General features: G+C 35.4%; 4 protein-coding genes across 16 annotated transcripts in view; 3 read left to right on the top strand and 1 right to left on the bottom strand.

The window, feature by feature from the left end:
- The first annotated feature begins 37315 nt into the window (after positions 1-37315).
- LOC114179185 (Endosomal targeting BRO1-like domain-containing protein) lies at positions 37316-40838 on the top strand. 3 transcript variants are annotated; one of them, XM_028065430.2, is made up of 12 exons: positions 37316-37470; positions 37881-38088; positions 38319-38393; positions 38500-38558; positions 38635-38770; positions 38857-38953; positions 39049-39115; positions 39298-39396; positions 39587-39676; positions 40018-40172; positions 40263-40364; positions 40482-40838. In XM_028065430.2, the coding sequence occupies exons 2-12, from the start codon at positions 37899-37901 to the stop codon at positions 40645-40647; spliced, it is 1236 nt and encodes a 411-aa protein (XP_027921231.1). In that variant the 5' UTR covers positions 37316-37470; positions 37881-37898; the 3' UTR covers positions 40648-40838. The 3 variants fall into 3 exon arrangements, with proteins under 3 accessions (XP_027921231.1, XP_027921239.1, XP_085532284.1); XM_028065438.2 differs by lacking the exon at positions 37316-37470 and adding an exon at positions 37611-37762; XM_085676158.1 differs by lacking the exon at positions 37316-37470 and having other exon boundaries at positions 37777-38088.
- Positions 40839-42392: 1554 nt separating this feature from the next.
- On the top strand, positions 42393-43010 carry LOC114189561 (uncharacterized). The gene has a single exon (XM_028078164.1). It carries the CDS (start codon positions 42393-42395, stop codon positions 43008-43010), a length of 618 nt encoding a protein of 205 aa, XP_027933965.1.
- An 18282-nt stretch (positions 43011-61292) lies between these two features.
- Positions 61293-64099, bottom strand: LOC114181561 (putative disease resistance protein RGA1). Its single transcript, XM_085674153.1, has 2 exons — positions 61601-64099; positions 61293-61518 (listed from the first exon to the last, which is right to left on the bottom strand). Exons 1-2 carry the CDS (start codon positions 63938-63940, stop codon positions 61456-61458), a joined length of 2403 nt encoding a protein of 800 aa, XP_085530279.1. The 5' UTR covers positions 63941-64099; the 3' UTR covers positions 61293-61455.
- A 5340-nt stretch (positions 64100-69439) lies between these two features.
- LOC114163501 (uncharacterized) overlaps positions 69440-72089 on the top strand; it is a 5772-nt gene continuing 3122 nt past the window's right edge. Inside the window, exons 1-5 of one of the 11 annotated variants that reach the window (XM_028048051.2) lie at positions 69440-69512; positions 69727-69799; positions 70556-70660; positions 71166-71349; positions 71721-71864. In XM_028048051.2, coding sequence (XP_027903852.1) covers positions 71303-71349; positions 71721-71864 — 191 coding nt within the window. In that variant the 5' untranslated portion in view covers positions 69440-69512; positions 69727-69799; positions 70556-70660; positions 71166-71302. Of the gene's footprint in view, positions 69513-69560; positions 69649-69726; positions 69800-69856; positions 70332-70379; positions 70474-70552; positions 70661-71165; positions 71350-71720; positions 71865-72089 lie in introns of those variants that run through there. The other 10 variants (XM_028048135.2, XM_028047988.2, XM_085670722.1 and 7 more) reach the window with 10 other exon arrangements.

Genomic DNA, 72089 nt, shown 5'->3' with positions numbered 1-72089 from the left:
ACAATTTGCATATGTTGCAATAAGAAAAGCATAAGTGGACACATGGCACGTGATCCATTCTCTATGCAATGAAAACAGGACACATGTGGGGCTATTTGAATTTTAATTTTCCTCCATTTGTGCAGTCTTAGTTCAACCTTTAGCCCTATAAATTAAGGTGATCACCCCATGTAAATCCACTTTTGAATGAGTAAAGTCAAGCTGCCAATTGTACATCTCCCTTGTTCTTAAGTCACCTTAGGATAGTTCTCTCTATTCTTTGCTACTTACTTTCTTCCTTCGGAGAGTTGGTCAAACCTGTCTCTCTAAGAACTCCACCACACTTCCACTTCATCATTGTTCCTTCAAACACAAGCTTCCGCTAATCTCCATCATATCCACCGAATATTTCCTCAAAAAGGTCATAGTATGGTTGCCATCACTTGCTACCTTGGGAATCCATGTTTCAGACTATAATACTCTAAGATTGAAATTTTATTTAGAGGGAAAATGTATTACTTTACATGGTGATCAGCCTAAAGTACCACGTTAAGCCCAATTTAATCACATTGATAGATTATGCAACACACATGTCATTATATAATTGTATACTTTACAATTTCAATTTTCAAACGTCACTTCAGACAAAATAATTGATTTACCAACTAATATTCACCTTGATATAGCCTTTTTCTTATAGATATATAGAAAACTATTTGATAAACCCATTGGTTTGCTTCCAAATAATCCCACAACCATGCATTCTCGTACTACCAGGTACCAATCCTATTAAAGTTCGCCTATATTGATAGTCACATATTCAAATGGCACAAATTAAGAGAATAGTTGAGGAAATGCTGTGTAAGTGGGCTATAGTGCCAAGTACTAGCCCTTTCTCGTCCTTAGTTCTTTTTTTTAAGAGAAAAATATGTATATTGGCACTTTTGCACTAACTGTAGAGCATTGAATGCTACTATACTACCTCCCCTATCAAACTATGGGTGGGACTAGAGCTAAATATCTCTCTAAGTTGTAACTTTGATTAGGATAGCTAAATATTTCTCTAAGTTGTAACTTTGATTAGGATATCATCAGATACTCATAGTTTTAGAAGACAAATGTAAGACAACTCCTTAAGGTCACTATGAATTGCTTGTCATGCCATTTGGACTTATAAACCCCCCGAGTAATTTTAAAAATTTGATGAACTCAGTGTTTTATGTCCTATCACACAAATTAATTTTGGTGTTTTTTGATGATATATCGACGCATAACTTATCTTGTTCCTAACACTTGCAAGACTTGGAAGTGGTGTCAAAAATTCTACAACATCACCAAATATTTGCTAAGTTGTCTAATTGTGTTTCAGATTAGAATAAATTGAATATTTGGGCAATAAAGTATCCAAGAAAGGAATGACCATGGACCAAAATAAAGTCATGGTTGTGCTAGACTAGTAACTACCAAATTCTCTTAAACAACTTCATAGAGATCTAGGACAATAGTGGTATTATAGGAGATTTGTCAAAGAGTATGTGATTCTAGTTTCCCTATTAATTAATCTCTTATGAAAAGACAATTTGCATTTGGATTCTATGCTAGAGCAGCATTTCATAATTTGAAACAAGTAATTAGAGAGTCTTCGACATTGGCTCTTCCTAACTTTACCAAGCCTTTGATTATGGAAATAGATGCGTCAAGCACAAGTATTGGTGTTATTCTTAGCCAAAACTACCATCCTATTGCCTTCTTTTCGAAGAAATTGCCTCTAAGAATGCAAAAACAATTTGGCTATACACGAAAATCAAATGCTATGACAAAAAGTCATTCATTGCCAAGTTTTTCTATTATTTGTTGAGACATAAATTCATCATTAGAACATATTAAATGACTTTATGTAGTCTCACTAACCAAACAATTCAGAACCAGAGAAATAAGCATGGTTGCATAACTTCCTTGAATACAATTTTAATATCAAATATAAACTAGGATGCGGCAATTTTGTTGTAGATGACTTGTCTGAGTCCTTCTATATGGCTATAATTTTGTCTCCTTTTTATTGGTAAGGTATATATACACCAAAATATCAAAGATTTTGTCCAACATTGTTTATTGTGTCAACTAGCCAAGACCACTAATTCTTTAGATTTTAGTCGCTTAAAGCACTACAAATTCTATATCAAACACGGAAAGACCTCACTATGGACTTCATTGTTAGCTTACCTTCTTTTCATGACTACATTGTAATTATGGTAGTGGTTGATGGTTTATCAAAATATTGTCATTTTACACCACTTAAGGCTTATTATTTAAGCAAATCTATTATAGAAAATTTTATGCATTCCATTTTGAGGCTACATATATGCCAAAATCAATTATATTTGAGATAATGTGTTCACTAGCAATTTTTAGTAACAATTACTAAAATTGAACGGCACGAGTTTGACAAAATGTTAATTTTCAACCTTATAGGTAATAATCATTTGCATTGTGGAAGAACAAAAAATGGGGATTTTAGATATTTTGATCCCTTCCCAATTATTAAAATATTTGGTCTTGTTGCTTATAAAATGCTCCTCCTCCTTATTATCGAAATTCACCCCATGTTTTATTACTAAAGATATGTAAAGGGGATTGTCAGCAACAATATATTTAACTCCCATTTTTGAGCAACGAACTTCTTATTCTTTGTCCACTCAAGTTTTAAAAATCCAAAGTTGTTTTGAGTGGAGATAAGAAAATCTCCTAAGAATTAGTCTAATGGGAAGGATTGGAGAAAGCTAAAGCTACTTGGGAAGGATTGGAGGAAGGTACAACTACTTGGGAAGATCTTTCTATTATATAACAAGATTATCCTAATTTGAACCTTAGGGACAAGGTTGATGTTTATAAGGTCAGAAATGTTATGAGTGAGGAACAATCAATATCAAATGAGGTAGAAACTTTTAGGAAGGTGTGCAAGAGAATTACGTTACACATGACATACGACTAAGAATGATGAAATCAAGGTGATTTGAAAAAGTCAGAAAATGTATAACAAAATAAAATAAGGTGAAAAAAGGGAAAATAAAATAGGGTAGTGAGGTAATAGAATCACTCACTAGGTCTTCTCCCTCTATCACTATCTGAAATTATTGTTCTTCTATTTTTTCTTATTTTCATTCAACTTTTATATTAATGTATCAATTATCACTATTTTAGTGTTAGTTCTTTCTCTTGAAAAATACTCTTACTTGAATGACATAATACAACATAGGAAACAAGTTAATTCATAAATTATCTATCTATCTCTTTATCTGTCTATTTGTCGTTCTACCTATTTAGATGTTACATTTACATTAGTTTTAAATATTTGTAGTTAATTTTTCTAAATTTGTGTTTTAAAAATTTGTGAACAAAAGGTGAGAAATTGGTTTAATATAATCTCACTTTCGTGATGATTTCGATCATTAATAATTTATATTATTTTTAATTAACCCTTTAAATAATATTACATTAATAAACAATATACGTAAAACATTTATCACGTGTTAACCTTTATTTTTTTTTTCAAGATAGTTTAGATATCTTTAATAAAAATTCATTAAAATATTATAAATAGATTGAAATTCATAAAATAAACATTGTTCATTTCTTTTACATTTACTCTATCCAATAAGATTTTACCGAGTTGGACGTGGAAATGTTTTTGTAGGCATGTCATCCCACACTGGCGGAGCTATTTGGGGCAGGGAGGAGCCCTGGCCCCCAAGATTTTTATTTTTTATTTTTTTTATATATATATAATTTAAAAATATATTTAAAATTTATTAATTTTTTTAAATTATAGATAATATATATTAAAAATTAATAAAAATTAAATTTTTTATTTCTTTTATTTAAACATAACATTTAATGTAAATACATAAAAAAACATAAAATTAAATATAATAAAAAATAAAAATATTTAGGTTTAATTATTCTTTTGACCCCTGATTTTATTTAAAAATTAATAATAGGATTAGGTTAATTTTACCAACAAAGCAAATCATCCATATTAACCGTTTCAATTTTAATGGAAAGATCATTGATATGTTTCGAGAAATTTAACAAAATTTATCATACAAGACGATCAGTTTCTCAAAAATTGGGACCAAATTGAGACTAAAAAAAAATTGGAGGACCAACTTAACATTTTTAAACAAAAGCATGAATCAAAAGAATAATTAAACCAAATATTTATTAACCTAATTTTTATTTTCCTTTTCATTGTCTTTTTAGTTTTTCACAAATTGTAATAATTTCCCACTCTCATGTGTCTTCTTTTTGTTTTTAAAGAAGAAAAAAGTTAGACATAAACCCATTATATTTCTCATTTGTCCTCTTCCTTTCATGTCTTTTTGTCTTATTTGATAATGAAAACATTATTTTTTTTATCTATTGAGCTTTTTGTATTTTTTTTTATGAATGTAGAAAAAATAATAGTGTATTATGTATTAAGAATAATGAATATGTTTTTCTTTTAATAATTACATATCTCAATTTTTTATTAGATTATGATCAATTATTTTTTAGTATTATTTTAAAAAAAGTATGTTGATAAAGAATGAAAGAATAAATTAATCTTTTAAGAGTGATGAAAAGAAAATTGTTAACTAAAACAATATAGATTCTACCTCTTCACATATTTTAAAGCATTATACTAATGATAAAAAATGTTCAGTTAGAGAAGTCATTTTTTGAAGCATTATACTAATGATTGAATTTAATAATCTCAAAATTATATTACTTTAGCCCCTCCGACACTTTTAGTCAAGATCCGCCACTGTCATCCCATGTCAAAGAAAGTAGTAGGAAGAAGAAGTTATCTCGATTGTAGTAAAAGAAGAAACATAAAAGTTGTATGAGTTAAATTAAAAAATATAGAAGGGAATAGTGATACAACGACTCTTACAATTTGACTCTTTTCTTACCCGCCTACATGTATTGTGATGTGGAATTAGAATTTTGATTCTTCAATTTTTTTGAACCGCTTTGACGTGGCATTAGACGAACTCTAGAAGAGGTGAAGTGCGTATGAAAGAAAGAAATTGTTTGTAGGAAAGAAAGGTTTGCAAACGAAGGGGCTAGGTATAAAAGGAAGAGGCTAGGGTTTCATATAAGCTATCGCTTGCTATTCTTCTCCCATATCGACGGGGCTAAGGGGTTGATAGACGCCCATTTCATTTCTTCTTTAGCAGCGCGAGCAACTTCCTTTTTGTCTTCATCTCTTCTAATGAGTGCAGAGAGGAATAACAACCACACAACCAACCCTTACCGCTAGTTTTGGCAGTCGTGTCGTCCCTCTTGCTACCAAAGAAAATTAGGTTTTGCTTCATCTCTCTTGCTCCCAAAGAAAATCGCTCCTCCCTTCCCCTCACCGTCATCTTCTACCTCCATACACACAGATACGCAGATCGCCAGACTACCGTCATAGTGGGCTAGCGTCAGATCTCATGTCCTCCTGCTGCTTCATCGATGAGGATTGTTTTCCCCTGTCTATTTCATTTTTTTATTGGTGTGGTTTGGGTTTTAATGATATTCACTAGCTCAAAAGAGTTTTGAGCATGTTTTTATTTTTTAATTTTCATTGATTTAAGAACTCATACTTGACGGTGGTTCGAATAGTGGTGTATTGTTTTCGTTGAAGAAATTTTGAGGTTTCTGCTTTTTTTTGTTGGTGCAACTTTGATTAGTTCCGATGAGGAAAACTAGGTATCTTAATCTTTGTCTCAGTATCTTTCTCATTTCGTTCTTATAAATCATTGGTTTCACTAACATAAAAAAGCCCTATAACGTCACTCATATAACGTTTGTCCAAAAAAAGTCCCACGTTAAAAATGACCGGTGGCATTTTTGTAAATTATTTAACTTTTTTAACGTCTGCCCATTCCAACACAGACGTAATTTAACGTCTGACCCACAGTACCCCGACATTATGTGAAAATTAACGTTTGAGCTCTCTGCCCCCGACTTAATTTAATGTCTGACCCACTTTGCACCGACGTTAAGTAACGTTTGACCACACATCCCCGACGCTAATTTTTGGGTTTTCTCTGCGCGAAACGCAGGAACCCTAACGGTTTCGTCGTGCCACCAATTTTTCGCGAAGCTTCTCCGCCGGCAACCACCATTCCGAGCTCCTCTAGGTAATTTTCGAACGTTTTTCACCACCAAACTTGTTGGGATTTGATTGTGGATTGACTTTAGGCGTTTTGAACCGAATATTTTCCGTTTTCATCCCCATTTGCAGTGTTTCGTGATCCTTCCCGTCGGCGACCATTATTCCGACCTTCACTAGGTGAGTTTCGAACATTTTTCACCACCAAACTGGTTGGGATTTGATTGTGAATTGATTTTAGGCATTTTCAACCGAATATTATGTGTTTTCATCCCCATTTGCATCATTTTGAGATTATTTTGCTTGTTATCTCTTTTTCATTGTATGTATATAATTGCTTGTATTTTTTATTTGCAATTATAATTTTTATCTTAGACTATTTTTTTTTAGTTTTTTTGGCCTATTTCGTTGTTTAATTGAATTTTTATAATAATATTTGTAAAATTACGAAATAAAATTATATTTATTATTATTTGTAAAATTGGACTAATTGTATTTGATTTTTTAATATTAATGTTGCATTAATTTTTATTTTATGTATGTAGATTTATTATGGATTCATTATGGACCAAGGTCGATCTTCCGTCTATGGATTCATTGAACCTCAAACCATTCAACCTTCGGGAAACTCACATGACGACATCAAACTTTATTTGCAAAATGGATGGTTGAGTCAAATAGAGAGATCTACTTTGCACAATACATTGATGCGTAAGTGTTTTTGCTAGTAATATTTTATGAAGTATTATTAATTATTTATGCTAAGTACTTGTGGTTGATGGTAGGTATCATTGGCAACTATGCGTCATCATTCTAAGACAATGCACAATTGTATAGTTTTATTTATGCCATAGGAAAGTTCCATCTACTTTGAAAAACATGTCACAAGAGTAAGTATTACTTTTTTTCAATCCTAACATATGTATCTACTTAGTTATAAAAACTAACATATGTTTTATGTTTCCAAAATTTCATTAGAATTGTGGGTAAGCCTAGAGGCCAACAATTTAAAGTATTATATCCAAAGGTTAGAACTCATTCAGTTTAAAGTTATTAATATCTGTATGTCCACTTATGACTTTGATATGTGTTTATTTTATTTGTAATGTTTAGTGTAACAAGCAAGAAGATTCATAAGAATGTGGATATTATGTCATATCTTGGATAAGAACAATCATTCAAACTGCAATTAAAGATGAATGGATAGATGTAATAATATATATATATATATATATATATATATATATATATATATATATATATATATATATATCTTGCACATGTTATAAATCATATCTAACTTTAAAGATTGATATTCATACATAATGAAATTGTATTACTTTTTCAGCGTTTCAAGAATCCATCACCTCTACCAGATGACATTATCCACACATTAAGATAGGAGTGAACAACATATATATTGGAAAGATGAAGTTGATACCACATGAATTAGAATATATTAGTTTTGAAACTTTTAGTTTGATGTTATTTATATTAGTTTAGAATATATGTTGAAACTTAAGTGTTATTAGATATAACTGTAACTCTAGAATTGTGCTGAAATTATTATGAAATTGTTCTGGGAATTTGTTGATTTTCAGGTGTGGGAATGTTGTAAAAATAGTCAATTTTTTTTAAAAAAGCAAAGCAGTTTGACGTCTAGTGGTGCTCTGACAGACGTTATTTAACGTCTGAGCTTACCATGGCCGACATTATTTAACGTCTGTCAAAGCCCAACAGAAGTCAAATTGCTTTATTTTTTGGCTCCATTTAGCGCAAATATTGACGTCTGTTGCTTTTGTCCCCGACATTGGATAACGTCGGACCCCTATTGCCCCGACGTTAAGTGACGTCTGCTTTGTTTTCCGACGTTATTTTGACGTCATCCAGTATGACGTCGGTGTTTGGGCAGACGTCAAAGGTCAAAAATATTAGACGTTAAAAGACTTTTTTGTGTTAATGTTTCGTTCAAAATCTTATCTTTTTTGTTGGGATGATGGTTATAGTTGTTCACTTGAGGTTGGAATCAAAGGGGCAGACTTGGGATTCCAACTGAGAGTAAGTTTGAGAACATTCGCAGCCAGATGAAGAGTCTTTCTAGTGTTAAGAATTTCCAAGTATACATCCATCCATTCATTCATTCTCTTATCTTCAATTTATGATTATCATTCTTTTTATACATTTACTATCATTTTAATAATGTCCTTATTTTTAAAATGAGTCAGGAAGTTATCCAAACTTGTTCTTATGACATCTAATGTTCTTGAATAGGTTGTTATTGGAATTTTAATTTTATTTTTCCAATTTTCATTCTTTGTGTTGGTGTTTTTTTAAGCAGGGATTGATACAATTTTGGAGAAATCCAAGCTAAGTAATGGGTATGTTGTACATAGGTCATATTGTTTGGAAGATGAATGCATAGTAGAGTATTTGGAGAACTTCTCTTTATGTGGCCTTCGCATATGATAGAGGCATTGGATGCATGGTTTGAAGTTGTGACTTGATTGACGTACAAAAGTTTTCAAGTGGAAGGGTCAATGTTTAATTCGTTTAGCACTTAACAATTGATATGCTTAGGCCTCGAGCTCTCGCTGCATGATCATCCTTTAAATAAATACACTTATGGAAAACACGTTGTTGGTATGCTTATTCACCCTTCTAACATTCCATGCCCATTTATTTCACATCTTTTGAGGGTATGCTTATTTTATCATATGAGTTTAATTTTTATCACTTTAAAGTACAATAATCACTTTGGCGTTCGCTTAACAATTTAGTTGTGTATCTTTAAGGTTGACTAGCTGAAATATTTGTTATCCTTATTCTTTTTGTCTTATATACTAGTGGCTTTAGTGAAGACATGATTCCTACTTAGTTCACAAAATTCTCTTAATTATTGTTATCTCCTCCATTTATTAAATTTTTCGCACTTTTCTATATATCATAGGTAAATAACATTTGTTTGTTCTATGATTTCAGGGGGATTCAATATGAGAATGATGCAAAAAGGCATTGAAGGAAGCTGCAAAGTTATTAAATGATCTTAAAACACCTATTATGTTACTTATGGTGGTCTTTCTTACTAATATACTTTCCTATTTTAAATTTTGATCATATTCTTAGTATTTTGAGTTGTTGGGTGTGAAGGTTGCTTATATTGTAAGTAATCCAATTGTATGTAGATCATGAAAGATGTAAGTAGCACAAAAATAAGATGGTTGAAACCATTGCATTGTTGTTGTATGAAATATCCATTTGTGCATATAAATACAGTGTACATGTATCTCGGGTGTATGAGTCTTGGAAAGATGAAATTTGATGTTATAGCTATATAAAAGAAGATAGTAAATCAGGCGAAGACTTGAAAAATCAAGCACACTGTAAGCGAGATGGATAGTTCATATCAGTAGTAGTTTTGCGTGTAAAGATATAACTATGATGTGCCATCTTTTGATAAAAAAGACAACCAAAACTATCTTTTCGACAAAAAATTTAAACAAACTGAAAAGTTATGAATTAAAATGAATAATAGGAACAACTGTACTTGGTTGAACCTAGTGGGGATAGTCGTTGTCATTAAAAACTTTACCAAGTCATACCATTGACTGACATCAGAAAGTTATTAAAAGTTAAGACCTTACGTAAGAAAAGAACATTATCAAAGTAAGTTGTCTTTATGTGTACAATTATGTGTCTTTTTCGTTGTTAGATTTTGTACTGATACCATTGCACATTGAGTTTTTCAATCATGAGACCACTAAATGGTTGGACCCAATAGGGTATAGTCGTTGTCATTAAAAACTCCTACCATTAAAAGGCCTTACATAAGAAATGAAGACATTCTAAAGAAATTGTTGTTACATGTACAAATATATGTATTTCTCTATGTGAGATTTTGTACAGATAACACTACACATTGAATTTTTTAGTCAAGATACCATTAAATGGTTGAACCTAATGGGGGTATAGTCATTGCCATTAAAAACCTTACAAATTCCTACCATTAAAAGACCTTATGTAAGAAAGGAAAACATTCAAAATAAACTTCCTTTACTTGTATAAATAAATGTCTTTCTTAGTGTGATATTTTGTACAAATAACACTATACATTGAATTTTTCATTTTTAAGTAAGGACAACACTTAATCTCAATACACTATTAATTTTCATTAATTGGTTGACCAAGTCAATGTTCACTGATACAAAAAAAAACTACCATTTACTACTAACAGAACAACACAATAACAATAACACAATAATAGTAACAAACTTAAATGCCACATTAAATGGTTACTCCTAAGTCAAAGTTCACTAATACTAGAAAAACCACCACCACTATTGCTAACACAATAACACAATAATAATCACAAACTTAAATGTCTTTCTATTTTTAAGTATTTATGTTTTTTTTTGTAAGATTTTGCACATATATTCGTGCTCATTCAATTAAGGAGTTCCTACAGCAGTAAATGGTTACTCCCAATATGGTATTATATACACTATTAATTTTCATTAATTGCTTGACTAAGTCAACATTCACTAATATTAGAAAAACCACCATTTATTGCTAAAACAGTAACATTAACAAACTTAAATGTCTTTGTGAGTTCAAGTATCTGTCTTTTTCTTTGTAAGATTTTGTACATATGGTTGTAATCATTCAATTAAGTAATTCCTACAACAGTAAATGATTACTCCCAATACACTATGAAATACACTATTAATTTTTATTAATTGTTTGACCAAGTCAACATTCATTGATACTAGTAAAACCACTACTAACACAATAATAGGAACAAAATTAAATGGCTTTCTGTGTACAAGTATCTACATTTTTCTTTGTATGATTTTGTATGGTCGTGCTCATTCAATTACGTAGTTCTCACAATAGTAAATGGATTTGAGTTAAAACATCGAACACACAAGTTACAAAGACCATGACAATGTTATAAATATATTCTACTATAAAAATAAAATAAAATAAATAAAATTTAAACTATTAATTAAAACACTTTTAATATATAATGAAATTTAAAATTTGTCCATATATTGCAAAATGGTATTGTAATATTTTCTACACTTCCATAAGTAAAAGTAATTACAACTATTTGAAAGTATTATGTTCTAAAAAAAATTACAACCTACACTTTTAATCCTCTTCAACTTTATCTTCCTAAGGTAAGGGGCTCAATCCATGCTTTCTTTCACATAAATCCCAACATCCTCATTCTCCTGAAGGTTGTTTTTCTTATGGGATCTGATTGGTGGCCACCCCATTATCTTTGCCCTGTAATACATGTCAACACATTCAATGAGTCATTAAAATCAAACTCATCAAACACACAAAGAACTTCAACGCATTTCCACTCATCAACACAACATGAGAAAAAGGTCTTTGAGTCCTAGTAATAATAATGTTAATGAAACTTACTTGGCTTGAGGAGCTGCCTCAGTTTCCACAATTTTTTTGAGCATTAGAAATAATCTTCTCAGATGTTTTAGTCAATGGCCTTTTGTTGGTAATTCTAGCCATTGAGTTTGACACAATTTCATAACTAGTATACGACAACCTGAATTGACCAAATTAATGACACTAAATTGATTAATTTCATTCTAAGAAGCACAAGCAAATGCAACATCTCACCTTTCATTCCATTGCTTTGCTTCATCATAATATTTGGACTGAGCATATGCTTTTGAATAGTCCCTACATATTGTCAATTTAACAACAAGGATAGTAAAACTATATAAATTCTCAAGCAGAAAGCATAAAAAAACAATAGAAATGATACAAATCACAAGCTTCTTTGTTGAGCTTTGATGTCTCTCAAAAATGATATTTTCATGCAGTTAAATCCACTTTCATCTAAACGAATATCCCTGGTATCTGACAAATGCTTTTGTTAAAAAAGTACTCCTTGAAGAGACATGATATACAAAGGTACTTAAAATTATAAGACAATGAGAATCTTAGATTTATTTACCAAGCACAAAATTTCATTTTCACTAGAATAAAATAATACAGATAACACCCTATTACATGCAGTAACCCCCTATATTCATAAAAAAATTACTTGATACTGAAATAGGAAGAGCACCATAAACAATTAGCTTTTCTAAAACATACATTGTGATCTTTCCAAAACCACTCACAACACATCTACAAGAAATTGTAAATTGTTATCTATAAAAGTATTCCAATATCATGAATGATTGAAATCAAAGAAAGTAACAAATTTCATAATACACAATTGTCTTAAAATAACTTAGAATTCAAGAAAAGAAATTAATTCACATACTCCCTACCAATCAAAAATACATAAGCTAATGAGCTTTTTTTATTTTCAAACTACATTAATAAACACTCTGTTGAATAACTTACCATTTCATGATAGTGAAAGACACAAGCACATCAAAATTATACACTGTTAAATGTTATAGAAATGACATTAAAATAATTTGATTAAATTATGCCAATAGAGATGTTTTAACTGCTATTAGAATGTTTGCAAGTATTTATTTGTACATGGAAATAAGATGAAAAGAGAGTCGGGAGACTCTCAATAATATTCTTCTGAATGTATAAAACTAGATTAGATTCATACAATAAGCATTTTAAAAAAAAGACTAAGCACCAAATTAGAGTAATAATTAGGTCAAGTACTAGTGTAATGCTACTACTAAGACCACCCTATCAAGTCTAAACACATGACAAGACTCCAAACGTAATAAGAATTCCAATATTCTACAAAATTAAATTAAAATATAAACAATTTATATGCAAGTAAATATAGTGAGAAAATGTTTCTTATGGAAACAAAATAATCAGATCTTAATAATATCAAGCACAAAATAACACCACAACTAAAAATGGGTAATTTTATAACTTAGTAAAGGATGAGGGACAATGAACTTAGAGTAAAGAATGTGTGTCGTTTTGACTCATTTATTGTTAGAATCATCACGTACCTAAAGTTTTCTCAAGTACCATGCTCCACAAACACATACCACCTCTAGCATTTTATCATGCATGGATTGTAGACTAAAGTCATCATCATGCTCATTACCATTTTGGCAAAGATCTACTCCACTTATATAACTCCCAATATTGAGCACAATTAAGCCATTAGAATCTTGTTGGACGAATGAATAACTAAATGTTTTACACATAAATTTAGAGGACATGATATTCATAAAATAAATTTCTTATGTGAAAATAATAATCAAAATAAGTATTTAACCTTAGGAATCTCAATGTTTCTCCTATCAACTTCAAGCCATTCTTGCCATGGCAAGTCAACACAAGTTATGTCGATAATATCTCTTGCTCCCTCTTTTGCATATCGTAGTTTATTCAAAAATTGGTAATAATGGTTAAAGGTTAGACAATGTAAAAGTATTAGGTAAGGAAACATTGTATAAATTGTAAAAAAGTTAAATACCGTAGATAAGAGCCAAAACTAGCAAGTAAACATGTATAAGGTATAGTAAATAAACATTAAATAATCAATCATGTAGTCCTATTTCATTCAACTATATTTATTGTCCTAATACTAACAATGGCGATTTAGAATAAGACCTATAAGAACGTACCAACGGTATAGATTTCCTACCCACAAGCATGCAACTATGCATACTCTTAAAACTATAACACCAATATACTTCAGGATTTATCCAATTGATCAGATTAAGGAACATGAAGTACTTCAAATGACACACAAAAATCGAAAGCACAAGCTGCATACACAATATACTTCTAGGGTAACATAAGTCATCTTAGACTTTTTAAAAAAAAAATCAGTAGTTGATAATTTGATTTTATATACGCATATAAGAACCATGAATGTTCTAGAATATCATCAACTTAAAATAGTAGTTTTCTTGTTTTGCTACTTAGACAATATATTTGTGAATTGTTTTAGCATTACCTGCCATATGGAAATTTCAACAAGCATCAACAACTACTTGGGTATCCATGATAGCCTTTCTAGCATTGTTAACAATCAAGACACCTTTCTTTGACTTGGAAATTCTATCTTTGTCAAAAATCGCCTAAATAACAAAAATCATTGGTTACTACTCCTAAATAGAAAATGCTAAAAGAATTTGAATATTCATACATATCTTATGTTCCAACAAATTGCATGCAAGAGTGAAATTAATAATTGGCATGAGATTTCAAGACTTGAATGATTTTTGTATTGACTGAGAAATTGAAAGTATAACTTGTCTACTTATTAATAATAACATCACACTTAGGAAGCATGACATTGAGATCCTCCTCAAACTTTTCTCTAATCTGACAACCATTGTCGGTGATGCTCATAAAATCATCTACAACCAAAATAACATCAATCCTAGAAGGAAACCTAGCTTGAGCTTCATCAACAACATTAATCAAGATTTCATACACCTAAGACACCACATAAACTCTTCATCAATCAAAGAAACATTGGGATACAAATAAAATAGCAACAAAGTAGCCACATAGAATACCAAACAACACCAAATGGTGTAACCCTTGAGGTCCAATGCTTCAAGTGTCCATCTTGGGCCTTTTCCTAATAGGGTCCAAGCCTCCAGGCACATACATGTATCAAACAACCCATTACCAAGCACATGCCACTCCTAAACCATATTTAAAACAAATAATTAACTAAACCAAATATGAATGCATTACCTAACAAGAAAATTTGGGGCAAGCAAAAAGTGAAGTTATGTATACTTGTTTATGGTGAACTTGCATATCTTCGTCCAACCTCCATTCTTAGCACTTTACAATCACCATCTCCACCTTGGCCAACACTTGAAAAATAGAGACTACACGCATAAGGCACTCAGGTGAACAGACAACACAATATTCATTACCTCTCCAATGCCTCCATCTTGATCTAACACCATCACATGTATGCACACAAGAAGAGAAAAATCACAACATTCATTACCTCAATCACATTATTCACAACAAATGTAGGCAGTGGCGATGGAGTTTCTTGTAATAGTTGTGGTGGGAAATGATGACGTTGACATCAGTGTTTGCTAAAGGAATCAATCCGGTGGTGGGTAAGCGGTTTAGTCACACAATCTGTAGAACGAGAAGAAGAAAGGGGTTTCACGCGAAAAAAGAAAAGGGGACATTGATCACGCCAACCACTACTTTAACAACAATTGCCTTCATCGGTGGAGACCTTAGACGATAGTGGAGTTCATAGTTTGCGGGTTCCACCTTCAAAAGCAACTTGATTCTCAAATTGGTGGATTGACGCTCCCCACTCCACACCCAACACGAAATCTGTACTACAACTTCAAACCCATAAATGGGGAAAAAGGAGGAAATTGGTGGTGGCCCAAACATTCGATTGCGAGTGATAACACATCTGCCAACACTTGCACCAAGGGTTGGTTGTACGACGACTATTCCTCTATGGGCTTGCTAGAAGAGATGAAGACGAAGAGGAAGTTGCTTTCACTCCTGAAGAGGAAATGAAAGGGTGTCTCTCAAACCTTTGGTGTCATCGATATGGGAGAAGAAATGGAAGAAGAATGGCCCGTTACAGTCGATATGAAACCCTAGTTTCCTCTTTTTTTCTCCTAACCCCTTTGTTTGCATACCTTTCTTTCCTTTAAACAATTTCTTTCTTTCATGCGCGCCTGTGTCCATTTAATGCCATGTCAAAGCAATTCAAAAAAATTGAAAAATCAAAATCCTAATTTCACGTCACATGACACGTAGACAAGTATAAAAAGGGTCAAATTGTGAGACTCATTATATCATTATCCTTCTATAAGAACATAACTGATTTCTCACTATAAGTAATACACGATTAATTTAAATAAATAAAAGTAATATTATATTATTTAAAGAAATAAAAAAATTATATTAAAAAAGTTTATAAATAAATTTATCAATAAATTTTAAAAACACATTTAGTAAAAAGATATTGAATGATGTAATGCACTTCGCCTCCAAGATCCATTAAGATCTTCAATCTACCACTTGTAGTTGTGTGATTCAGAGAGAGAGAGAGATTTTTCCAAAGATGAATGAGTGTTTTTCGTGCTAAAAAACTCAAAATCATGCCTCAGTTATCTAAAAGACAACTTATATAGTTTGGTCTTAAGTGAATTCAACATGTTGATTTGTCCATACATTTTGTTGATTTCACTTAACTAAAGTGAAATCAGTCGATTAAAAAATAATTCAACTGATTAAATACACTCATACTAAAAACTATATATAATAAGCATTTTAACCTGTTAAAACCCATTTTAACAGATTAAAAAGGATACACTAAGACTAACAAGACATTTGACCTATGTCATATAGCATATGAATATTGTACAACAGGTAAACATCATATTCTACATATTATTTCCAAATTTAACACTATAGAAACATGATCATAAAAAAGATCTTCATCAATCTCCATCAACCACATGTGATCTTATGCACTTTGCTTTATCAAATCTTTGCACCAAGGTTGTTTGTACTAACCGAAACGAGATGGTGCAAAGAACTAGTTAAAAACCATGCTCATTTGGCCCAAGATGATACATCAGATTTTAAAGCCATGATGTTGATGGTTAGAAAAAGTGTTGATGAATATGAAGATGCTTCTTTGTTTTTTGATTCAGGGTCTTTCACCCATATCACGGGCAAGAAGGAGTGGTTTGTGAAGATGAAGGAAGTGACTCATGGAAGCATTAAATTTGCTGATGACAGGAGCCTTAGTGCAGAAGGGTATGACGGGGTTATGTTGCGTAGGGATGATGGAAGAGCGGCAGTGATTGAAGAGGTATAGTATGTGCCAGGATTAAAGACAAAATTGTTGAGTTTTGGTCAACTTTTGCAAAAGGTATTTGTGATGACAATGGAGGACAACTGTCCCAGCTTTTTTTACTAGAATAGCAAACTGATTGTAAAAGCATGTTTGTCCAAGAATAGAACATTTTATGTGGTGATGAATGTTGTCAAATACCAGTGTTATTCTGTTATAGAAAATGCATCATAGTGGCTATGACACCTACATTTTGGGCACCTAAACTTCAGGGATTTGTCCAAACTAAGCCAATGTACAATGGTTAATGGCTTGCCACTAGTTAGTGTTCTTGAATCTTTGTGCAAATAGTGTATTTAATGTAAACAAACCAGAGGCAATTTTCAAAAACTTTTGCCTCAGGAGTTAAGATAGAAGTTAGAGGTAATACACATTGATGTTTGTGGTCCAATGTAGTTTGAGACTCCTTATGGTAGCAAGCTTTTTATTGTTCATTGACGATTGGACCAGGAAGACAATCATATTTGCTCAAGAGAAAGAGTGAAGTCCTAAAGTTGTTTAAGAAGTTTAAACACATGGCTAGGAGGAAAGGTGACATAAAGTTGAAATTGCTACGAACATATGGAGGAGGGAAATACACCTCACTTGTGTTCAAACATTTTTGTAAAGATGAAGGTATAATTCATGAGATAACTCACCCATACACACCAACACACTATGGAGCAAGAAAGAGGAAGATTTGAACCATATTGAATATGGCCAAACGCATGTTGAAAAATAAAAGTTTGCCAAAGTTTCTATGGGGTGAGGTTGCGATGACAACCACATATGTTCTTAACAAAACTCCTATAAAGAGATTGAAGGTTTTCATACCAAAGGAAGCGTGGACCAAAAGCAAAGCCTAATGTTGATCATTTGAGAGTGTTTGGCTCGGTCTACTACAAGCACATACCAGACCAGCTAAGGAAGAAACTGAATGATAAAAGAGTGCCACTAATATTGGATGGTTATCATTCTACTATAGGGTATAAGTTGTTTGATCTTGAGATTGGTCATGTCATTGTAAGTATAGACATGGTGGTTGATGAAAGAAGAACCTAAAGGTAGAAGTCAATATAACAAGAAGATAATATTGTTTGATGATGCATCTATATCAGGGTGAGTCTGTTGCAATTCACATATATTTTGTTGGTTAGGGTATCAATCTAAGGATAACTTCAAGAACTTTTCAGCTGTCATCTCATTTGAAAGATTATGAACTATTCTATAATGCTACTGTCACCTCTGAAGGATATTTTGTTCACTATGCTTTCATAGCTGAATTTGAGCCTATTGATTTTGAGCAAACATCCACTAATGAGAAATAGTGGAAGGTGATGCAATAGGAGATTGAGTCCATTTGAAAATATCAAACCTGGGAGTTAACTGAGTTGCTTGTTGATAAAAACCAATGACCTTGAAATGGGTGTATAAGGCAAAAGTCAATCTGCAAGATGCTATGGTCAGACGTAAAGCTAGACTAGTTGCCAAGGGGTTTCTACAAAGGCCTGGAGTTGATTATGGGGAGGTGTAAGCACCTATAGCTAGAATTGAAATAATTAGACTTGTGGTTTCATTGGCAACTCAGCTGCACTGAACTTTCCATCAATCAGATGTAAAGTCAACATTCCTAAATGGAAAGCTAGAGGAAGAAGTGTATGTGGTGCAGCCAAAAGGGTTTGAGAACAGAGAGCAAAAAAATATCTTGTACAGGTTTAGGAAGGCCTTATACGGGCTCAAACAGGCCCCTAGAGCCTATAACCAAAGAATTGACAAATTCATGAGCATTATTGGATTTTAGAAGTGTGCCCATAAACATGGTGTATATGTGTAGTGATGTCAAAGTGAAGGAAAATAAGAAAAATTGATAGTGTGTTTGTATGTTGATGACCTGTTGGTCACGAGAAGTACTAAAAAATTAATACATGAGTTCAAGGTTCAGATGCTAAACAAGTTTGAGAGGAGTGACTTAGGTAAGCTAAGTTACTTCCTTGGACTTGAGTTTACAGAAACATAGAGTGATATTGTGATGCATCAATCCTTGTATGCACAAGACATGTTGAAGAGATTGGAGATGCATAAGAGTAATGCATCTAACACTCCAACTGAGGTTGTATGAGATTAGAGAAGGAACCAAAAGAAGAAGCAACAGATCAGACTATTTTGATGGAGGCGTGGTTCGGGACCATCAAGGGATTAGAAAACAGATGATGGAATCATGACTAGGATCTTCAAAGAGATCTCAAATTAGCTTCAGATCGTAGAATAGGAACTTTTTTATATATTTTTTGTAATGTTTTTGTTTGGGCTTTTTCGGACCTTAAGTTATGTTGGGCCTTTTTATGTTTCGGCCCATAGTATATAAGCCCTTGGGAGACACATTGGTATTCAGATTTGAGTTTTATGAAGTAGTGAGTTTTCTCTCAAGTTTCGAGGTTCTCCCCAGAACCACCAATCCTTATCTTTGAATCTCCGATTCAAAGTGGCGGATCTTCCTCACTTATCTTGGAATCTCCTCCAAGTGGCGTGATTTCCGTCCGTTCCGCAAAAACCCCCAATCGACATCCTCCATTTTCCCCCTTTTCGTTTTAGGGTTCATACCCATTTTTGTTCTAGATGAATTCCTCCCCAAATCCGAGACGATTCTTCATCATATGGTAATCAGAGCTCGGTTGTTTCTTTTCGAATTCGTTTTGGATTGTCGTTCTCAATTTTTTCGCATTTTTGGTTCTGTCGTGTTGGTCTCGTTCATTGAGTGGGTTTTCTCGTGGTTCGTTTTGTGTGCTCGTCTTCTTTTCCATTCAAGTTGTGGTGGTTGTTTTCATTCTCCAATTTGTTTCGTGTTTGGGTGCTGCCGTAGTGTTCTCTTCATCATCTATTTTGGCTCGTTGCGTGTTGTCAATTTGACTCAATGAGAAGCACATTAACAAAATGGCAGCAACTTGTAATCTATTTGGTTTTTTTTTCTCTAATTAATTAGCTCAATGGGAACGTGTCTTTAAATTGGTACAGTACATTGCAACAACTTTATTCGGTGAACTACAGATCTTTGGTGGAGAAATTGAAATTGGAGATGTTGGCCAGATCCGTGGCGATTGGAGACCAATTGGGTCAATTGAATTGGTGAAATTTGGTTGCAGCCCATGTGTTTATGAAAATGATTCGGTGAAAGCTAGAGCAACAAACCAATTTTGTTTGACACGTGACAATAGCAACCATTTTTGTGAAAGTGTTGTGCAACAAATATGTTGCAGCAGTAGGCCGTAATGTTTTGGATCTTAAATGGTGCAGTACAACAGCTCGTGGTTCAAGCTTCATTCGGTACACACAATCTGAAATGGTGAAGCTTGCGGTGATGTGATTTGAAGTGGAACAAGTAGTGCAGATAATTCTTTTGGAGCATGTCCTGAGTGCAAATTGGAAAGGTGAACCTACCACATTCATGATAAATTTGATTTGGCTGTTGTTTCAGGCAGTGCAAATTGGGAAGAGGAATTCCTTTCAGTGCAAAATTTCTTCTGGTAATTGGCAGTGGTGTTGCAGTAGGCTAATCCATTCGCTGGCATCCTTTCTAAGTAGTTTGGTGCAGCGCTGATCAAATTTTTTTGCGAAAATTGTGCAGCAACCAAAGCCCTCTTGCAGTGATGTAGAGGTGCCAAGCGGTGCAGCAAAAAGGGATGCCCATTTCCATTTCCTTTTGATAGCAAGTGTTCTGGTCCAAGCGGTGGACAAGTCTTGCCATTTTATCTTAGTGAATTTGGTGCAGCGAGAATTTTCTTAGCAATTTTCCTTTGGCTTTTTGAGGTTGAGTGGTGCAGCACTATTTCTGATTTGGTGGCAGTGTAGGAAGCAACTTGGTGAAATAACAAGTCTAGTTGTGAGTGTGCAGCAACATTTATTTATATTTATTTCAAGTGGTGCATTAATCAGTTGTGGAACAGGTGGAGTTAGGAAATTATGAGCTGCAACTTTCAGGATTAGTTTTGATGCGGCTAGAGTTTGAAGCGGTGCAATTGCCAGTTTTGTGGTGCACATTTTGATTGAACAACAACCAATTTAGTGCAATGAAAGTGGGTTAAAACTCAAAACTCATGCAGTGGTAACTTATGGAGCAGCCAATTGGAATTATCCCAAGCCATTAACCACACCATGTTCTAGTCCATGCGGTGCTGTCTTAACACATTTATTGGATGGGCATTATGATACAAAGAATCCAATACTTCTCCATTGACCGGCGGTGGGCACTAGAAGCATCGAACATGAGGTGTGAGCAATTGGCCACATTTTTTTATTCCAAGCGGTGCAACAAGCATTGTAGCACCAAATACGTGAAAATTGGTGCAGCGTGTTGTATGAATGATTTGAATTGATGGACTTTAAAAGCAGCTGGAACAATCACCCAACTAGAACAAGAAGCTGCAATATTTTGAATTGGCTTGGTGGCAATCTTTTTTTTATGCAGGACAGTTGGTTTGCATTCAGTTTGAGCTGTTGATAGTGTGACTACTTTTGCTTGGAATTTGAGATTTTCTCATTGGTCCAACTAGCACATAAAGATGTTGCAGCCTTAGTGATTCTCGTTGGCTTCGCAAACTACTACATCGACTATTCTTTTCATTCTGCGCAATTAGCTTTCACTGCAGCAAAATTGGCAGCCTCTCATTTATTCTCACAACAGCATAATTTTGTTTGATTTGGTGCAGAGTTGAAAGTTGGGCTAATCTGAAATTGCAATTGAAGATTGAATTTGAAGCAATAGCTGCATGCTCCATTCCATTTGTTAGTTCAAGCGTGGTGGCAGCAACATACACCTTTTTTTTCGAGCGGTGATGGCTGGAAATTTTGGTGCATCATCAGGGGCAAAGTGATTCCAGCAGAGTCTTAAATTGGAGAAGCACAACTGCCACGTGAAATTGGAGTTGGAAGTAGCTGGAACCATCACGCAAGGTGCAGCCAAATCTCAAGCATTGCAACATTGTTATTTGGGAATTGAAGCGGTGGTAATCCAACCAAGCAAACGACCGTCAATTCTAGTATTTTTGCCATACAGTGCAGCAGCTATATAGGGGTTGATTAACTGTTGGTCCAAATATAACGCATAAAGTGGTTGTGTGAGAAAAATAGAGTTGGAGCGGTGCAGAAGAAAAAAAACATTGGCACGTTCTGGAAGCTGCTGAATGTTCCTGTTGGTGATGAGGTGATTCAATCCAGGGTTTTAGTCTTGGTTCTTTCCCATTTAGTGCAACACAAGGTTCATCAGTTTGCCGTTCATGATGCACTTTGCTATCACTGCTCCATCGATGGGATTCTGAAGTTGTTGTTGTTATGTTGGATATACATAATGTATTGTGCTTATTTCTGGGTTAATATTCTTGTGAGTATAAGTCTCTTTTCTTGAACTTCTAGCTTTGCTTGAGTCCATTGTCTATCACTTTTCCTTTTGAGTTTAATTTTCCTTGGATTCTTGTGTTGGGGACAAGGTACATTGGGCTAAGTTGTTGAAATCATTGCTTGTGGGAGTTTGAATTATTCATCACAATTTAGCTTGAGTATTTTGTTTCACATTTCCAGTAGTAATTCTAAATACTTTGTTTAGATTACTCTTGTCTTTTAAAGTGCTTTTCTCGTTGTCAGGGTCTTAGTTTGTCACATATTCACTCTCTTTGGTTTAAAGCTTTCTTGCTTTTGGTGCTTTTTAGTTTGTCTTTAAATTTCCTTGGTTTTGTCTTTGAGTCATCCTTTCCTTGGCCTCCTGAGTTGAGCTTAGATTTGCTACATCTTTCACTTTGATGTTGATTTCTTGATAGGTTGATTGGAGGTTCTTTGAAGAACTGAACAGGAACTTGAGAGTGAGTGAATACACTTAAAGAGTGAAACACGAGTGAAATTGAGTGTAAACACGTAAGGAGTGGTGAGGCCCATTTGATAATTTTATCCACATTATTTGTGCTAACCACTTACTGTGTTTTGTGCTAGTTCTTGTTTCCTCTCTTTCATTGCAGGAATTAGCAATTTTGAGCACTCCACAATGTTCCATACACGTTCGACCTTGATAGAGGATATCAACTTCATTGTGTCCAGAATCATCAGACTGAATAACAAACTTGGGAAACTCAGAAGGGAGCACAAACATGATAGAGGATCATTTCCAAGCGACAAAACAAGTGCTATTAGGTGCACAAAGTGTGAAGGTTATGGACACGAAAATTATCAATGTCCTAATTGGAACGCCAAGTACATGACTCTTCAGGAACTCCAAGATTACATTGTATATTTGAAAGAGGTGAAGAGGAGTGTTAGGCAAAAGCTCGAAGTCCGACGAGAGCAAGAAGCAAAAAGGGAGTGGGAAAAGGCAAGACAAGAGAGAAAGTTAAAAGAGGAAAAAGAGCTAGAGATGAGATAAGAAGAACAAAGAGAGAAACACAAGAATGAGTCTCTCCTCACACACTTGAAATTCATGGTTGAGATGAAATCCTTAGACGGGGATGATAATGCGTTAAATTGTGGTTCCCATTCACACCATGATCTTGCATTTTCATTGGGAACACTTACTAACCCCTCTCTTTTTGTCTTAATGCCTAGGGAAGACTTATACATTAAGGAGCAATGGCATAAGCAATGGGGTGAGGAAAAGATGATGGAAAAGGCAGCAACAACATGGGCCAAACATGAACCTGACTTTAATCATCTGATTGTGTGTTTGGCCTCTCATGAAAACCCTGAAGGATTTCAGGGACACTCTTTTTCTATTCTGATTATTGTGGGTTGTTATCCTTTTTGTTTCACAATGAATAGTATACTTGTGGTTAAACTCTTTGACGTGTTCTGCAGGTTTATCTTTGATCCTGGAGGACAATCTCTAAGCACCTTGATAATAACAGATTGGCCTCTCCCATGATCCCAATCTCATCTTTTCTAGATAACATTTTATTTTTGTTTTTAGACTATTCTGGTTTTGCGTACTTCTCAGCACTTATGTTTGTGTGTTTGTTTGTAGGTAATGAAGCGATAAAATTCGAGGTCGAATTTTCTCCAACACGGAGGCAATGATGGAGGCGTGGTTCGGGACCATCAAGGGATTAGAAAACAGATGATGGAATCATGACTAGGATCTTCAAAGAGATCTCAAATTAGCTTCAGATCGTAGAATAGGAACTTTTTTATATATTTTTTGTAATGTTTTTGTTTGGGCTTTTTCGGACCTTAAGTTATGTTGGGCCTTTTTGTGTTTCGGCCCATAGTATATAAGCCCTTGGGAGACACATTGGTATTCAGATTTGAGTTTTATGAAGTAGTGAGTTTTCTCTCAAGTCTCGAGGTTCTCCCCAGAACCACCGATCCTTATCTTTGAATCTCCGATTCAAAGTGGCGGATCTTCCTCACTTATCTTGGAATCTCCTCCAAGTGGCGTGATTTTCGTCCGTTCCGCAAAAACCCCCAATCGACGTCCTCCATTTTCCCCCTTTTCGTTTTAGGGTTCATACCCATTTTTGTTCTAGATGAATTCCTCCCCAAATCTGAGACGATCCTTCATCATATTTACAGGAAAATAGTGGGAAGCTTATGATATCTATGTAATACAAGGCCTGATATAAGCTATAACGTTGGTTTTATTAGTAAATATATGCATAATCCTAGAGTATCTAACATGAATGCAACAAAACGTGTTCTTCGATGTGTACAAGGAACACACAACTTTAGAATTTTGTTGCCAAAGAAGAAACAAGGATAGGGGCAAAAAATTACTACATACCCAGATGGAGACTGATGTGGAGATAAATGGGATGAAAGAGTACAACTGGGTATATTTTCTTCCTAGGTGAGGCACCAATCTCGTGGAGCTCAATAAAGGAGCCAGTAGTTACTTTATCCTCTTGTGAAACTAAGTATGTAACAGCTTGTGAGGAAACTTGGCAAGTTGCTTGGTTGAGTTCATTGATAAAGGATTTGAAGGTTGATTTGACAAAGAAAGTGAAGCTGCTTATGGATAATAAGTCAATAATTAATCTTGATTGGCACCTAGCCTCTCATGGAAGAAGTAAGCATATTGAAACTAATTTTCATTATATCCGAGAACAAGTCAACAATGGAAGTTTAGAGATTGAACATTGTAGATCGAAAATGCAACTTATAAATGTGTTAACAAAGGCAATGGAATTAGATAGGTTCAAAAATTTGAGAAAGCTTATTAATGTTACAAGTGTAAATGAGAGTTTGGCTTAGGGAGGTGTGTTAGTGTTTTGTTGTTAAGCCAAAAACAAAAAATTGTCTCTGTTATGACATTTACTTAATTTGTGCATTTTATCAGTTTTGTGATAGTTTTATATCCTATGTAATACTTGTATTTCTTTGTTCATGAATCACTACAATAAATATTAATTTTAAGAATTTGGCGTTTCCGGGGGTTTTAACCCCCACTAAGTACGTTACCTACAGTTTGAATTTTCTTGAGTAAAACTAGCGTAGCTAACAAATTACTGACGGTTTTGAATAACCCCTGAAAAAACATAACTTCCCTGTAGTTTGGAAACCCCTGTAAATTATTAGGGGTTTCAAACCTCAGTAATTACTAGGGGTTTCAAACCCCCCAGTACTTCTCAGAGGTTAAAACCCTCGGTACTTCCCAGAGGTTATAACCCCGTTATTTTTTAGTGCTTTTTAGGTTTCAAATCCTCGTTAATTGCATTCGTTGCTTTTTTCTTTTAGTGCACCTAAATTTCATTTGTGAATCTTTTTATTTATGATCATTCAAGAAAAAGTTATAAGTTTTTAATAACAAAAAATGTGATCTTAAACTAAACTGTGCTGGTAGTTATAGCATATAATAAATTCATTTTCGAAGATGCTTCCTCTGATGATTCAATTAAAATTTAATGATGACGAGTTAGCCTTAAGGCTATATATAGTTTGGTTGTATATTAAGCTATATAAAATTGTTTCATAGGAAAATACCAAGAGAGAATATGCACCATAAGAAATATTGTAAAATCATGATTATATATAAAACCATATTTTTTATAACATACTTAAGTAAGATTATAGGAATTTCCTTTAATAATATCATGTTCCGTAAAATTACATGGTGACATTTTTGTGTTATTCAATTCTATGATGTAGAGACAAGTAATGATAAAATTCTATACGATGTATTATTCATTAGATATCATTGTAGCCTAAAGAAAGATATAAGGGGTTCATAGACATCTCGATAAGCATTTTCATCCATAACATAATTTGTATGTGCATAATCATTTTTGTACTGCACTACAAGCTTATCTGGGTGATGATCTTTAAGAATTTCTAATAGACGTTGCACGTCCTTAACATCAGAAAGAGCATCAACACCTCCATAACTCAGAAGAGAGGAAGCTCATTTGGAATTCTTGTCATGTATGCTGGAGGAGTGGGTTGTCCATAGTGTTTTATGTTCTCATCTTGATTTTGGTAATCAAACATTGATGTGGTTCCTTCTCTGATCATTGATATTCATATATGATTAAGATTCATAACCCTCATATGAAAGAAAAAAATTATTCTTATTAATAGTTAGCTATTGCAGTCAAATTTTCAAAATCTCTGCTAAAACTAAAGCTTTCTTTTTGTCATGAACTGTATAACTTATATGTTCCTCAAGTTATGAACATCTAAGGAGATAATAATTAATTATGCCTCTAACTACATATGCAAAGGTTAACTTTGTCATTCAGAATTAATCTTCAATGATATGCACTCACTTGCAAACAATGACAATGGATTTTCCCACATGTGTAAGACCCGAGAAATTTAATTAATTAAATAATTAATTAATTAATAAAATGCGGGTAGAGGGAGCCCTTATGATAATTAATGTTAGCTTTTATAACGTGGAAAAGTATTAGCTTAAGTGGTTGAGAATACTTAGGCATGTTGAAAGGACTTGGGTTCGAGTTTAGTGTATGCCATTGTGTGTTTTTTTTATTGTTTACCATTTTAATAATAATAAACTGCTTGATCATGATAAGTGATAATAAAATCCTAGATTTATAGGAATTATCATGAAACATGAATGGGTTGAATGGTTGGACATGGTCTTGATAATTAAGTTGTTATGGGTTCAAACCTTGGCTAGCATTATTTAGCCTTGTCATATTAAATTGTATGATTTATGTGGTATGTTGTATGATTGGGTGACTTTTCTGCATTAAAATTCTACTAGTTTTGAGTTTGTGGAAATTTCTAGAAACCGCTTGGCGGCTTTGAAGGTTTCGCCGGGCGTTGCTTTCATGCCGCCAGGTGCCATTGATTTTCCTGGTCTGCGCAGTTTTCATAAAACTGCATTTCTCGATTCGTTAACCGTCCGATTTAGGTGAAATTTTAGAAGGGTATTCACAACATGTTGTTCTTCACTTTGACCGGTGGAGATTTAAATTGGATGCCTGCAAAGGGAGATATACGTCACTCATGATTGGTTGTTTGAATTCCCTAATAGTATGATTACTAATGGATGATTAAGTGTGCTCAAGTGTTGATATGACCTTGATTGGTGAATGTATATATATAAATATATATAGATGTGTGATTGATGAGTATGTTTGTGGTAGTTCTTGTTGAGACATGTTGAATATATGAACCTATATATGTTAGCTCGAATGTATGATGTTATAAGTGTGTGAATAAAGCTACTATTGATGATATCACTATGATCGAGTGTTGCATGATCATGACGTGTTTTAGGAAAGTATGGGAACATGATAATCATACTTTAAATATAATAGAATTGCGAGGGCATGCGAAATAACTATATAGCTTTGATTGTGTCTTATGTGGGGTATGTGAATTGTAAGCATGCAAAGGGTAGGAAAAGGAAAAAAGGGAAAATAAAGTGTGTGTTGAAATTGATTTAAGAGGTAAGTATATATGAATTATAAAAGAGAGGAATGTGTGCTTATACTTGAAAGATGCATATGTGTGTTGTGATGTTGGAATTCGAAATGTATGAATGTGTATGTTGATTTATGGATGTTTGAGAATTGAATGGTTGAATTCTAGGATAGGAATTAGAGTACCTAAAACCAGTAGTGTCACCCTAGTGGTGTAGCGCCTGGCGGTGTAGAGTGGATCGTCAGGCGATAGTATGAAACAAGGATGTCTTGTGAGTTGTGGCGCCCAGCGGTGATGTGGAACTGCCAGGTGGTCTGTACTGTCATTTCGCCTAGCGGTGCTTAGGCTGCGCTAGGCGATGGTGTAGTGGCAGGGTGTGTTGTGATATGTTTTGCATGGTTCATTGTATTGATTCTGGTCTAGGATATGCTTGATGTTGTCATGAGCGGGTAGGTTCATGACTAGTGATGAACACGTGATGATATGAGAGGGGAGGTTCATATCCTAATACTCTCATGTGGGGATACGAGCGGGGAGGTTCGTATGTTCTGTGCTCACACTTGAGAGATGCTGCGAGCGGGGAGGTTCGTAATTGGTGGATCATGTGTGTTGGACTACGGGCGGGAAAGTCCGTAGAGTTGGACTACGAGCGGGGAGGTTCGTAGAGTTGGACCACGAGCGGGCAGGTTCGTGGAAGCATTGGAATCCATAAGACCAGCTTGAGTATGTACCTTGTGTAGCGTAATGTGCTTTTCTTGTTTTGTTATCATGCTGTGATGTGAGACTTGGATCAGGGGATGTTGTGCCATGAACGGGTAGGTTCATAGATGGTGGTGAACACGTGATGATATGAGCGGGGAGGTTCATATCCTGATACTCTCGTATAGGGATACGGGCGAGGTAGGTTCGTATGCTCTATGCTCACACTTGAGAGATGCTGCGTGCGGAGAGGTACGTAGCTGGTGGATCACGTGTGTTGGACTACGGGCGGGTAGGTCCGTAGAGTTGGACTACGAGTGGGGAGGTTCGTAGAGCAAGACTACGAGCGGGGAGGTTCGTAGAGGCAAGACCACGAGCGGGCAGGTTCGTGTGAGCATCATAAACCCTGAATTTGAGGCTAACTATTTGTGTGTTGTGAAGGTTGAAAAGCCTTGGGGATTAAGGTCTTGGCCAAGAATTAACTAGAATAAAATAGATGGGCGTATTTTGATTTTTATTAACTTATATGTTAACTATTTATGAGCTCACCCTATCTGCTTGTGTTTGGCGATGATCGTGTAATGCGTTATATGGGAGCATATGATGTTGTAGGTGGTGCTGGTGAGGCATAACATCAGAGAGAAGGTTAGCTGGGAAGAGCTTTTACTGGAGTTTTATCATTATTATTTTTTATGAATTTTGTAAACAGTGTTTTACCGATTTGTGAATTTGGATACTGTATTGGAGTTTCATAAATTATGGATTTTTGGATAACTTTCGTTTAATAATTGTTTTGAAATTTCCTACATTTTTGGAAAATGGATTTATAATTAATGAGATTTTATTTTCTTATTTTATTTTATTATTAAACCCGTAATATCCGATAGGGATGTTACAACATGCAAATTCCTACTTCGTGAATTTCAGTAACAGGTTTGTCGAGTACTCACTTATATGGTAATCATATATTATTCAATCAAACATGTTCAATGAAACAACCATAACATTCTGGCAGTATTTCTTTAAACCCTCTTGTAGTCTTGATTGTAGCTCTGATTTGGGAAGGTCAAGAAAATATTTTGCTGACCTCTTCTTGGAATAGCGGGGTAAGGATTTGTTGTTCTCAAAATAATAAAAAAAACTCTTATTCAATTTATGTCTTTAAAGCATAGTAGTCACTAAAGGATTTCAAATAAAAGTTATAGTCAATAATTTATTAATTTTCCAAAAATGTCCTCAAAAGATCTGCAGAACAGGAAACATAAGTGAAAAGAAAATTACACCTTTTTATTTGCCATGAATATTTCTCCATGCCTCCTTAGCTCCTAACATTTTACATCATATGCTTATCCACACAAAATGTTGGCCTCTTTAACACTAACCTCTTTAGCATTTGGGTCAGGAATTTCTCTTGGGATTGAATCATATCCATGCAATAGCAATAACCACCAACTTTTTGTTCTATTATCGTTAGGGAAAGGTTAGAGCTTTTGGATACCTCAGGTTTGAAATCATCAAGGTCTTCAATGTAAGCTCTTTCTTCCCAGTCTACAGGCTGCAATTTGGAAGATATTTTAGAAATAATATCATCTGATTGTGATAAGTTGATTCTCTTTACCGCAAAACAGGAAATCTAAACTGAGTTATAATATTGCTATAGGATATGTAGAAGACCAAAAACATCGTAATATACTAAAGGACAAAATTTGAAGTTACAACTGAATATGCATATGGAAAATAACATGTATATGGAATATAAGTGCCCTAACCATTAGCACTCAGACCAATTTTTCCAGAGGTAAGACCAAGGATAAGTATATATTAAAGGGGATACAAGAATATGATGGCATTGAAACAAACAAGTGGTGAACTTAATAGGGGAGAAGAAAACAAGTTTTGTGGAATTCAAAACCTTTCTCTTCATGTGTACCATGATTTGTTCCTTAAAACCATAAAGACAATTAATTAGCCAAATATCAATGCCCCTCATGAGTTTGTCTTAGAGCACTTTACAAGGCATGAATAAATCCAAATAATAACTTCCTCTTATATGGAAAATGATCATTAGTCAAAATACGAAGAACGATGGATATGTTTGTGGTGTCTTAAAGCAAGATATAAAGCTTAATGGGAACATTTAAACTAACTGGTACATCCTTGGCGACTGGAATGCTCTCAGTAAACACCTCCTTTTCTTTGTCCTCCTCTATCACATTGCTTTTTGCTCTCTTTCCTTTTCTAGAACTCTGAAATTATTCACAAAATAAAAACCAAACTCAGTCTTGCTCTTGCATATACATTTTCAAACAAACTTGCATTAACACTTCCTAGTTTCCTCACCAGCTTATTTGAATTAAAACTCTCTCACATTGTCACTGTCAATTACAACCTACATGAACCATAAGTATTCCATGTGGGGGTAGCTTAGGCATATTGTTTTTAATTATAATTAGATGCCTACACATATCATCATTAACTTTATAACAAGTCTTCAAATTCCGACTTAAATAACTATCTACCACAACCACAACATCTCATGCTTTATAATAATTAATTCAAAACTAATTTTCTTTAGTCTATGATAGTAACACCGTATAAGTTCCATACTTAACTTGATATATGGAGTGAGAACAATTAATAAAAATGTGTTCAATGGTTTAATTAAATTACAGTATGATGTTTGGCATCAAACAATCATTGTTTTGAAATGCACGTGAATCAAGGTTTTGACTAGAATAACATCCAAGTTGTATAACTATCAAATGTGATACATGAACAAACCATATCCCGTCATCATGGGTCTTGAAAGACAAATATAATGGCATCCAAGTTGTATAATTGTCAAATGTAGAGCTGTAAAAATGGGTTGAAACCCGCAAGCCAACCTGGTTCACCACAGGTTCGTGCCAGGTTGGGTTGAAAATTTTTCATAAATTTCAATACGGGTTGATTTTTGACCCGGCTCATGTAGAACTTGGCTCACCCGGGTTGAATCCGTGGTGAGCCGGGTTGGCTCACCAATCCGTAAATAAAGGGTCACACAAGTGTTTTTTGTTAAGTTGGGTTTTATATTTGAGTCAAGTTAGATTGTTTTTTTAGTCAACACATAGATAATTTGTATTTTTTTATTTGTTTGTATTTGGATTGCATTGAAGTTTATTTAGATTTTAATTAGAATTATAATTTAGTTTTGATTAAAAAAATAAAAAAAATGTATGTTTTTTAATTAAGTGAGCTCGTGAGCCAACCCGTTTAACCCACCAACCCGTGGTGGGTTGGGTCGGGTTTGAATTTTTTTGGCTCGTTAATAAGTGAGTCGGGTTGGGTTGGCTCACTAAGTAATCAACTCGTGGTGGGTCAAGCCGGGTTGGGCCGGGTTACCCGTTTTGACAGCTTAGTCAAATGTGATGCATGAACAACGTGAGGTTCCAACTGTTTGAGTTTTTCATGACAAATTTTCTTATTTGGATTTAAAATTGTTAATCTCACATTCAAGAATGGCTAAGGGAGATATAGAAGCCTCAAATAATATTCAAAGCATTACTCAGTATCGTGAAATCAAAGAAATTCACCTATGCGGTTACTCTTGGAATAGCCTCAATGCGTGGACCATAAACGTTGCACCAACTGCAAACACACAAACACTATGAAGCAACAACGAATAACCAAACCCGCAACGCAGACAATAAAGCCACTCAACAACAAAACAACCAGTTTTATACGCACCGCAAATTTGAGAAAATGAAAACACATCGTGAATCTCTTCACAGAAACAACCATCAAAGTGGACAAAGTGAAAAATTAACGACAAAGTGAATAAAACAAAGGAAAAGTATTACCAATTTGAAGTTCCAATGGACTGAGACCAAATGAAAATGAAGATTTGAAAAGGACACGGAAGAGAAATCGAGAGCAACAATTGAGAGAGGACAAAGGAAAATGAAGAGGAAGATTTGAAGAGAGATCCTAGGTTATGCGACGAAAAGAATATTGTTTTTTAATTTACAAAAAATAAAGAAAGAGGGGTTGTAAAATGTAAAGGGAGTGTCAAAAAATATGTCAGAGGTTTTCTGGGGTTCATTAAAAAAACCCTTGATATTTGCCAGATATTTAAAAAACCTCCTTTATGTCTATAAATTAGTTGAGGTTTTATAACATCCATTAATAAACCCCTGTTGTAATTAAACTTTTTGTGTAATGTGTATCCTTTAAATTTGAAGATTTGAACTTTCTTCGATACCATGACTTTTTCTTTTTAAAATATTTAATAGAACTTTTTAAAACAGAATTCCTACTTTTGAAAACATTTTTCTTATTTGAAAGGAAAAATAATATGAAATGGTTCTTCTTAAAATCATTTTTTTTCTATTTTATTTAAGATGTGGAAATATTAATTACATTTATTTGATAAAATTAAAATATCTCCAACACGATCTTTTTCACTTGACTAATCTTTAATATATGAAGTCAAACGTTACACGGAGGAGTAATTAATAATGTAAAATTGATAAGTAATGCAGAGAAACACTAAATTATGTGTGACTTCAAGCATTGCATAAACGATTATCTCCCCCTCTCCAAGCAAGTAATTCACTATTTTGAAGCAAAGGTTTCTCATGGACTAAAAGTAACTTGTCGATAAAAAGGAAATAAGTAATAGTTTTTATTTTATAAATAAAAATATCCCTTTTATATGTATATATGATATATGATATACATTTAATTATAGAGATTTGTGATTAACATAAAAAACTATATACTATTATTCCATTACATACTTATTTATATTAGAATTTTTCATTTTCATAGTTGTTATTTGAATATTTATGATAAAATTGATTTTTATTAGCTAATATGTTTTATACTATCATTAAACTCTTTAGTATAAATAACGTTGTTAGAAGAAAAAATAAAATTCGAATTTAATATTTATCTTACGTAAAAATTAAATAGAGGTTGTAACGTTGCAAATGGACATGTAACATGATAAAATAAATTATTCTGAGTATAAATTTTATTACATTTATCTTGTCTTTGAAGAAAATTGTAAAATTTATACTCATGTTTTGTTTTTATTTTTCTCAGATATAAAATTTGTGTTTTATTTTTGAGCACCAAGAAAAGTTCCAAGAGACCCATTGAAGGTTAGAACCAAAACTAGGGTTTTGTACACTTGATAAGGTAATACCACCGTACATTATCCTTTTTTCCATTCATATCTTACTCACATCATCCATTTTTTCCATTAAATTTCTTGTTGTTATCTTGTGTTCTTGTGAACCCTCATATCTAGTCTCTCCATCCATCAACTTGTCATTAAACACTAAAAACACTAAGGAAACCAAAGAGCTAACCTTCAAATAATTTTAAAACTAAATATATCTCTTCAAATATTTTTAGATATTCATAACCAATATAAAGATAAATAATATTTATGATTATTTTAAACATATTTGAGATATTTCAATAATAGAAAAATCAGATCCAAAGCCCAATTGAAATTTATATAAAGAGATCAAATGGAAGCAACAAAAGGAGTTCAGAGCTTAAGAACCCTTTGGGGGAAGTAATCATGTCTTGCCCTCCATTTTGTTATATTTTAATTCTACATTCCATGGAATGTTAAGCTTTTAGGGTTGGTTCTAGTGTAATTTCATTACGGATTATGAAATTAGATTAAAATAATTTATTTGTTCCTTTTATGATTGTTGAGGTTTTAATTTATCTAGGTCTTTTTATTTCTGAATCAAGTAAAAAGTAATGGTTTTATATTCTAAAACTAATTAGTAAAGTGTTTAAATCTATATGCGTGCTAATTATATGAGTTGAAGGGTTTTTAAGTTCAATTGAGACTTTACTTTTAATTAATTTAGAAGTTTTCATGTGATTAAATAAGTTCTTACCAATAACTGAAAATTTGCTTTGATTAAAAGTAATTGTTTAACTAAAATTAGTCAAGACTTTACTTTAATTGATTAAACTTTTTATTTGATAAGCAAACAAAGGAATAAACATTATTAGACATAGTAAAATTTTATTGGAACTGTACTTTTGTTGAATTTACTATGAATACTTTAAAAGTTCTTATTGTTAATTAAGACTTTACTTTGGTTAAAATAAAGAATGCCAAAAAATTAATTAAGACTTTACATTGATTTATATAAAAATCTAAGACAATAATCAATGGAGCAATAATCTTTATATAACCGATGATGAATCTCTTTTGAAAACATAGTAGAATCAATATTTTTTTATCATTATTTTTATATCTTTTTATCCTTTTGCAATTTTGTATTTTTTTTATTGATTTTGAAAAAAATTAGTGGAATCAATTAATTTTTAAAAATAAATTGATGTGGGTGTGTATATCTACGTGTGTGTGGGTGGAGGGGCATGGGTCTGGGTGTGGGGGTGGGTTGGCGTGTGGGTGGGGGTGGGGGTGTGGGGGTGGGTAAGGATGTATCGGTTTGTGGTTGTGGGTAGGGATGTGTTAGTTTGTGGGTATGGGTGTGTGTGGGTGGGTGTGAAGTTGAAGGAGTTTGATTTGCCACCTAGTTGTTTAAAACTTCATCCTCCCTAATGACCTTGTTGTCTGGAACTTCATCCTCTCTAATGACCTTGTTGTTTGGAACTTCATCCTCTCTAATGATAAACACTCTTTTAAACCATTGCATTATAGGCAAGTATCATAACACCTTAAAGAGGGGACCTTCTACTTCTCTCTCACACTACACCCCTTATGTTCCTTTTTAAAAAATCGTCATAATCCATACGTCAGACATATTCAATGTTGGAAACTATTTATACATAATATACAATCATCAAGACATGTATATATCTTCTTTTAATTTGTTTAAATGAGACATAATTCTTGACTTAAAACAAGACCAAGGTGGGTGTGGGTGTGGGTGTGGGTGTGTGTGTGTGTGTGTGACATTACTCAATGTGAATCAACAAGAACATCAATAATGATTTGTTTATTTGATTTGTGTTTAAAATAATATGCAAAACATCTTCAAGAGTTAATCAAAAAATCTTGTTTAACCACAAGTAAGAATCAATAATGCAAAGAAGAAAAGGAAGATATCATGACACAAAGAATTTTATACTAGTTCATTCTTGCGAGCTACATCCAATTAGCATATGCAACAAGAGCATAACTTTTCACTAACAAGAATTAGAATATTATAATTACACGCAATTTTATAATATTAAACATACTTCTTGAAAACTAAAAGAAACAACCTAACCCAACAACACCTTGTTGCAACCTCGACATACTTTAGTACCAACAAAAACCATAAAAAAATGTTCAAGAAACAACCAAACCTAGAAAACCTCCTTAGCTTTCTCAAGTCAAGTAACCAGCCTAAAGAAAAACCAACAACGTGAAGACAAAAATTTTTCTCTATATGATCACGAGTTCCTCCTCGCCAAGAACTAAGGTTTCTCTCTTTAAAAGTGTTTCTTTTAGATTTGCTCTAAAATGATTTTCAAAAAGGGAATTTTTCATAAGTCAAAGTCTAACATTTTTCAATGAGCCAAAGTCCTTATTTAGAGGATAGATGATGCTCATGTATTTAATTGACTAATTTTAACTACCAATCGGTTGATTTAATTTAATTAGTGAAATTAGTTTATTGTTAATTAATTCAACCGACTAATATAATCATCATATATCTCGTTTGAAAGAGACAATTAATCTATTAAAACCTTATTTAACATATTAAATAAAGTTATTACAATTGTATGAACCTAATTACAAATTAACTTGTTTACAAATCTTCCTCCCTCGATCTTCACCAAATCTTGAAGTTCCTGGTGTAGATTCATGAAATCAACAAACTTTTCATGATAACAATAATATCCTTTTTGCTTCATATTTATTATTAGGTAATATAATAAATGTTGGAAGCATTTTTTTCAACAATTCCAACAATTCTATGAATTTTTTATTTATTCATGCATAAAGAGTAGTTATCATAATGCATACTTGTTTTTGTCTTATTTATTTTTACTTTTCTCAAGCATAATCTACACTAACACAAAATAAAAACACTTGTCACAACTCTTTAAAATGTTTGGAAAAGAAATTATAAATCATTGAATAAATCGATTGGTTGTGAAAATAGTTGTATCCGTTTTTCTTGTGAAAACTATGATGCCTTCCTTTCTGTACGCACGTGCGAGCATCCACATTTCACAGAGGCGTCGATACTGGGGCCCACTTCGTCCTTCATCCTCAATCCACGTGCCAATACTTCCCATTCCATATCTAACCTACGACAGAACTTGCAATATGATTTCTCTTCAGATTTGATCCATCTGAATCGATCATAATCATATATTAAATGACACTAATTAGGAGAAGGTTATGCCTAAAGTTAGTTCATCTTCAAATATACTAAGTAAAGATAAATCACTTTTCAAATATACTAAAATTTATAGTTATATATATCTTTTATTGCATGTACAATATGGAGCCAGTGGAATATTATTTGTTTACCATGGAGACAATTTAGATTTTAGTCATACATTTTGTTAATTCTAGATTAAATCAATTATCAATTTACACTTTTGTAAACTCTTTTTAATCTCTTTTCTATTAACAATTAATGTGATTAACGTGACAAACACTCTACAAATTCAAATAAGAAACTTAGTATATAGTCTTGTATAAGATGTAAAATAAAATTTTTGATAGAGACATTGATAGGTAAAGTGTTGTTGCACTAAAATATAGATGCATGTAATTATAATAATAGTAACCTGAGTCCGCTACACGTCGTACTAGTTAAGCGATTACTGGAACCTAAAAAAATACAAGTGAACGTGGTCCTTTGAAAGAAGCAGAGACTTCTACGCCATGGCCATGTGAGACATGTCTCGGTTCTTGAGCTTCCAATTCACTCAGATACCATATTAACATGTTCTGCCTCTCCAAGAATCTTCCCTCCTTCTCTCCTCTCTGTATCCAGTAAGTTCTTTCAAATTAATTCCTCAACTTGTGTTTTTCTCTGTGTTTTCTCCACCCATCATTTCGCTATTTTCATTTTAATATTCGTCAACAATCATGTCTGAATCCACCAGTATTAACTGTCTTTTCTGTCCCACACATGTAGATCATGCTACTGTTTTTTCTTTCTTTTTATATGGTCATGTCATGATGAAAGCTGTGGTTAGATGAAGCTTCTTCATTCCCAACCCACTTTGGCAGGGTTGAATTTCAGTACTTTTATGCTGTTAAAAAATGTGCCAACCATGCTTATGTGAAGTCCCATCCTTTATTACCTCATCAAGTTCATGTTATCATTAATGCTCAGTTTCTTCATAACACTGCCACTGTGATGGAATATGGTTGTGGAAATGAATGTTTGGTTTGTGTAGGATGCTTTGCTTGAAAGGATGGGGTGCACTTACTCTGTGTATAGGAAAAAAAAGACAAACTTTCCTGAAGTTGTGGTGTTTGTTCCATCAACAAGAATTCCGGTGCAATCTGATCTTCAAAGGGTGCTCAAGGGAGTAATTCCACGGGATCTTGCTGATAAATTGACCTCACTAAGGAATCAGATAGTGTTGGTAGCAGAGGATACCGGTGTGTCTTTGCTTCTTCACTTCATAAGTATCTTTTTTTTTTCTTATGTATTTGTTTTACTTGTTTCTTGAGATATACGATTGAATCATAAACACTAGGTCAAAATTCAGAACTTATGTTATGCATACTCCACTTCTTCAATTAATGACATTCATAAAGAAATTATAGATTTACTGTAGAATGAATAGTAAAGTGTGAAAATGTTATGCTGATCTGAAGTTTTTGTGCAGGTGGATCAGCTATATCTGAATTGCGGCGAGCTTTGAATGAGTACTTGTCTCTTCTGATTGGACTTACAAAGAAAGGTTTCTCAAATCCCCTTCTTTCAAAAAACTTTCAAACTTTTTATAGAATGAATATTGTTTCTCTTCATCTGTCAAAATTTACTGATTGATTTTCATTTGTTAACAGAGTATGGTCTTGAAGGACTAATAGATTTCAAATGGAAAAATTTAGAAGATGGGAAACAAGTAATCAAACTCATTCTTCTTCACTTTTATTATTGGTAATTTTAGTTTCTTGAACATGGTGAAGTCCACTTGGCAGGATAGCAGTGTAGCAAATACCTGGTTTGAGGTGTTGTCTGCAGTGCACCTTATGGCTATGCTCACACTGTCTGAGGCTGACTCAATGATGATTCCAAAGGACTCGTCAGGCTCTGGATTCAGGGTTGTATCTTCAGGTTTTGTGCCAATACATAAGCTTAAAGTTAGATGCTACTAAACCATGCACAAGTTGAACAATCATTGCATATATTTATATTGACAGATAGCAAGAGGGAAGCAATTGATTTGTTGCTGAAGGCCTCAGGATACCTGGAGTTCTGTTTAAGGGACATTCTAACTAGGATACCCCCTGAAATGAGGTACTTTTCTGTTTATAGATTTTAAGTTTTTGAAACTAGTTTTGGAGCGGCACTGAACAACACCCTATAGTAAAGTACATTCAAACAACATCCAGGAATACTTTTCCCCACGACTTACAGGAGGGTGTGTTGGAGGCTATTGCTATTCAAACACTTGGCCAGGTACTCCTTCATCAGTATTAATTCTTATAAGGTAAAATTTGAATAAACAACTTAACTAAACACTTAATGCATAAGCTTATAACCAAAAAGTAAGTGTGTGTGGCAAGTCACTAAAAACTTATGTTGATTTGAATAGATTATAAGCTTAACTTCTTAATAATAGTTCATCTTGATGATTTTAGGGAACGGAGATTCAACTTGGTCTTGCTGTGGAATGTCAGAAGGCAACTTTGTCTGTGAAGAGGAGATTGGCATGTGAACAGCTGATATACTTTAGTCAGGTTTTTATTCAATCTTTATTACTGCTTTAAATCACTAACTTTATGACTGCAATCTCTTTTGTAAGTTCACGAAAACATAATATCTGTTGAAAGGTAGTTATTATCCTCAATACTGCCTTTCAACACTGGTTTTGTTTGTTCTAGTTCGGATTGTTGTTTCTCAAGTAAAAATGTTTACTTTCTTGAGCAGGCTTATCACTGCTTGTTAGGATGCGACACCAACCAAGGGAGTGGAAGAAAGCATCTCCGATTCATCAAATGGAAATTTCTTGAAGCCAAGGTTAGTAATGATATCAAGATTGATTAAATACTTTCCACCAAAATTAAATCTTTGACATATTGTAAAGATTTTTTTATACTATCATTTAATCATGAGTTTTCACGTAGCTAATAGTTGTAACTTTGTAAAATTGCTTATAACATCATACTCTGTTAGCAGTATAAAAGTCTTTGCACCACATTAAACATAACATATATAATCCCAAATAAGCTCATATTAGGTATTACTATAAATTTTGATATCTCAGTTACACTGATATCTTTGTATTTATAGCTGACGACCAATGATATAAGGTATAATTTATATAATCCACAGCTTATAATTTTGTATTATGTTGTCAGGCTGCAGCCTACTACTACCATGGTCTGATCCTTGACAAGGGTAATGAACCAAACAGTTCCATTGGTGCTGTGTCTTGTTTTCTTGCTGCAGAAGAGCTTCTGGCTGAAAGCAAGAAGGCCAGTTTAAGCTTTTGCCTCGCAGCTCCAGTTACAAGGTTGGTATTATTGATCTCTAACTCTTGTATGAATGCTTCTTTTATCACATCCCTTTATCTTAAAAGACAAATGTGTATTTCTCTGTCAAGGGTTCCTCCACTCTGGGGTGCTATGAAATTTTTACACCAGAAAATTCCTGAAGTGGCATCAAGGAAGTCCCAGATGTATGGCTACCTTTGGGAGCAAGAGAAGTAAGGACCTTTCTTTGTTTCCAACTCATGTGTTTTAATCTTTTGATTTATTAAATAAACTCAAAAGTTCCTTTAGATATCATGATTATGAAAAATGAAACTCTTTTATTGATGCAGGGGTCTTCAATCATTGCCAGATCTTCCTGAGTTCCAATTATCATTACGTCCAGATGACTATGAACTTCCTGAAATTGATCCTGCATGGGATAGTAGAAACTGGGAATCTCTAGGACAGCCATTGAAGGAGCACCTTATAGATAGTGATGAGAATCCAACTGATTGATGAGCTTAAATGATCTTTGTTTTCTATCAGTAGTTCAATACCTTCTTGAATGTTAAAACTCTTGTATACGTGTTAACATTGTCATAAATATCAAGGTTACTATTCATCATATGATTCCCAAGTTACAAGATATAAGTGGATCACAACCTTTCTCTATAATCATCAATAATATCTATGCAGTTTTGTATCAAGCTTGTAATAATTTAGTTTCCTTTTGTTCTAATTAGCGCTAAGATTTGTGGATTAACACTCCTTTGTGACCGTCTCACTAGTTTAGTACCTTTTTCCTAATGGATCCTATGCATGCACAGCGAAAGCCTAATCCCGGGGATGTAAGCTGTACCACACCAAGCCAACTCAATAAAATAGTAATAAAACAATACCTATATACCAAAGCATTCAAGTAATCAGCTTAGGCCGCCAAGTAACCCAGACATCTAGAGGAGCAACCTACCTAAGACAACACATGAACAACACGAACCGCCAAGGAAAGTAGTCGGCTTAGGCCGACAACTCCGATATACTTAGGAGAAACAAAACCCCGTTAGTATTCAATAGGTCCACCTAAGGGCTTGGGTTAGGGCCTAGGCCCACTTACAGCCCAAACTAAGGCCCAAGCTAGGGCCCGACCCATGGCATAACCAAACATAATTAATACTCTATAAATACACATGGACCCCAGTAATTAAAGGTACGCATTCATTACTCCATTAATCACCTAATTTGACCTTTTGAGAGCTTTGACTCACTTGAGCTTCGGAGTCCCTTCTGCAGGTAACCCCTCCTGGGTCCAAACCGATATGTACCAACCGGGAAGAGGCCAACTGAGGAGATAGCGGACTACATGGGTAAGGTGACACTTGTGCCTAACTTATCTTGTTTGTTCTCTGCAGGAACAATTGGCGCCCACCATGGGGCACGAGACAACACCTTAGTACTCGTTTTTCTCCGAAGATGATTTCAACCCGCAGTAGAGCTGGAGTGAACAAGCAGGCGGATGCTGGTCCCTCAGGACCTGCTAGCATCACCCCTGACCTAGCCGCCATCCTAGACGGCCAGGCGAAGATGCAACAAGAACTAGCAGATCTGAAGAAACGCAACGCTGATGAGATGGAGGCGCTGCGACAAGAGAACTCTCGCCTTAGGCGAAAGATCGAAGCTGATCCCACCCTGAAGGGAAAGGCCAAGGAGGCGTCTGAGGCTGCAAGGTCCCCGACCTTCTAGCCCACAGAAGAGGAAAGTGAAAACAACCCCACCCCTCACACCTTCACCACCACCCAACAAACACCCATTCCCTCCACCCATCCCACTCACTTCCCCTCCACTCAACCAGGACACACTGTAGCCCTTACCCCTGCTGCTACCCTCCCCACCACCCAGATCCTCTACAACATACCCACCACCCTACACACTACACATGTTCCACCCTACAACCCATAATACCTCCCAACAACCCACATCCCCTCTCACAACTTCACCTCTACCTTCCCCACTCTGATCCACCATCCTATCCCTCCCCATCCGCTCCCACCCCACAAGCCTAAACGTCGCCACCCCTTCACCGATTTTATTGCTAACATCCCCCTTCCTGCCTAGTGGGAACCTTTCACACTAGACCGCTACACCGGCGAAACCGACCCTGACGAACACCTCAAAGTCTACATCACCCATGTCACCCTGTACACGTCCCAAGACACGGTCTTTTGCAAAGCCTTCCCCACCACCCTCAAAGGTCCCACTCTAGAATGGTTCACAACCCTTCCATCTACTCCATCAACAGCTTCGACGCCCTCTCCCATATGTTTTCCACCCATTTCGTCGGCAGCCGACCACATCAAACCACCACGATCTCCCTCCTAGGCATCAGGCAGGAACAAGGTGAACCGCTCAGAGCATTCATCGATCGCTTCAGCAAAGCAGCTCTTCGTACCCCGCACCTCAACCAGGAAATGATCCACCAATGTATGGCGCTCACCTTACAACCCGGCCCCTTCGCCAACAATGTCTACCTCCACCCACTCGCCTCTATGCACGAACTTAAGTTGTGTGCGGCCGACTACGTTCGCATGGAGGAAATGCAGACCCTCCACACCAAATTCTGCAATGACTTTGCCACTACATCCGCCAACCCCACCCCACAACCCCCTCGCCCGGACACCCGCACACGCGAGCCTTGCCAACCCCGTTTTACTAGATATGCTCCCCTCACTGTAGCCCGATCCCGCCTCCTTGATGAGGCCCTACAAGCTGACCTCATTCCACCACTACGTAAGACAACTACTCCCCCTAACGCAGATATGACCAAGTATTGCCGCTACCACCCCAACCATGGCCACACTACAGAAGACTGCAAAGCACTCTAGGATAAAATGGAAGAATTGGTCCGTGTTGGTCACTTTTGCCGCTTCATCCGTAGAGACGATCATCCCTCTCGATCTCGTCACCCCCCTTGATCTGACCATAGACGCCCTTCACACGACTCTCGCCACGACAGACGCCCCACCCAACCCGCCAACCAAGATCCCCAACCGACCCACACCGATATCACCCCCGCTGATCCTCCCCTACGCGACACTATCAACACCATCTCTGATGGCTTTGCTAGTGGAGGATCCACCTCTTCTGCCAGAAAGAAACACCTCCGCCATATTCAATCCATCAACTACATTACCCATTCCCATCACAGACGTCGCATGCCTCCCATCATCTTCATAGACGACGACTTTCACGGCCTCGACCACCAACAAGACGACCCCATGGTCATCACTGTTGAAATCGAAAACTACGCCGTTAAGAAAGTCCTTGTTGACCAGGGTAGCTCTGTCGACATCCTCTACTGGCCACCTATCAAAAACTCCAGCTCCCGGACACCGCCATGGTTCCATATGACGAACCAATCTATGGCTTTTCTGGCGAACAAGTCTCCACCTGCGGTTACATCGACCTTCACACTGTGTTTCGTCATGGAACCCAAACCAAAACCATTCCTATCCGTTTTCTTATCGTCGATTCCCCCACATCCTACAATGTCCTCTTGGGCCGCCTCTCGCTCAACACTCTCGGCGCTATCGTCTCCACCCCCCATTTGGCAATGAAGTTCCCTTCCCCTTCTGGCGACATCCTCACCATCCACTGCGACCAACGCTTGGCATGCGAATGCTACATGGCCAGCCTATGCCCACAACTCCCAATCCAGCAAACCAACCACATTGAGCGACCACCTAGCTCCGGCATCGCCCTATCAAGCGAAGATCTAGACCCCAGGGTAGGCTGGGATGTCCGTCTTGAACCCGTTGAAGAAACCTCCCCTCTAGAGCTTCCAAACGGCCATTCCATCAACTTAGGCACCGCTTTGAACTCAGATGAACGTGTCATCATCACACCTATCCTTGTCAGCAACACAGACCTTTTCGCTTGGTCCGCTGCTGACTTACCTAGGGTAGACCCTCTAGTCGCCTCCCACAAGCTATCCATCTACAAAGAAGTCCGCTACATCTCCCAGAAAAAATGCAAACTTGGCGAGGAACGCCGCTTGGCAGCTAAGGCTGAGGCAACAAGTTACTGAGCGCAGGATTCATCGAAGAAGCTCAATACACCACTTGGCTTTCTAATGTAGTCTTGGTGAAGAAAGTCAATGGAAAATGGCGGATGTGCGTAGACTACACGGATCTAAACAAGGCCTGTCCTCGCGATGCCTACCCCTTACCCAATATCGATCGACTTGTTGATGGCACGGTAGAGAATAAAGTGCTCATTTTCTTGGATGCATATTCTGGATACAACCAAATCCCCATGGCCGCATCTGACATGAACAAGACCGCCTTCAACACGGACGACGCCAACTACTTTTATAGAGTTATGTCCTTTGGTCTTAAGAACGCTGGAACAACCTATCAACGGCTGATGGACAAAGTTTTTAGCCATCTAATGGGACAATGTGTCGAAGTATATGTTGACGACATGGTTGTCAAGTCTCCAAGCCACCACCAACATGCCCAGGACCTATCGGCGGTCTTCTCCGCTTTACGCCAATACAACCTTCGCCTCAACCCTGACAAGTGTGTATTCGGCGTCGACCGCGGTAAATTTCTTGAATTTATGTTAACCCAGCGCGGTATAGAGGCTAATCCCGAAAAATGCAAGGCAATCATCGAAATGCGCAGTCCTACTACCATAAAAGAGGTCCAATGCCTCATAGGCTGCCTTACAGCCATTTCCTGCTTCCTACCCAAACTAGCTGAACAAAACCAACCCATAGTCCAACTCCTCAAGAAATCCGCCCGGTTCACGTGGACAGACGATTGTGAACAAATATTTCAGCAGCTAAAAACCAATCTCACCTCACCACCCATCATCCACAAGCCGGACACTCGCCAACCCCTACTAGTGTACATCACCGCCACCGACCACACCATCAGCGCCGCGCTTGTCCAAGACATAGAGGGCACGCAACATCCTGTCTACTTCGTTAGCAGAACGTTGCAAGATCCCGAAAACAAGTATCAAATGGTAGAAAATTTAGCCCTGTCCTTAGTCCATGCAGCTCGCCGCATGCGCCCATACTTCCAAAACCATAACATCATCGTCAAAATCGACTACCAAATCCAAAAAATATTGCAAAAACCAGACCTAGCAGGACGGATGTCATCCTGGGCCGTCGAGCTATCGGAATTCAACATTCGTTACAAACCCCATGGCCCCATCAAAGCCCAATGCCTCCTAGATTTTGTGAATGACCTCCAGTAAACATCCACAGAGGACTAGTGGACGCTTCATGTAGATGGTTCCTCGAATCCGAAAGGTGTCGGTGCCGGCATCGTGTTAGAAGGGTCTAACGATATCCTCATTGAGAAATCCCTCCACTTTGCCTTCAAAACATCTAACAACCAAGCTGAATACGAGGCCATCCTCGCCGGCCTTTCCCTTGCCCGCGAAGTTGGTGTCAAAACGTTAACGTGCAAAACTGACTCCAAGCTTACTGTAGGACACCTAAATAACGAATTCCAAATTAAAGACCCCATCCTTCTACAATATTACCATCTGGTCCGTGCAGTCATTCAATCTGCCTTTGAGCGAGTCCGCATCGAACACATCCCCAGGACCGACAACATCAGAGCCGACATCCTCTCCAAATTAGCCAGCACTAAATTGAAAAGCTGCCACCGATCCCTATTACAGCAAACATTATCTACACCCTCAATCACAAATACCTGCCAAAACCTAACCCACTCCCCAACCGACGATACCACCCCTCCCCACACCCACAACTGGACCACCCCCTATATCCAATATCTAAAAATCGGCAACCCTCCACAAGATGCGAACAAAACCTAGCTGGCTAAGGCCGCTAGGTATAGACGATGACCTCTACAAACGCGGATACGGCCAACCGCTTCTTAAATGTGTCACTGCAGAACAAACGTAGTATATCATTAAGGAGTTACACGAAGGCATTTGCGGCTACCATTCCGGCGCACGCACTATGGCTATTAGAATCTTTCGAGCCGGCTGCTTCTGGCCGACTATAGAAGCAGACTGCCAGGACTACGTCAGAAAGTGCAAACCATGCCAAAAACATGGCAACCTTATCCACCAGAAACAAGAACAACTCCATTCTATACTATCCCCATGGCCCTTTGCTAAATGGGGAATGGATATCCTTTGCCCCTTCTCCCCCGACAAGGACAAGTGAAATTCCTGATTGTAGCTGTTGACTATTTCACCAAATGGATAGAAGCCAAGCCGCTGACCACTATCACGGCCCAGCAAGTTCAGCAGTTCGTTTGGAAAGATGTTATATGCAGATATGGTGTTCCACATACTATCATCACAGACAACATCCGACAATTTATAGATAAGGAGCTAGCCAAGTTCTACACTGGTCTGGGCATCAAACAATCACAAGTTCTATAGAGCACCCAGAAACAAATGGACAAGCGGAGGCGGCCAACAAAGTTATCCTAGTGGAATTGCGCAAGAGATTAGACAATGCCAAAGGCCGTTGGCCCGAGGAACTTGTAGAAGTGCTATGGGCTTACAGGTGCACCCCTCAATCATCAATGAACGAGTCCCCATTCAGCCTAGTTTACGATGTAGACGCCATGATACCGGTTGAGATTGGCAAACCATCATTGCGCCGAGAACTGTGCGACCCAACCCGCAACCACCAAAACATGGCCACTCATCTCGACCTCCTACCCGAACTCAGAGAAAAAGCTCAGATACGCAACTTAGCCGCCAAACGAAGAGCTGCCAGAAAGTATAACGCAAACCTATGTCCACGATCGTTCGTAATCAGGGACATAGTATGGAGAATGGCCAGCAGTGCAAGAAAGAAGGATGGCAAATTCTCCGCCAATTGGGACGGCCCATATCGCATACGTGAAGACGCAGGAGGAGGAGCTTATCGCCTTGAACATTTATATGGGAAGAGATACCCAACACTTGGAATGTGTCCCACCTCAAATTCTACTTTAGTTAAATGTATAATGTATTGAACCGAATACTTGTAACCTTGGGTGTACTCTTTTTCCTCACCTGGTCTTTTTTCCCTAAGGAGGGTTTTGGCCAGGGAGATTTTAACGAGGCACCCCAGATTCAATGAATAAAACAAATGGTTCTCAACTATACGACTACTCTTTATTTAACTTTCGCATTCGTTTAAGTTGTCCACCCTTACCACAAGTAAGCGGCTTGGATCGAACACCCCTAACTCGTGGTTAATTCGTTTAAGTTCCCCACCCTTACCACAAGTAAGCGGCCTGGGTCGAAGACCCTTAACTCGTGGTTGATTCGTTTAAATTCTCCACCCTTACCACAAGTAAGCGGCTTGGGTCGAACACCCTTAACTCATGGTTAATTCGTTTAAGTTCCCCACCCTTACCATAAGTAAGCGGCCTAGGTCGAACACTCCTAACTCATGGTTAATTCGTTTAAGTTCCCCACCCTTACTACAAGTAAGCGGCCTGGGTCGAACACCCTTAACTCGTGGTTAATTCGTTTAAGTTCCCCACCCTTACCACAAGTAAGCGACCTGGGTCGAACACCCCTAACTCATGGTTAATTCGTTTAAGTTCCCCACCCTTACCACAAGTAAGCGGCCTGGGTCGAACACCCCTAACTCGTGGTTAATTCGTTTAAGTTCCCCACCCTTACCACAAGTAAGCGTCCTGGGTCGAACACCCCTAACTCGTGGTTAATTCGTTTAAGTTCCCCACCCTTACCACAAGTAAGCGTCTTGGGTCGAACACCCCTAACTTGTGGTTAATTCATTTAAGTTCCTCACCCTTACCACAAGTAAGCGGCCTGGGTCGAACACCCCTAACTCGTGGTTAATTCGTTTAAGTTCCCCACCCTTACCACAAATAGGTGGCTTGGGTCGAACACCCTTAACATGCAATCGATTTCACCATACATAACATACATCAAAAATCATCATCATCCCGTACACAGAATAACAAACCAAAAATCAATCACATTAAACATAAACGCAAAACCAATGTACCAAGTATCACGAACATAATGTACCAGTTATTACAGACATAGGCTGAATAATATTTTCAAATCATTAAAAATCAAAGTCCTATTTTGTCGCATCATGGGCCACCTCCGCGGCATCATCCGCCTCCTTCTCCTCTTCGGTCGCCTCCTTCTCTGCCTCCTCATCCAGACTGCTCTCATCCTCCTTGACAAGCTTCCCATTAACAACATCCATGTTCACATCAAATTTTGAGTCTGCGGCATCAACATCTTTGTGAAAAAAGACTGTTTGACGCAATCCCTTCTCAAAGTCGTTGATATGCTCTTATATGATGTAATTCTTCAAGTCATCAAGCTCACCTACAGTACCATTATACTTGTCTTTTAACTCATCATAATCTGCCTCCAAATCCTCTATCTTCTTATTCAATTTTACCTCTGAGTCCAAACAATGGGCCTTCCAGGTTCCCAGCCTTTTTCTCTCTTCTTCCCAACCCTCCATTTCCTTCTTCCACGCATCTCTCTCCTCCTTGAACTTGTCAACCTTTCCCTGTAACTCCTCTACTTTTTCCCTACCTCCCTCCTTTACTTCCTGTCGATATAGAGACCCAACACGATGGCTCAATATCAACGCTTTGCTTCCAAACTCGACCATCGTCCTCACAATATGATCCGCCTCCATACCATCAATGGAGTTGATGATGGTATTTGGGAGGTTGATCGAAATATCTTTTCTGACAGATATCTCTGGTATCTCAATCAAGCCAGATTCAGGTCCCTTCACCCCGCTGACCGATCCCGCCCCACTAACCGGCCCCGCCCCGAGTAATGCCGCCCTCACCTTCTTCACATCCTTCCCCTTGCCGACTCGAGGCAGCAACTTGGCCTTCCTTTTCATCCCGCCGTGGATGTGTACCTCAACCACTGATTCCTGCAGGTTGGGAACATCAGTCTTCCCAGCTGCCTTGGCTTTAGAAGCCATTTCTTTCATCAACGACTGGAAGAGCGCCAAATTCTTCTTCCCCGATTGCGCCATGTGCCCTACAATAACATATTAAACCCGGTTAAAACAACATAGAATCATTAACACAATTTAAGTAACAAAAAGATACCTTCAATATCAATAATCGGGTGCACCGAATTATAAACTCTAACTAGGCCCTTAGTGGGCAACTTATCAACAAACTTCATCAAGGTCTCCACCACCTCCTTATCCCCCGCCGTCAACTCGTCGGTGCCCATATTGGGCAACTTAAAATGCTTGAAGGATTGGGAAAATGCGTCCAATCTGTTGATGTTGGGACGACTTATCAGAGACAACTAAGTAGTCGGTTGGCGGGGCTTGGTATCATAGAAGTACAGAAATGCATAAGGAGAAGGCTGCAGATATAGGGATTGGCACAAAACACGGAAGGCCTTCATGTAAGCCTAACTGTTTGGGTGCAGCTGCGTAGGTGCAACATTCAGCGCGCGCAACACACCCATGGAGAAATCGTCCAGCGACAACCGCACATGTAGCTGAGAAAAGTGGCACATGTACATATAGAAGAACTTCTCGGTTGCCCCTTCTTGCCCGTGACACTGACGGTCGATGGCACTCACCCTCTCCAGGGAAACAATACCCCCGTTTACACCTTTTGCGATAACAGGTGTACAATTCAGCCAAGAGTTCAACAGGCGAGACCACCAAAATAAGGATGATTGATTACGAACGTCAGCAGCCACCCACCCGTAACCGCCCTTGGCCGACCAGTTACTCTCCGCCAACTCTTCTAGGGGATCTTCTCGAACCTCCCTCACCGTTTCCATAGGGATTCCGCCTACCATACCCCCAGAACTAGTGCTCTCCTCTTCAACATGTCTACCTCTACTCCTCCCAGACTTTATACTCTCACTACTAGACGTAGACAATGACACGCTATCACTACTAGACATACCTTTTCTCTTTTTTCTGGAAAGATGTCGGCTGGAATTGGGAACTAGTCAGACAAGAACATGCACACAAGATCTATGACTGGAAATTCTCGCAAATGAACCACTAAACCCTCACTCATTTTAAAATCCACATTTATAGGCCAGAATCCCAAACGGCAAAAACCCCTTCCCGCCAAAATAACAACCCATACCAATCGACACAATCATTCCAAAAGACATGAGTCTTAAAAATGACGACGCAAAAACCCCATTGATTTGACCCTTGACATCCCTTCACCTGCCATCAATCCTTTCTCGTCTTTAGCCTTAACATTGTTCATCACACTTAAAGGCTGGGGGACTGTTGTACCACACCTAGCCGGCCTCGCTAACATATCAATACATATCACCCTTGACCGACACCTATATCGGCCAAGGCTGGGGGACTGGTGTACCACACCAAGCCAACTCAACAAAATAGTAATAAAACGATACCTATATACCAAAGCATTCAAGTAATCAGCCTAGGCCGTCAAGTAACCCAGACATCTAGAGGAGCAACCTACCTAAGACAACACATGAACAACACAAACCGCCAAGGAAAGTAGTCGGCTTAGGCCGACAACTCCGATATACTTAGCAGAATCAAAACCCCCTTAGTATTCAATAGGTCCACCTAAGGGCCTGGGTTAGGGCCCAGGCCCACTTACAGCCCAAACTAAGGCCCAAGCTAGGGCCCGGCCCATGGCATAACCAGACATAATTAATACTCTATAAATACACGTGGACCCCAGTAATTAAAGGTACGCATTCATTACTCCATTAATCACCTGATTTGACCTTTTGAGAGCTTTGACTCACTTGAGCTTCGGAGTCCTTTCTATAGGTAACCCCTCCTGGGTCCAAGCCGATATGTACCAACCGGGAAGAGGCCAACTGAGGAGATAGCAGACTACATGGGTAAGGTGACACTTGTGCCTAACTTATCTTGTTTGTTCTCTGCAGGAACATAAGCTAAAGTCTTTTCTACTTTTCTTAATTACCTTAATTTATTTAGCTTCTTGTTCCATAATAACCAGTGGAGGTACACTATTATCTTTCTCTCCCTCCATTTCTAATATGTACAAAAGGGAAGATCAAATCATTGATTTTAACCAAGACATCTTCATTAAGACCAATTAGATTCCATGTGCTTCTATTGTATCACTACAAAACTGTTTGCTGGAAAGAACTAAAGGGAAGTGAAGAATGTACACTTAAAGACATTTATGGATGTTTCTAAATCTGGCATCCGCATTTTCAAACTTACCATGAACAACAGATGGAATTGTAAAAATCCCTCGATCCTTGAACTTTCCAAAAATTTTATAATATGAAGATACAAAAGATAGAGCAAGAGTAGATAAAACACAAGAGAATTTCATACTGGTTTAGATCACTATTGATCTTACGTCTTAGTTATAGTTTTTCAACCTCACTATTGATCTTACATCTTAGTTATAGTTTTTCAACCTTAGAAAAATTGATTTCACTATCAAATAAAGTTTGTACAAAATAATCTCCAATTACAAGGATCTTCGCTCTTTATGTGGTCCTCTGAAACCTCTTAGAGTACTCATAGCATAACATGCTATTTGAAATTCCTTTAAATGCTTACAAGGATCTTCACTTGTTGTTCTAAAAACTGAAGAAAACATGAACTAGATGGACTTTCTAAGGCGTGTTGATTCACTACCCTTAAAGACTTATACATGGTGTGTCGCACAAGCCTTTAGGTGATGCAAAGATCTCATACAAGTGGCCCCACTTGACACTCGTATAGGTGATTTCATCAAGTGTATGCTACAAATCATACACCACTCATAAGCGATATGAAAAACCATTAAAAACTTTTTTTAAATTAAAATTCTTACACCATAGGAATGAACATAATTGATTTACAATCAATTAAATGCTATCAGAACTAACAAGTGACTTGTTTTTACCCATATAAACCTTATTCATGGGATCTCCAATCACAAAGGTTGGGTTACCATCACTTGTTTGTTTACAAGTGGCTTAAGTCCCATTCCTCTCGATATTTCTAAAATCATATTTCTTCCCAGGGGTTTTATTAGAGGATATGCTAGATTTCATTCTAACTTCTCATAATCAATGGAAATGGTTCCACTCTTTAGCCGCTGCTTCACCAAATTATGTCTCAATTGTAAAGGTTTGTTCTTTCCAATATAATTCTTTTTTTTAGTTATAGCTACTATCGATTGACAATCACAATGTATTGACACATATGGGCTGGTTTCATTCCTAGTGGAATGTTTGCTAATAAGTTTTTCAACCACTCAGCCTTACTATTAGCCATTTCGAAAGCAACAAAATTAGATTCCATTATTAATCTTGCAATAATTGTTTTCCTGACTGATCCCCATGTAATCGCACCACCCTCAAGTGTGAATACATAACCACTAGTGGATTTTGTGTCATCTGAATCAGAGATCCAATTAGCACCACTGAACCCATCTAGTATAGCGGGAAATCTACTACATTCAATGGCATAATCCATTGAACCTCTTAAGTATCTCATAAGTCTTGCAAATGCATCCTAATGTTCCTGATTAGGACTTTGAGTATACCTACTTAGTCTACCTATTGCATAAGCAATATCAGGTCTTGAAAAGCTCATCAAATGCAACAAGCTCCCAATTATCTGCACATACTAAGATTGAGAAATAGATTATCCTCTGTTTTTCTTTAGTTTAGAGTTAGCATTATAAAAGGTATTTACTGTTTTAAGTCATAATATCCAAACTTCTTGAGAAGTTTCTTAATGTATTGTTCTTCGGATAGTAATATATTCTCTCCCTTACATACCATATCAAAATATTCCTAACTTGAGTGTCAGAGTGTCTACAGGTACCCACCCTCCAAGAGCATCGCCAAGCGAGTAGTTCAGAGGCAAGAAGAGGGGAGAGCCAATCAAGGAGAGAAGACTCTTGAGATCGCTTGGTTCCATACAAGAACACAAATGCATGTATATTTATAGATGAAATGAGAGATTAAAATGGGCCAAAACCCATGGCTTTCGAAGGATATTTGTAACAACCCAAAGTTGACCATAGTGCCTTATGGAAAAGAGCTGCAACGTTCACAAAAATTAAGCAACGATACAAAGAAAAGTCTGCTTGCTTCCGCAACTCCTGGAATGTGCAAAAGGTTGCAAATATATGCAACAACCTTCTAGTTTATTTTGCAATATACATTATCCAAGTTTTATTTTATACCACTTGCAAGCCCACAAATTCTTAGAAGCAAGTGTATAGTTTTCAAAATAAAAGGGATATCAATGAGATAAAAATACAAATATTATGATAGATGACATCCGATGGAGCAAGTTTCTTTAGATTTCTTTCATACATTACGAACCTTCCTGCTTGTAATTTATTCAAGCATATCCTAGACCAAACCATCACAACCACCCATGCAAAACCCTCCACAAAAGCCCCTACCCCTACACTATCGCTTGGCGTAGCCTAAATGCTGCCAGGAAAAACTGTGTTCCAGACCACCTGTTGGTACCCATACGCCACCAAGCACCACACGCTCTAGGGACCTCTTTGTTTGTAGCTATTGCCTGCCGTTACCATCCCTATTGCGAGGCACTACACCAGTAAAGCGAATTCTACTAGTTTAAGCACTGCAGAATGATTTCTAAGACACCAAGACATCATAGTCACACATCCAGAATACCACTTACGCATTATTACAGTTCAATATACCTCAAATTGCATCATCACAGTTCCTAACTATCAAGCAACCATAATCATTCATGCATTCGAAATTTGGAAATATGACATCCCTTAAGTGTAGCCAAGAATATACACTGAATGTGTGATTTTATATTCCAACAATCCAAGCATGCATGTAATTATACAAACCAGCACAATACTTATGATACTCCTTCATCCTAATGCACCACACACAAAATCAAGATTTATCAAGCCACATGATCACATATCCATACATAAGTGCACCCTAGTAGCTATTTGATATTATTAATAAATCATACATGCAATTGAAATACTCCTTAACAACACATATTCTAATCTTTTTCCTTTCCATAACTCCAACCAATTCAAGTTTAATATTAGTCTATATCCCTAACTCATGCATCAAACACACCCATGTATGAATCTATACATCATGCCATCATGCTATTTTTATGAGCTAATATATTCCTCAATAACCCCAATTTCATTTTCCCACACAACCAACCAAATTAGGTTGTTGACCACCATCCATCGCCTAGCGGCATACATGTACCTCCATTAATCTAGCATGCATATGTATTCAATTTATTCAGACAATCTCAAAATAACCTAATTCAAAATCTACACATCGCATTTCGCATTCATTCCCAAGCCCTTATTTGAACCCTCATGTGTGCATATAAACCCCAATTATGAAATAATCAGACTACTAAGATTTGTCTTAGTTATCGTTAATTCGAGAATATTAAATCTCGTGGGAGTATCTTGGGATATCTCCATATTATTGCTCTTAATGGGCCTTATTGGATTACATTATTAGGTCGGGTAGGTGCACAAGTCGTTAAGTTGGTTATTGCTTACTAGAACATTTTTGCTAGGAGAAACCTAATTTGTAGGGCAAATGGAAAATTAATTCTATAAATTACAATCTTGGATTATTTATTGTACAAGTCCTCCTTAAGTGAACTATAGTTACAATACTTGAAATTGTTAGTGATACACTAAGCAAACTATGATTCATGGAACAAATTCTTCATGCTTTTAAAGTTCTTTACCTATATTAGTGCCTTTATCCACCTATAATAAGAAGGTTAATCATTATTAGTTAAAATATATATGTTAGAATTGTTGTTGCAAAATGGCTTTAGAATTAGGTGGAGGTTGAATAGAGCCTGCAAACATTTTAAGGTGCAGACATATTATAACAAATACAAATAACGTAAGGTGTAAGGTAGAGAAGAATACACACAAGGATTTATAATGATTCACCTCCACTTGAGGCTATGTGTAATCTTTTAAGCCATTCGATTAAGAAAATTCAGTAATCAAAATCTTTGGCTAGCATGAGTATCAACCTCTCCTAGTATCACGGGTTTCTGCTCTTCAAGAACAAGAGTATAAACCTTTTCAAGTTACAATTAGTTTAACCTCTCTAGGTATTTTTTAGCCCCTAATCCCTACCCAGAATAGAGGCACATGCTTAGGGATAATAAACATGTTTAGAAGGTGAGTTTCTTCACCTTCTTATGGTTTAGTTTTATATTGACTTTTTCTTATGCATACTTGAGTTGATTTGACTTATTGACTTGACTTAAGTTGACTTGTTGACCTTTGACTTGAGTTGTTTGTTTTGTAGGTCAACCTAGTGTCAACTTGGAAAAAGATAACACTACTCGGAGTGGAGAGCCTTAACCTTGAACCGCTCATGCTAGGTGCACATTTGGAAAGTGTGGGAGCTTGTCAAAAATTGATTTTATTTTATTTTTTTAATCTTTTGCAATTTTATTTCTTTTTATCATTTATTGTTTTCTATTTAATCTTTTATTTATTTTATTTATCTTTATTATCTTGAACTATTTTTTTATTTGTAATTCATTTATATAGATTTTATAAGAACTAATTGTAAGTAGTGAAACGAGTAATTAGCCAAGAAGGAGGCATTGAATTGACTTTTTGAAAACTTTGATTACTTTTAATTTCATAAAGCTCATTTTTTATTGAACCAGACCAATCAAGAAATTAGAATGCAATTATTGTTTGCTATACACTTTCAATCGATTAAAAACAGGGATAAAAGATTGATTTCATTAAACAAACAGTTATGCATACACATCAGTTTATTTAAATAGATTAAAATACAGAAATAGTCGATTAAAATACTGGGTAATTATGCGGAAATGCAAATTTAATGATTTACTCAAAAATAGCATTTGTAGTTAACCAAGATTGATTGAAGACTAGAATATACACAAAGATACAACTTAATATTATGTCAGATCACTCAAGAACCATGGAAAGAGTATTAAAATCAAGTTTCTTAAATCGTTATATCAAAAATTAAGTAGAGAGAGAGAATCAAACACAAGGACACATATTTTATATTGATTCAATCAAATTTGAGCTACATCCAGCTTGTCAAGGCAACCTGAGCCATACTTTCAATCCACAAGATTATACTTTCAAAATATGCAAAAACACAAACTAAAACTCTTAAATCCCACAAGACTCGGAATAAGCACAACAAGATTCCATTTGCAGACTTAGAAAACCACTAGGCAACAACTAGAAACATGAGAAAGATCAAACTTGAATGAAGGCTCTCCCTAGCCAACCAAACCTCTTTCTCCAAGTTCCTTAATGAAGCAAAAATGATCCAAGAAGATCAAAGCTTCTTCACAAATAATTGTTCTTCTATATGATCCATAGAGAGAGAATTGTCTTAGAGTTTATAATGATTTCACGCTGAAAATAGCAAGTGTAATCTCTCTCTGAAAAAACATAACTTATAGCCTATCTGTTAGCATATTCAACAAGTTAATTTTTTCATTCAATATGTTGATTTCATTTAACTTAAGTGAAGTTAGTTGATTGAAAGTTATTTTAGCTGATTGAATATGTAACTTATAGAACTATAGCAGCAAACCATTTAACCTGTTAAAAACCCATTTAACAGGTTAAAAGACACCAACCAGACCCTAGACATCTATACAATGCCAAATTGTCTACACTAAGAGCACCAATCTTTAAGCTTTGTGATCTTCATGTAAAACTCAGATTTAGCACACTCTCCAAGCTTGATCAACACACAAATCTCCAAGTATTCACATCTTCATCAATTTATCATAGCTTCATCACGTCACAATGCAATGTCTTCATATATCTTCATCAAATCTTCAAGCATCAAATCATTTGTGCTAACACTAATTTCTTGAAAAATCAATTGAGAGACGACTTTGGGTTATATATATCTTTACCCTTACTAATCTTTTAGCTACTATTTTAGCAATACTAACGTTGATATATTTTAGTAGTATTAACTTGAACGCTTCAATGACAACGTAATAAGAGAGAACACCTTGAATTTTGGGAGAAAACACCTCCTGTTTTAGGTGAGTAAAGAGGACTCGTGTAAAATCATGCTCTCAAAGAAGGGGGAAAATGAAATGTTAAATTTTCCTCCTAATTTGACTCAATCTTTTGTTTTTAATTTTGTGCCATATCATCGGCGAAGAAAAAAAAATCCAAATAAAAAAATATTTTTCAAAATCAAACTCGATATTTTATTATTTCAATATTTATTTTCTCTTTGCGTCGGTGAAACCAATGCTAACATTTAAATAATTAATAAAAACTTAATATTATTAGATCCAAAAAAGTACCAAAATGAATTTTTTTTTTAATTTTCTTTTCTGTTTTATAGTGTTAGTTAAATCGATTCTGATTGGGAGAATGCTCTTAATGTGTGTTTTGAGTTAGTTTAGTCGATGCTACTTGCGTTGTACTGATCGCCAACGTTGTTAGTCTAAAGCCCATTATTCTTGTAGTGTAGGGAGAAATGAAGTAGAAAGAAAATTTCGCATCATTTTGTCCAATAAGCAAAGTAGAAAAGTGGGACAAAATTACAACTCTTCCATTACGTAATCTTTATGTTATTTTTTGGCCAATAGATGTAGAAGGTTTGACATATTTTCTCTCTTTTGTATTAGTATGACTAGTAAAACTTCTCTTTAAATCATCTCATGTATTCCAACATTGATGACTTTGTTTATTTTTTCACTTGTGCATGCTTTTATGATCTTTGAGATATGTATAGAGGTAAACGAAGTTTTCATTTTTTATAGTACAAAAATTACTATTTTCTCCTTTAAATAGATGATATATGATCATTATTACAAATTGTGTTGCTTCTGTGCATTCCTCTTCCTCCTCACTTTTGTTGTGTTGTGGTAAGGTTGTACAACTTTTGTATCACTTCAATAGAGATATACAAGGAGTTACTATAAGAAAAATCTTAAATAATGACCAATTTTAATAACTAAAGATATCTTCAGAGACCAATTTTCTAATTGGAGACTAATTTAGAGACTAATTTTCTAATTGGAGACTAATTTAGAGACCAATTCTTTTGGTAGTGACTGTTAGTGACCAATTTAAAGATCAATTAATAATAGAACTATTTAAGTTATCAATTTAGAGATCAATTATAATTTTTTAAGACTATTTTAGTTACCAATAATTTTTAGTTTATAAATTTGTATATAAATTGATCACTATAGTGACTAATTATTTTTTATCTCTAAAATTGATCACTATTCAAGAGTCACTACTAAAGTAACATAATTAATTTACACAAAATTAATTGTGTAGTAAACTTAGAAAGATAACTTTACCTTAAATATATCTAATTTGTTTAAACAGACTAACATATTTTACTATATCTATAAATATAAAGAAAATACTGAAGTTTTGTATAATAGTATTAATGATTAGGGATGACAACGGGGCGGGGCGGGCACGGGTTTCCCTATACCATACCCATCTCTGTAAAAAAAATTCATCCTCATCCCCATACCCAAACCCAACGGGTATTAAACTTTTGACCCATTCCCATCCACACCGGGTAACAGGTATAATCTCGTACCCATACCCATACCCATTTTCTTACTACTCAACATTAATTTTAATTAATTTTTATAAAATAATAAAAAAATTATGATAAAGGAAACATAATATTATCAAATATTCAATATTAGAATGATGATTGTTTTTTCGATATCAAATACTTTAAAATAAATTATAATTGTTTATATTTTATATTATAATACCAAATAAAATTTCATGAGAACTAAAACAATTATTAAATTTGCAAACATTAATGCAACATAATTGATAAAATTTAAAAATATTTTTTAAAAAATATAAAAGAAAAACAAATATTCAAATTAAAATATATTTTAAATGTTTGTTTACTTCAATCTTTTCAATTCTAATAAATCTTTTTTTATACACTAATAAAAGTTATAATACATCATTTGATCAAAATGATACAAAGAACATAATTGATATTTTAAATGTTTGTTTACTTCAATCTTTTAAATTCTAATAAATCTCTTTTTTATACACTAATAAAAGTTATAATACATCATTTGATCAAAATGATACAAAGATCAAATAATAATCATAATAAAAGTTTAAAATAAATTATAATTGTTTACATTTTAGATTATTATACCAAAAAAAATTTCATGAGAACCAACACATTTATTAAATTTACAAACATTAATGAAACCTAGTTGATAATATTTAAAAATATTTTTAAAATAATATAAACGAAAAACAAATATTCAAATTAAAATATATTTTAAATGTTTGTTTACTTCAATCTTTTAAATTCTAATGAATCTATTTTTTATACACTAATAAAAGTTATAATACATCATTTGATCAAAATGATACAAACAACAAATAATAATCATAATAAAAGTTTAAAATAAATTATAATTTTTTACATTTTCGATTATAATACCAAATAAAATTTCATGAGAACCAACACATTTATTAAATTTACAAACATTAATGAAACCTAATTGATAATATTTTAAAAATATTTTTAAAATAATATAAACGAAAAACAAATATTCAAATTAAAATATATTTTAAATGTTTGTTTACTTCAATCTTTTAAATTTTAATGAATCTATTTTTTATACACTAATAAAAGTTATAATACATCATTTGATCAAAATGATACAAACAACAAATAATAATCATAATAAAAGTTTAAAATAAATTATAATTTTTTACATTTTCGATTATAATACCAAATAAAATTTCATGAGAACCAACACATTTATTAAATTTGCAAACATTAATGAAACCTAGTTGATAAAATTTAAAAATATTTAAAAAAAAATATAAAAGGAAAACAAATATTCAAATTAAAATATATTTTAAATGTTTGTTTACTTCAATCTTTTAAATTCTAAGGAATCTCTTTGTTATACACTGATAAAAGTTATAATACATTACTTAATCAAAATGATACAAACAACAAATAATAATCATAATAATAAATTTTTAACATAGATCTTGTATCTTTTGAACTTCAATTATGTTGGATGCTGATAAAAAATATTAATGACAATTACATTAAATTTTTATATTGTAGTAAATAAAAGTTATTTATACAATTATAGAGACAAAATTACAGTATGATTGATAATGAGTTAAAAAATAAAAAATAATTAAATAAAATATATCGAAATAGTATTCTACATGATGAAAATAAACAAGAAATAAAAATATTAAAAAATTAACAAATGTTTACAAACAATTTGAGAGACTATTGAAAGAAATCGCACAAAGGAAAACAAATATATAATTAAGGATATGATAAGTTAAAAAATATCTTAGAGATATAAGAAAACTTTTCAAATATCAACATATATACTCAGTAGTTGAGAAATAACAAAAAATGTTTTAGTGAAATAAAAAAGTTATTCAAATGAAACAAAAACTAATAATAAGAATAATAAGTAAATGATTTTTTTTTATATTACCTAGTAAACGAAATGTTTATGCTATTAAATACTTAAATAATGGAGAGTATTAAACATTTTTATGTGAAAGAAAAATATACATTAAATAAAAATATTAAAAATAATAGAAATATTCAAATGTGAGACATAAAAAAATTTAATTAACATACATATTTTTAAAATAATTACATAAAGATTATGATAAGATGAAAAATATAATTGAAATGCGAATGAGTTTCATGACAAACCAAATAATTAGAATAAATAAAAAATAATATATATATATATATATGGTTATTTAATTAATTAGGAATATTTTAATAATTTAAACGGGACGGATAATATGACGGAGATATGTACATTCCATACCCAATTGAAAAAGTCGGAGATTCCTCATACCCATACCCATACCCATACCCATACTCAGTCAATGCGGAGATTTTCCGTCAAAACGGAGACGGATTCGGGCAATACATACGGAAACGGGTTTATTTGCCATCTCTCTTAATGATAGACAAAGCAAACCCGTAAAGAAAAAAAAAAAAAACAAATGTTCCACTACACAACCATGTCATGGAGGTCTTCTAAATTGAAATGAAACACGATTAACAAAATGGAAAAGCATAAAAAATAGTGGACATGTTGGAAAAAACCTTAACAAAAGAATAAATAAAGAAAATAAGGGGTTTCAGACTACCTCTTGCTCTTCATTTAATTCTTCTCCGGCTCTTCCGGTTTCTTAATGACAACATTTTTTATGTGTGATATTTTGGGCCAAAACTCTCCAACATGGGGCTCATAGTTTTTACACAAATAAGGACAACCTACGATGATCAAACTTTCAAGCACTGTGAGGTGATGGATGTTATCCGGGAGAGATACCAAATTTGGACAATATGATAAATGAAGTGTTTCCAGATGAGTCAGAGTTGTTAACCAGTCTGGAAGTATTTCAAAATTGTGGCAATTTGAAACCGTCAAGCACTGTAAGGAGTTGGCAGCCTTTTGAAGCCATTTAGGCAAAGCCACCAGCTGTGATAAATTGAAAAACAAAAGAAGTTTTAACTTCAGCTTGGAGCTTTCTTCTTCATGGTGGCCCTTCCACACTTCCAAGTCCAAATTACCGCAGTTTGCAACCATCAATGTTTCTAATTGAGGAAAATTTTGACCATCCAACAACAAAGATTTCAGACTCTGACAGTCTTCCACACACAATGTATTAAGAATAGGAAATTTCACCCCTCCAAAGATGGACTCTACATTATGGCATGACTCAATATTCAACATTTCTAGTGATCCCAAGTTGGCGATCTCATTCATAGGCAAAACAGTTTGCTTTATGCTAAACTCCAGACAACGGAGACTGATCAGTTTTCTTAATCCTTTGGGCAAAGCTTCCAGCTCTATGCATTTGGCAAGCAGCAACACTTGCAAACTTTGGAGCTTGCAAACAGAGTCGGGGAGTCTCTTAATGTTTGCATTTTCGCCAATGTCCAAATATCTCAAATGTTTCAACTTGACAATGTTACGGGGCAAAGTCTCAAATTTTGCACCTCTTAAATCCAAAACTCGCAAACATTTGAACTTTGGCAGACATGTATTCAGTAAAGCTTCACAGTTGGCGGCTGCTGCACCATTTGGAAACAGTACAGTTCTCAAAGCGGCTGATTTTTTAGTCACCAAATTGTTGAACAAACTGCTTTCAGCAAAAGATAGATGCCGAACATTATCCGGAATATTTTGAATGTTGGAATTCACGTATAGACACTCATCCATCGCAATAAATTGGGCGAGATCATGCACCAAATCATGTATTCTAAAACTATACGCAGTGCCAAAGTTTACAAAATCCTGAAGGAAGGATCTTGACAGAAGTTCATGCAAATATTGATTGCCCACTTCTTCAAGTGTCCTTTTGGTTTTTGGTAGTGCAATGAGACCAAGTGCCCCCCAAAGAAAGGTTATTTCATAACTACCAAATTCATAATCTTTTGGGTAAAGGGAAAACAATGCAAAACATTGCCTCAAATAGGAGGGCATGAGATCATAACTCAATTTAAGGGCAGGTAAAATGTCATTCTTCTTCTGAGGCAAATTCCAGATTTCATTGTCACTCACATATTCCCAATCACTGGCCTCAAATTTCGAGAATAGTGAACTCCCTAATGTTCTCACTGCCAAAGGAACCCCTTTGCATTTTTTCACAATTTGTCTGCCAATATTTACTAAGTGAGGATGTCTTTTCTCCTGCCCTTCCTTAAATGCCCACTTGACAAACAGAGACAATGAGTCCTCCTCAGAAAGACCTTCTAAAGTGTGAAAGGGAACTGTGCCCATCATGGAAGCAATTGAAGTACTACGTGTGGTCACAAGGATTTTACTTCCTGCTGCACTTACATGGATTAAATCCCTCAGCTCAATCAATTTAACACGGTCTTCGTTCCATACATCGTCCAATACGAGTAAGAATTTTTGACCGGACATTTTCTTTTTCAGTTGATTTTGTAGTTGTTCCAGATCCAACACGTTCCAATTCGGTGGGTTAGAAGGAGCATCAGCAGAAGCTGAATCAGTGGCGGAGTTGATGATTTTGATAATGAGTTGTTTAATGTCAAAGTCAACGGAAACACACACCCACATCTTTAACGGAAAGCATTCCTGGATCCTACTGTCATTGAACACAAACTTTGCAAGCGTAGTCTTTCCCAAGCCTCCAATCCCCACAATGGGAATAACAGAGAGAGGTGTATCATCGTTATTAGGATTCTGCTGCATCAAAAGCTCTATGATCTTTTCTTTATCTTTTTTCCTTCCTATCACTTCTGAATCACTCACACGGGAATGTGTCATATCTCTCGGATGAACAACACGTGTGTCAACATCAATTATTTGAAGACTAAACTTATGCCTATCAGCTGCAACCTTGTCTAGTCTTTTGCTGATATCTTTAATTTGTTGACCCATTTTACAACGAAAAAGAAGTGGATTGGAGGTTGAGAAGAAGTGACTTACCTTGTCTTTGGTGCTACCATGAACTTTCACCACTTTGTTTCGTAGTGTTTGGCATTCAAATTCATCCAAAACATCTTCAGCATCAGAGAAGACAGTTTTGAGGTGGGTGAGCCATTCACGGAGCTCATGGTTGCGCTCCTGCTTTTGCTCAGCATCTAACAGCACAGCCTTGACTAAAGAAAGATTTTTTGTAAGTTCTTGAAGATCGTCGTATAAACCCACCACTCGAGAAGCTTCTTGAAAAACATGAGAAGCAAGCTTTTCTATGAGTGACTCTGCGATGGTGAAGAGAAATGATTCAGCCATGGTTAGCTATGAGGAATTCGAAAGACAGATATGAGAAAGCAGAAGACTAGTTTTGTGGGTTGTCTCGGAGGAAAGTAATAATGAATTTGTCATTTGTTGTCCTACACGGCTTACGGTATCTGTTCTTTGTTTATTTCCAAAACGAAAACAAAGTTTCTATTCTTTGCTTCTTTCCATAAACGAAAACTAGTTTCTATTCTTTGCTTATATATTGAATTTTCTCTTTTACTAGATCCTCCATATTTATTGGCCATGCAATTGCAAAAACTACATGAGTGGGTATTCTATTTAATGAAATTACACTTATTTTCACTATTTTTTTTTTTATTTTCAAAATTGCATATATATACAACAGTCGTTTCTAAAGATTTATATGATATTATATTTTTAAATAATTCAGATAACTAATTAGTGCAGAGGACGGTTAATATAGTATTTGTAAAACAATAAATTTTTTTTAGTTTCTAAGATGTGGAGATAATAGGGAAAAAAGAGACAAGTGCATTTGTAATCACCGAAAATTTCTACTATTGGTAAACATAACAAGAAAAAGATTACATTATATATATGTTACTCAAAGTAAACATAATTTGTTTAATATTATTCTGTGCATATCTTAAACTTTTAAACATGATTCTAATTTTAAAATTCTATTAATTACTTTCATTTTTCCGACATATTTGACCCATTTATATTTCTAAAGAAAATATTAGGAAAACAACCGTTCTTAAAATTATAATGTGTATAGCTAATTCATGTTAAGTAGAACATAATGCAAAGGAGAAGAAGACATTATTAATATTTATTTATTCAATTTTTAATTGTTAATTTGTTACACTGGCTTGGCAAATTTGGGGGTGAGAAAACAACAGTACTTGTGATTAATTATAAAAGAAATAAAATGCTTGGCTTTGTTTTCATGTTTATATTATGGATAATTTAACCCACTTTTTTTGACCCACTTTTAACTTATCACTTCAATCACCATTAGATCATTACATTACATCACTAAAAAGAATAAAAAAAGATGATCTAGTGATGATTGAAACAATGAATTAAAAATGGATAAAAAAGGAAGGTTAAAATATCATTTTTCTTATATTATATCGTTATGAATTAGCGGATTTGGAAAGTGACAAGACAAAAATATTAATTCCAAAATTAATAAAATATGATTTTGGTTAATAACTTATAATTTCAATTGTATCAGGTCTAGTTCAATTTTTTTTTAAACAAATAATTGTATTTTCTGAATAATAATAATTTAAAAATCTTGTCTGACACATACTGTAAGGATAACTTGTAGTATGTAAATAAAATTATGATTCGGTGAGTTGAGTGAAACACTTTGTCCTTTGAGTGTAAATTGCATGTGGTTTACTTGCGAAAGAATTAACGACTTTTTTTTTCTGTGGGAAGGAATCATGATTTCTTTAGCACTTTATCATTTGAAGGTAACACTTGAAGTAGAAATAAAATTGTGCAAAAGTTTATGTTTAATATATATATATTATTTTTCACTTCAGCTTCTTAATTTGTTTTTATCATCCTTAAGTTCTAAAACTCTACTTATTTATTCCACGCTTCGCAATATTATTAACAAGTATTTTTCAGAAATATCCAGCAATTACTAAGATATTCAATCCCCCTAAGCAGTAGTTGAAATTCAAACCAATAACAATGAATCCAGGAAATTGAAATAAAATGTTTGTTTTATTCGATTGGATTGATATTTGAATTATATTCAGTGATTTGTGTAACGTCCTATTTAATTTATAAACGTAATTAAAGGAAACGCTACACATAAGATAGTATAACCACGCAGTCCTTGGATTCTCAACATCACCCCTACCAAACCAGGCACCCCACGATGCCAACAAAAGTAGGATAACGGTTTAACTAAAAGTTTACAATCTAATAACCACGAATACAGGGGTCATAGTCCTAAAAAAAGCATGAAGGAAAAAAGTATAAGATCCAGCCCAGATGGCTAAGCAGCGGAATCGCCATTCCCTTGTTGACCACGAGAACCTCGCCCATCTGCTCCCATCAACCAAGTTGATGATCATCGCAAGGAAGAACAGCCACATACAACACAACCATGCAACAAAACGGGTAAGCTAGAACCAACAACATATTCATCATACAGTCAAATATATTTTCATCATCTCACATCCATATAACAACCAAACATGTTATGACTCCTCATTCAATACACTACGACTCGACTCGACTCATCCGAATACGTATAACTTGATCGGATTCAGCAGATGCTTGCACTTGTGGTGGATACCTCTGCTCAACCCCGAGCTGCTCGATCCTGAGCTATGTGTTACAAGTATTACGATGAATCAAATTTCCCTCACCACAAGGTTAGCCCTTAATGAATTTCGGGCCTCCTGCTACTCTCACCACAGGAGTCAGTCCGCTCTAGGTGAGACTAACTGAGCCCTCAGAGTGTCAGGATGCAACCTTACCTTGAATCCTTACCTAGCTATACAAATAGGGGTCATGGAATTACGTCCCGACCACTGAAGCACGACCCTGAAAGTCTCACCTAGAGACCCCCAAGGAATTATGCACTACACAAAAGGAATACAATCATTCAATCAATAATATTCACCATGCGAAGATACCCTCATTATGTCGACCTTTAAAGTCGTTACCTCTGACATTTCCAGAGCCAACCCATTCCGACTCGTCATAATCCATCCATGTACATAGAATCCAAATTATCATACCAGTTTAACAACACCAATCTCATTTAGTTCACATGCCCATGCTCATACCAAACCCATCATTTATAATTCATGAATCATGCTACGTATATATCACACTTCATTATATACATGTCCCTCATCGTAACATTCACACCCACCAAAACAGATCATCCAGAAATAAACAAACATTCAAACTCATCGTTGTCTCGCCCAGCGCCTCGCTCAGGCTGAGGGGTCTCGCTCAGCCGAGACGTACTCGCTCACGCGAGCTCCCCCTTCGCCTAGGCGAGGGCTCGAGAAGGAAGCAGAAGCACTCGCGGGATCTCGCTTAGGCGAGACCCCTCTCGCCTGGGCGAGATGCTCGCTCGCTCAGAAACACAGTGTGTCGCCTGGGTGACCATTCGTGGAAAAAGGCTTAGGCGAGCCTCTGCTATTCTCGCCTAGGCGAGACCAGCTCGCTTGGGCGAGTTTATCAGTGCTCGACACTGTTTTCACCTGCAACAGATGCGAAGACATATCACAAGCAACCATCCCACCGTATCATACATCCATATCAACAGGTAAACACACAAGAGAATCACCAACTACACAAAACAGCATACTCGCACCAAATAAACGGAGGATTCTAGCTTCCTGTACCTGGAGGAAGGGTTAACGGAAGTCCTGACAGTACGATAGCTAGCACTATTTTCCCAAGAACGGCTAAAGAGCTAGAAAACAGTGGAGGAACAGAACCAAGGGGAATTTATTACGAAGCCCTAACTGGACATAATGCCAAGGAAAATACATACAGGCTAGAAGGGCACTTACGCGGAGTAGGAACTGGGTTTGAGCTAGCTCGAAGAGGACCTTAGGCAAACCCTAGCAGAGTGTTCTGTGAGGGGTAAGGAGAGTGACGGCTGCTGGATTTTCTGCAAGAGTGCAAAGTGAGGGTTAGGGCATCCTGAAAGGGTTTTATCAATTGGGCCAACCTTAGGCCCAAACGCAAGAGGGCAACCCTTAACTTTAGGGCAGAAATGGCCAGCCAACTTTGATGGGCCATACAATTTGGTTTGCAGTTAGTTTCTTTGAAACTTAACCTATCCTAAAACCTAGATCATTGAAACTGAAAATGTGTATTTTATTACAGTAAAACTAGAAAATTTCATTGTAATATTTCAATAACTCTATCTCACAATAATATTTTATCATCTTTTAAATTGTGGTTCGTTTCTTTTCCGGTGTTTTATCGGTAATAAAAATCAACAATAAAAAATATATAAATTTGTTCAAAATAATTTAAGTGTGAGTTAAAATTTTATATTGGATAAAAAAGACAAAAATAAACACTATAAAAGGTAAAAATCCATCACCTCATTATCTTAATATTTTAAGTTAAAAATGGTGTTAAATGACTTTTATATATATATATAACCACAATAGAGAATATCTAGGTGCTCCATCCCTTTAGATATGTAGATAAGATAAAAATGGAGAGACAACTCAAAACGTTCCCTCAACCACGTTGATTTACGATGTTTATAACGTAAATGTAGTAAAATCAAAATGCAGTGGCATGTTCGTAAATATAGAGCAATTACAATTTTGAAAAGAAAAATCATGACAATTCTTTTTAAATTTGTCATGGAAGTTTAAAAAATCACAAGGGATTGAACTAGAACTGTTATGGAATGAAAAAATCATGTCGGTTTGGTGAAGTAACTGTCGTGAAATTGCTGACGAGGGTTAAAAAGGTTTTAATTTTCACTTCCCATGCATGTATAGTTCTTCTTTCCTATTCCCACAGTTGAAGCACAAGTCACCACCACCCTTTCTTCAATGTTTCCTCTCTCTTAATCACCATTCTTCCAACATCGTTCTTCTGCCATCGTTACTAATTGCATTGGCTTCCTCCGCTGTTTGCCAGTCGTTAATTGTCACCGCTGTCTGGTCTTCGCTCTTCACACTATTTTTCTCGCCTCTTGGGTGGTTCTCTCTTTGTCGTCTTTAGTTCCCTTTGTGGCATTCATCACTTTTTTTTTTCTCTACCATAAGTCTTCTGTGTTAGTGGGTGGTAGGTTACATTTTGCTAGTGCTAGTGGAGTCTCATCCTCTTCATTCTTTCTCGTTTTTTGCTAGTGTTGGTCGGGTATTCTTCCCTCGTATCTCATTTTGAGCTTGTGATCGAGGTCGTACCCAATCAAATTAAACAGTTTAAATGCAGTACTTAGGAGTTAACCCAAGGTCATCTCCTAGTGACCAATATTTTCATTCAAAGGTTCTAGATGCAAATACAACACAAAATGGGGGAGGGGGTTGCCAGTTTAAAAAATTCAACAGAGAAATAAAACACAATTTCAGAATTGATAAAACAATAGTGAAAACAACATTGATTTCTTGATTTGAATGAAAATCCACCAATCATAAGTCACAAAGTTAATTAGCTTTGTGAACTCTCTTGAACTCCTAAAATAATCAACTAAGCAAAGATTAAAACTGAGTTCAATATGCAATTAAGCAAAGCACATATTCATTCATCTGTAATGGCATCATTAAACATGATACACTATAAACTAATTATTTCTTATTAGCGATTTATTTTTTACGATTATATTAAACCGTTAGAAAATATTATTTTTTAATTTGTGTCAGAAAATTTTAACCGCAACAATTTTTTTAATATTTGAATGTTTTTTTTACATTTCTCCTTTTTTAAAGTTTTATTCATTGTATAATTTCTAACTCGTTGCCAAAAATGCTTTTTAACACTTTTGGATTTGATAAATGTTAAAAGAAGACACCTTCAATGTGGAAGTGAAAGTGATAGCTACTTGTGAAAGCCACCTTCAACCTCGAAGCAAAAATGATTGGAGGTTCAGTTATGATTCCTTTTTATTCTTCTCAATCTCTCTTTGTATAACCATCCTTATGATCTCTAATTTGTTCCTCTTCATGACCCATGCTTCTTTCAATTTGTGTTTCTGTTGTGCCCCAATTTGAGTTTCAATGGTGTGGTTTTTGTCTCTTTCTCTAAATCTTTAGCAACTTTGTAACATTTTCCTTATGTTGTCAATGCTAATTATGCAGGAAATTAATCTCATAAAGCTTTAGGTTTTCCATCATTTGTTGTCGGCACCACCATTTAAATAACATCTTGAAGGTAGAACTTGTTTTTTCCGTTACTCTTTCTTTATTTTTGGAACCCTAATTCAAATCATCGTAGCCTTCATAGCAATATTCCAATTACTACAAAAAAAATATTATTTAATGAAGGTTAATTTGTGGAGGTTATAAAAATCCTCCACAAATTAGCATTATTTAAAATAATTATGTTGGATTGTCTAAGTACTAAAATTAGTGGAGGTTTTAACAGTTTCTTGAAGAGGTCTATAACCTCCATAAATTATTTTACCTTTTTGATTTCCCTCCATTTTTTCAGCCTTTTCCTCCAATGTTTTACACGCTCACTAAAGCGTTTCCCTCAAATTTCCAAACCCGAGATTCTTATTTTCACTTTCGTTCTGAAAACTCTTTCATCAAATTGGCTTCATCATATCGATGTTCATCTTTGTCATCTTCGTACTTGCTCGTCGACCATTTTTCGTCATGTCCGTCCTCGCTCGTCAGTCGGTGCTCGTCGATCAATGCTCCTTGGTAGATGTTCAATCAGTCTCGCATTTCATTTGCATATCGTAAGTTAAACAAAAATTTTGATTTAGGGTTTTCATCCTTTGATTTAGGGTGCGTTTTTTATTTAGGATTTTCATCCACCGGTAGGTTTCATCATGTGAGTAATCCTCACGAGGCACTCCTCCTCTCTCTCAACCCACTCCGGTCTCTCCCTCACTCTTTGCAATCAATGTTGTTCTGTTTTTCTATTTCATTTTTTCGAATAACAATGATGTAATATCAGCAGGTGATATGGCTTTGCTAGGAAGAAAGTGATGACAAGTGAAGTGGCTTTGAACAGACAGCGTTGAGAGAGGTCAAAGAGGAAATTCACATTACTTTTGGAATCCCGGTGAGTTATATATTATAATTTTGTATACGTGATTTTCAAGAGTTGGAAGTAAATTAATAAACCTTGTTTTCATTATATTTTCCAAAATATTCGTTGTGATGTTTTGATTATATATCAGTGTGCATTCACAAGAACATGTTCCAACCTACTGTTGTTGCATCTAATCCTTTGCAACTTAAGAAATATAGATTGCTTGAGATTTATATAGCATTGGTCCATCCATAAATGAAACTGAGATTTAATCAATTAATTTTCTAAGTAATACTGAATTTTAATGTTTTAAACTGGTTGAAATGTTCTCTCAAAAGTTGTGTATTAGTTGTTTTACCTGTTAGTTAAACAGGGGTCATGTAACAAGTATTCTACATTACGTATTTGCTAGAGTAATAAAAGCCCCAAAAGGTGTGTGATTAAGTGTGTTAATGATTTGGTCACATTCATTCACCCTTTTCCCTTTCAACTCTTTATCATGACTATTGGGGGTGCATATTAATGATTTATGCAGGTTAAGGTGAATGTGCTCATAGCCAACGATGTTTTTCTTCTCAACAAAGAGGTTAATGCACCAATCTACAACCCCGAAGATCTCAAAAACATTAAGAAGATAGTTGAAAGAGATGATGCATTTGAAGAACTTAAAGAATGGCACTCACTTGGGAGGGTTCCTGTTTTTTGCTGCATTGTGTGAGGTGCTGTATCAACTTTTAGACTAATGTTTAGCAATTATAGCATGTTTACATCTTATAAGTGATTTATCCCTTACTGTTTAATGTTCTATGTTGTGAGCACTGCACCGTATATGTTGTGAGCACTGAATCGTATGATATTGATGGCTGAATCGGATGTGATTTTAAGCAAGATTATTCTAAAAGTCAATATGATAACTATCATTCAGAAAATCCCTAACAGATCTTTATATGCATAGCACACAAATTTTTACTATATTAACTTTTATTATAATTTTTAACCCGTCATAGCATTGATTCAGATGAGTTATGCAATTTTTTTTTTATTCACTTGATGTTTCTCTGCCCAAATCTGAATATCTTTCTTTTGACAGGGAACTTTTTAGTAATAATATAACAGGGAAAATACCAATTGAGCTTGGGAGTTTGAGAAACTTGGTGAGCCTGGAGCTTAACTTGAACAAAATTACTGGTCCCATTCCAGAAGAAATAGGCAACCTTAAAAACCTACGTTTCCTGTATGAATTGCTTTCCTTGATCTCATATCTTTAATCTGCAAAGCTTATGTAAATCAGTTTCAATTCTATTTCTTCTTCTTTAGCATTCATAAGTTTTGCTTTCCTACATATTCGTCTATCTTCATTTGAGTTCCAACACATCTTCTTGCTACAGAGAAGAATAACTCTGCACAATTACATGACATAGATGCTTATACAACTTACAATCAAGTTATTGTAGCATTA

Source organism: Vigna unguiculata, chromosome 1 (assembly GCF_037176805.1).
Source record: "Vigna unguiculata cultivar grain cowpea cultivar isolate G323 ecotype 2 chromosome 1, ASM3717680v1, whole genome shotgun sequence".
Lineage (NCBI taxonomy): Eukaryota > Viridiplantae > Streptophyta > Magnoliopsida > Fabales > Fabaceae > Vigna > Vigna unguiculata.
Note: the sequence above shows the minus strand (reverse complement) of the source record. Positions and strands in the feature narration are given on the sequence as shown.

Bases quoted from the DNA above. Each gene is read 5' to 3' on its own strand.
- LOC114179185 (XM_028065430.2), top strand. From the start codon at position 37,899: ATGGGGTGCACTTACTCTGTGTATAGGAAAAAAAAGACAAACTTTCCT. The intron at 38,559-38,634 runs GTAATCAAACTC...TCCACTTGGCAG, and splicing joins ATTTAGAAGATGGGAAACAA to GATAGCAGTGTAGCAAATAC. The intron at 38,954-39,048 runs GTACTTTTCTGT...AACAACATCCAG, and splicing joins AGGATACCCCCTGAAATGAG to GAATACTTTTCCCCACGACT.
- LOC114189561 (XM_028078164.1), top strand. From the start codon at position 42,393: ATGGTTCACAACCCTTCCATCTACTCCATCAACAGCTTCGACGCCCTC.
- LOC114181561 (XM_085674153.1), bottom strand. From the start codon at position 63,940: ATGGCTGAATCATTTCTCTTCACCATCGCAGAGTCACTCATAGAAAAG. The intron at 61,519-61,600 runs ACGGTTTCAAAT...TTCATTTATCAT, and splicing joins CCAACTCCTTACAGTGCTTG to ATTGTCCAAATTTGGTATCT.